The sequence below is a fragment of the Adiantum capillus-veneris genome, chromosome 19 (assembly GCF_014529385.1).
Source record: "Adiantum capillus-veneris isolate H3 chromosome 19, ASM1452938v2, whole genome shotgun sequence".
Lineage (NCBI taxonomy): Eukaryota > Viridiplantae > Streptophyta > Polypodiopsida > Polypodiales > Pteridaceae > Adiantum > Adiantum capillus-veneris.
Genome location: NC_140949.1, coordinates 26,551,586 through 26,623,674, shown reverse-complemented (window position 1 = coordinate 26,623,674; position 72,089 = coordinate 26,551,586). Strand labels below are relative to the sequence as shown.

Here is a 72,089-nt window from a genome sequence, read left to right as displayed (position 1 = left end):
CTTCTCTTCGAACTCGTTCCATGGGTGGTCCTCCAGGCTCTGTTGACCCTTGAGTCTTTGGTTTACTCTCTGCATGATACCTTGAATAGAGTGGTGGTTCTTGCAAATCCCTGAGCCCTCGTGCGGCTTGATAACCATCTTGGTTTCGGTCTGGTTCCATTGCTGCACTCTGTCGAAGCCATGCCTGCAATGATGGCTGGTTTGCTGGTTGGTCTTGGTTGTTGAATGCTTGCGGTCGGGTGGAATGTGAGGTAGTGTCATACTCATCTGAAAAAGGATTCGTTGACTTGCTTGGGGTGTGGGTGGCTCTTGGCACTTCCTCAGGGGCATATGCTGATGCTGCTGGGCCTATTGCTCTCTCTACTTCCTCTGGGAGAATACGTTGGTATTCTCGCCCGTATCTATCAACAAAAATTATGCCCTTCCCCGTAGCAGTTTCATAAGAGAATAAGTAAAGAACCTTGTCTTTGCTTAGTTCGTTTACGTATGGTTCTTTGCTGCGAAAGTAAGAGACTATACCCTCGCTTTCATGTTTGTAGATTCCCACATTCTCATTATAAGTTGGAACCCTGGTTGTTTTCTTATCATACATAAATATAGCTCTAGTCCAATCAATGTTTGGTGGCGGTTCTTTAGTTTCTGAAACCATTTTCCCTTTCGCCACGTTATCTCCATATCTGTTGTAATCTTCAGGGTTACTAACTATTAAATAGTGGTCTACCTTTTCGTCTTGGAACCTATCTCCATCATCATACACTCGGATTATCTCCAATCTTTGAGTTGGCCTCTCTTCGATACAAATGCACTTGCGGCCTCGATAGTCAGAATAGACTAGGGCTCCTCTCGAGTTTGTTCCCTCCAAGAAGATCACCATGAGCCTGGAATCATTCAAAGGATTTTGGGAAGTGCTTCCTCCTCACATAGGTCTATCATAGGTGAAACCTCCTGGCTGTTGACTATCCATCATGAAGAAAGATTTGTCTGACGAAGTGTCAGTATCACTACCTTCCTCAATAATCGGTGCTAGCGGATCTAGCCTTGCCTGAGTTACACTCTCTTATGTGGACACTAAGCTACCTTGGTCTCCTACCACTTTCTGGTCTCTAACAATGTATCTTCCTGATCTTAAATTCATCAAAATTATCAATGCAATTTATCACAAATTCAACCACTCACCTGACAATGGGTCATTTTCTGCACAACTTCTTGCTTTGTTGCTGAATATACCTGTACACAAGCGTTTTAATTTCGGCAATTGAATCAAAGCATTTATCTGCTAGTGGTTATCTTAGTAATGATTGATATAACTGGAGAGTTAATCTCAACCACTACTGTATTTTATACACTGTTGCTGTTCTGGATTAGGTTTGCTAATCTGAAACAGCACTTCCCTCTGATGTTGGTCAATTTACGCAAAAAATCTGAATTCAGTCTTTGCTTCATCAAATGAGCAAACAAGGTCCAAATTCACTTCTGAAAGAAGTTCTGGAACCCTTAAGCCAAATGGAATCTCACTGTCTATGCTAGGTCAAATTTTCTTTGCAGCATGCCCTAATAGACATCCTACGCGTAGGATGTCTCCTGCTGTGTTTTGCCTAGATTTTTGCACTGTTGTTCCCTCTTGTTGTGTTGAGCTTACAGCTGCTTTTACTTTTTGATTTGGACACCTATTAGTTGGTCAATGAGTCAGAAATCTATTTCGACGGCCTGTTGATGGTATTGATCAGTGTAATCAACTCCAAATTGGACCAAAATTGACTAGGAGGCTTGCCTTAGGCTATATAACTCCTTACTATGCTCAAAGTCAAAGTCTGGCTTCAATTTCTTGCATTAGACATCCTACGCGTAGGATGTCTTTTTCTTCAGAATGGCTTTAAACTCAAAGCCCAGGCTCCCCTTGAGTTGCTGATCACTTTGGTATACTCAGAATTCAGTTTGGAGTCCCAAATCACTCAAAAGACATCCTACGCGTAGGATGTTTTTTTGGCCTGTTTGACCCCAGATTTGTCCCACAACTTCCCTTTGATGTCAGTAACCCAGTGGCATGCTTAGATTTTGTTTTGGATGTCAAAAGTCCCAAATTTCAGCTGTTTTTGCTTTTTGAGTCAAAAGTGCTAAAGTCCACTTTGAATCCAACTTTCTTACCCAAATGAGGTGAAACCCGTTTCAGTCACTCAATATATCATGCAAGACATGCTCATGCAGCCATCTTATGGTTTTGGTCTCAAAATAATGTTTTGGCACTATTTGGGTAGGATGTCTGGCAATTTCAATCTACCTGGCTTTATCCTGTCAACATATGGCCAAATTTCCACTTTCTAAACCCTACCTTTTGAACACACTGGTCACTCAAAATCCCAAAAATTCCTCCCAGATTAGCCTATAGACATCCTATGCGTAGGATGTCTTCTGCTTAAAATTAAAGTTTTTTTTCTGACAGGAATGCTCCTGATGCTCTGTACATCTATCAGAAACACTCACAGTAACTTTTGGACTTCAATTAGGCTTTCAAACACACTTTTACGTCTTTTTGCGTCTTTGACAAACTTGTAATGATTTTACCAAGCAAGTGTACATGCATGAAATGCTCTAGATCCTGAATCATGATGTCCTACTTACTCTACTCCTACCTACCATGTGAAATGGTGATAATGGTGGTTTTGGTTGCTTTTTGGCCTCTCCGGACTCTCAAGCTCTCCTCGTCTACCTAAGTCAACCTCGTCTACCTAAGTCGAAGGATCTCGGCCAGACACACGCTTCCTAGACTCCCTCTAAGACCTAGAGAGTCCTCCACCCTCTGATCCTATCTAAATGTAAAGCGAGACTCTTGGCAAGCCAAAAATCCCACTCCTCAAGGATTAGTCTCGGTCACCTACCTAATATTTTCGTCCCCGGCAGCGGCGCCAATGTTGGACGGATTCGCCGCGAGACGGACGTCAGCACAGCGAGAACTCGCCTAACATGTAATGTCAGCTAAGGACGAAGCTCGACCCGCAGGCGCGTGGAAGAAAGTATAAGGTGTCAACCTACACTCGACCGACTCCTAACTAATTCCTACAGAGGTCTCTACCAATTGTCTAAGTCACAACCTTCAAGAGTGCAAGAGAGGAAACTTCCTACAATGCTTTCTATAGCCGAACACCCATCAAACAATCTCGAAACACCATAGAACTTGAAGGAGATCCTACTAATACCAATAGGTCACTCTCCCTAAGGTCTATGAACCAAAATCCCGACCCAAAACACCCGGTGCAGAAACACGTAGGATGTCTGGCCGAAATCTGCAGGTCTTCGTTTTCGAAATCTAAAGTGCCTAATGTGTAGTTCTACTCAATGTGAACGCGTGGATATGCTGCAATGCAAAATCGGACAACGTATGCTTACCCAAACAACCGATGAAGCTCGTAGAAGGAGCTCGCAAAGCCGGACCGTACGCGCGCAATGTTGGTATTGGCACGTAGCTCTAGTCGGGGGCAATACGCTACACTTCTCCGCACTCGATTCCGACCATCGGAGCACACGTAGCGTCAAGACGAAGCTCACACACTCTCTCTCGTACACAGTACGCTCACTCACAGACTTCCAACTTGTTTTTAAAATGACAAAAGGTTTTTTCATTAAGGTCAAAAAGTGGTATATATACCTTACAACTTCTCAAATCCTAAAATTCCAAAATCAACCATCTACTCAATCTAACTATCAAACTATCAAAACTTGGATACAATCTGGAAACTTCAGTAAGTCCCAATTTTTACAAGGTGAAAAATTGGGTTTTCCTCACTGAATGAATAATTACAAAAATAATAGTCCTCCGAGTAGTTAGATGCTGTGGGGTATGTCCAGCTTCTAACAATTACTCAACTATAAATAATCACGATTATTTACTTTTGTTGCAATTTTTTGTTTGGACTTCATAATTTTGATCTTTTCATGTTTTTATGCATCTATGCATGTTCAAAAATTGATTTGAAGCAAATTGGACCAAATTTGTCAGCATTTTAGACTGAAGGACATTTCAGAGAAAATCTACCAAATTTGCTAACTTTGACACTCTATTCACTTAACAGGAGCCATGCAAGTGGCAGAGAGGGCCAAGAAGAAGCTCTCGCAAAAGGAAAAGCTACAAGATCTACCGCCATACCAAACCTGGACCCCAATTCAGTCAAGAATGCCAAAACGACCTACCTCTCAAAGGAACAGCTTGAAGAGCATAACACCACAGTGTTCACAAGAAGATTCAAAAGTGAGGAAGGACATCAGGTATAACTGCAACTTCTACCCAAAGAAGTGTATGATGTCGCCCCAAAGCCCGAGACCAAAGAAGCCAACCAAAGGCTAGGACTCAGGAATTTCTATGAACAAGAGCCGTGTGGAGTGGACTTCCAAAAAGCTTATGAGATTTTTTTCAGGATCAAAGAAGATGGGACCGCTCAAATCTCTAACCAGTAAGGGAACAAAGTTGAAGTAGTAATTACCAAGGAGATAGTGATAGAAGCACTCAAACTGCCAACAAAGGGAATGACAATGAGGGCGAGGGATAGAAAGACGGCAGGAACCTTCACCAAGGAATCCGCCACTACTAAATTTGCCGACCTCATCCAAAAACAGGTGGAAGAGTCCGCAAGGTTGTACCACCAGCACTTCCGCTTCCTCGCCAAGAGACTGCCAAGGTATACGACACCTAATCATGCGGTTTCCACAACATTTACACAAGTTCTCAAATCAACAACCAGGCAACCAATTGACCATGCATAGTACGTGTTTTCCACACTGAAAGGGACAAAGAAAGAGGAAAAAATTACATACCTAGGAGCACCAGTGGTTCTAACCAGGATTGCCTACCATGCTATCGGCATGGCCGACAACTTGCCGCCTGCCCCAGATCAAAACACTTGGATAGTGTCAACACACTCTTTCCCTCGAGCTACAAGATCTACCAAGAGAACATACAAGTCAGATGAAGAGTCTGTTGAGAGCTCGCCAGAACGGCATAGTAGTGAAAGCTCAGATAACGAGGAAAAAAGAGCACGACAGGAAGAAATGAAGAGAAAATCCATGGCAGCACACTAGGAGGAACCTATACAAAAACAAGCCCGATTTGAAAGAGAAAAGCACTCTTATGAACGCAGCCACCAAGCACAAGGTAAGGACCCGGCAAAATGCGTACCCATTGAGCTTAAAGGTGCAAGAACAAAACATCTACCAGGTAACAGGCAAAAGATCACCACAGAATTACTGGAAAAGATATATCAAGAAGCAGAAGCTTTAAAACTGAAAGAATCCCAAGAAGCGAAACAGAAAGCTAAAGAGGCGGTGGAGCAGAGAAAGCATCTGCACAAGGAGAAGTACAACATGATGAAGGTGACATAACTCCATGACCTTCTTCACCTGTTTCAGAACAACATGATCACCCCATGTTGAGCCCACCACCTTCACCAGTGGATAAAGCCAAATAACCTGAACCAACCAAGGAGATAGAGCCTGAACAAAGAGAAGCAGTTGAATCTACACAACATGCAGTTGAATCTACAGAAGAACAACAAAAAGAGCAAGACAAACAGCCAGAAAGGGCAGCAAGTCCTGCACCATCAGAGGACAACACAAAGTTTGAGCAACCAAGAGAATAGAGGCCGAGGAAACACCTTCCACCTCAACACAGCAAGAAAAGGCCGAGGCATCCACAAAGCCTCATAATGACAAAGTGAAGGAAGATTAGCCACAGCCACAAGGGCAACATCAACCAGCCGCCATGATGCAGCCAAAGGATACACAAGAGACTACAGAAACATCAAGGCAACTAGCACAAAATGAAGATTTGGCAATCAAACGACGAAGTGATCTTGCAAGTTAGCGAGTATGCCAAGCAAATGCAGGACATGATTGAACGACTTCGCTCAGCAGCACTTAACCGTAGCACAAGGGCCAAAGAATTAGAGATGGTGATTGACGCACTCCAAGGGGAGTTAGATGACCGATTAAATGTCATCAGCGATCTACAATGGCAAGTGCAGGAGTTGAAAGCAGAAGCTGAAGAAAATCAGCTCGCAAGGAATAAACAACAGAAAGAGATGGAGGAGCTCGATGATTTGCTTACAAAATTGTGAGATGCATGCAAAGCAAAATATGAACAACTAACAAAAGTTACAAACAAACTTCTAACTACAACCCTATCAGTTCAGAAGATTCAGGTACAATTAGATGTAGCAAATGCCTCCCTACAGTACTCAGAGCAAAGAATAAATGATCAGGAAATTTTCCTGCGGCAAATAAGAGAAAATTCCGCAGTGGCCTCGATCAAAGGAACAGATGAGAAAAAGAATAAAGACCTCGAGTTGGAGCTTCAACTGGAGCAGTCTCATCGCAGAGACCTGGCTTTAATGCAGGTGCAAAGAGAAGACGATTTACTGAAAGAAATAGCTGAACTTAAAAGGATCAACCAGCTATTGAGAGAGGGACGGCTGGAAACACAAGAAGAGGCAGGCACTTTAGAGCAGCCACAAATAGAGATCCCCTCAGTTTCATTCACTGTGATGGAGACATAGCCAGCAGAAGAGCTAAGTGGCGAGGAGGAATTTCAAGTACACCTAACCAAAACGGATACAGTGCCAATGGTCCAACTTTCAAAGGCTGAGGAAGATACACTGAAGGAGAAGATTAAACAAGAGGTAGATGAGCAGTGGAAGGCAGCAATGGATTGGGAACTAAGAGTTCTTCACTCCGTCAATGTTACACAAGTCACTCCCAATCAAATCAATGCGCAATGGCACCAACAATTGCTGCCCTATCCTCTGATTAAGGTGGAGTTGCTACAAGTCAAAGAAAGGCTTTACACAGACATGCAAGTCGAGGGTGCAGATCAAGACCACCCAAAGTGGAGGTTGAGCTGGCTGAACAAGAATCCAATGTATTTGATTCTATTCATAAGAGTACTTGCGGCCCTACAAACGGATCCTACTTTCTGTCCTTACCAAGAGTAAGGACCTTGATAGCACATATGAGGCACTAACAAAGAAGCGGCTAACTTGACTGAATTACCCTAGATTGCCTACTCTAGCAAAGGGACCACCGATAGAAGAGTACATGGTGAGAACCCTAACGGGTGCCATGTCCTTCTTCAGAAGTCTACTAGATCTATCATGTGCAATGCTATACAAAATCTTCCGAATGCTGCTCACTTGCATCGAAGTATTCCATGAGCCAGAGTAAGCAGGCACCTTGGATGTCATTCCTCGAGGGTAATAAAGGATTATGCTACGACCTTAGTGGTCAATTGTCCGAACAAGTCCTCTATGGCTTCTACGCCAGATGCATGTTTTTACCTTCTCACAATATGTTGGCATTTGAGGAAGTGTTCTACACAGGGTTCTTTACTTGGCAAACAAAAATATTTGGGCCATTGATCAGCAACCTGAGATCACGATTTGTAAGCTACTCAGTAGTGGAGCTGAAAAACAGAGTCACTATGCAGTTCTTGCAAGTGTCAGATAAAGAGAGGAAAACCAGATACCAAAAGGCACTAAATGCGCTTAAAGACCACCTCGCCAGCCATCAACGTGAAGACTACTTCAGTCCATAAAACTGTGTCAAGGGACGACACAGGCGAGGAGGGGGGGAATGTTACCAGCAAGCTAACACGGATACCGTTTTTTAGAGCTCTTATTGTAAACTCCTACTTTTTGGATAAACCTTGTAATTAATGAGCCGAGACTGCAAGCTTCCAGACTGTATCAACCTATCATTACCTATCTTTAGTAAGAGCTCCCAAATTATTAGTTTTGACCACCAAAAACGTTGGCTAAGGTATAAAAGCCAATTTTTGTAAGTTGATTGGAAGTTTTGGATGATGAAATACACAGCGTGAGCTAACGGCGCTCACTTCTCTCCTTCTCGCACTTCCTACTCCCTCCCTGGTTGTCACATTGCAGTCGCGTTTGTTGCATTGCAACCGCAGGTAAGAGCTCTACGCATTGACATAAACACATCACAATATTTCATAGATTTTGGCATAGGCGAGCCACGGCCTAATTTCATCATAAATAGGGATTTACACTTCAAAATAAAAAACTAAGCATAGGCGGGGTATTGGGGCATCATTGCTAAGCATTTAGGTGCATTCTGGGTCGAAAATGACTAGGTCAAAAATCCATTGTTGTTAATAATCGCGATTTTGGTACTTGATTTAAAGTGGGATTTGAGACCATAAGCATGTGTGCTTAGGTCTTATAAACTAGTCTGAAAAGTTTTGTTACGTTTGGATGTCATTTGATGTTGTAACGGATGTGATTTGTTTGTCGATGAGCGATTGGCTTTTGGTGATTTCAGCCACTTGAGTGTAGCTTGAGTTATATTCCAGTTGTTAGTTGTTTTCCGAGAGATTGACAACCTCTTGTAGCCTCTATGCACTAGTCGAGTCAGCTTCGTCCCATGGATTGACAATTAATCGTGGTTCTCACTAAATCTGCAATAAGATAGGGTAGTGAGGTTAGACACCCAACCCACACCATGGGATGGATCCCCTATCAGCTGAAGTATCTATGATCCTTTGCATGCTACAAATGGACCGCGGAGAGCCCTGCAAAATATCAAAACTATATACTACAATCCAAGAAACACACGAATCGGCATACCTGACAACCTTCCTTGCACATACTTCAAGCTGTACGCAAACATAGAGAGATAAAGAGAGAGATAGATCGAGAGAGCACGTACATGTGCAACTCCTAGAGCAGAGTGCTACACCGACACGGCGAGAGAGGAGAGGAAAGAGGAGAGAAGAAAGACACAAGCAATGAGTGCAATCTCCCCCCGTGCGAGAGTGAGCATGTCCCTCTTGCACATATTTTATTTATAGAAAAGTTCATGCTAAAAAATGAGTTACATCAGCTCGCACTTGGGCAATAATAGTTATGGCTCGTAAATAGCTCAATATAACAATAAATAAAATCTAATGGTGGCAGTTTTATTCAGAATAACTGCTATCACCTTATTGTCCAGCACTTGCCAATCACTGATCTGCTCACACAACACCCGACAAGTGATCATATTCCACAATTCAAATCAACATTGCAATACTTCATCAAAATATCAAATATTTCACAAATAAATCATGAAAATATCAAATTGCTCACTCTTGCACGAGAGGAGATTGCACCCAGCACCTGTGTCTATTCTTCTCCTCTCCTTCTCTTGTCTCTCGCTGTGTCGGTGTAGCACTCCACTCTTCAAAATGTGACTAAAACTCAATTCTAAAAATTTGGTTGCGATGAGCTATCACGATTGTCTCGCCACTACCCACCTACACCAAACATGATGAATGAGGGGTCCTATGGATCCTCTCTAGTCCTAGATACTATTGGGGTATAAAGCCCAATGTGGTCGCCCAGGTAAGTGGGCGGGCCGCCAGGTATGTACACATATTCTTTTGTTAAAACCTAATAAGAACTCACTATGCTCTACACATTATAGTAGAGCAAGTTCACCATATCGTCGTGCTCTTCTTCTCCCACTCTCTCTCGCGTCGCACTTCCGCTCGTACTCCTTCAACTGGTATCAGAGCTCAGATCGAGGCTCGGGGCAGCATTTGCAGGTAGCCAGAGTCACCTGCTCAGATTGGAGTGAGATTCGACAGGCGAAGACACAGCCCCAATTCCTGTGGGAAAGCCCGAAGGGCTTGGTGTTCTCAGAATTCCATTATGAGGTCATCTCGGCCACCCTTCGGCTTCGACAAAGATCTGCGCAGGCCATTTTCGACTACGTGGTCTTGGCGGGTGCAGATCCGACTCTGCAAATTTGGGGTTTCGGCCTACAACTGCAAGTGCTAAGGATATATGCACTTCCAGAGTGCTGATTTGTGGCTATCTACACAACGAAGGATGGCTTACAGTTCTTGGAGGCGTGTCCCATACGACACGGGTGCACCTACACACAGACTGTAGGCGACATCCACTAGTTCATCAGGTAGCTTGTGTTTGCTGCTTGATATTCCAGATTTCATCCTGACATTGCAGGTACTTCCACATGGGATGTATTGTCAAAGATGATGTATGTATGTTGAGGGTTTGCTGGCTGTGAGTCACGCAGCAAACAACCGCAGCAGCGGTTATAGCATACAGTAGGAAATTTGTGGATGTATGACTTTGTGGGAAGTCTATGTACTGTCGGATTTACTGCAGCCTTTGTTGAGGGTCGAGTGAGGTTTTATTGAGCTGGGGTATTCTCGAATGGTTAGATCCTTTCGGTGATACAGGTCTTGGAGCGATCCCTCGAGCACCCTTAGACAGACAGCTAGGATGTATTGACTGTGAGTTAGACAGTTGGGATTGCATCTTTGCTTTACTGCCGTTGAGGCATTGTCGCAGTCTATGCTTACAGGGAAGTGATAGGACAGTGAGAGACAGTACAGGTGCAGGACAGGTTTACCCACAGCTTACAGTGTTAGAGAGACAATGGTTTTTTGAGTTGTTTTTGGTCTGTTTTTTAGTACACCACAGCCATTTTACAAAGGAGACTCTACCAAAAAAATTTCAGAATCTGAAGCTTTCTTGGTTCATTTGACAGGTTGATATTGGTTCAGAGGACAGTTTACAGGGGAAACTCTGTCGAATTTTTCCCAGGAAAGTAAACTACTGTGAAGCGTAGTTATGGTTGGATCACAGGACACTGCTCTTTACAATATCAAGAAGCTGGATGGAACCAATTTCCCATTGTGGAAGAAGCAGATTTGGCACGTGTTGGTACAAAAGAAGCAGATAAAACCTATAAAGCTCAAGGGGATAAAACCAAAAGATATGGACGAAGATGAATGGAGCGAAATGGATGAATTGTCACTTTCTACCATTATGTTGACTTTGGCAGAAAGCGTTTACTTCAATGTAGCAGATGAGATGTCAGCTTATCAAGCATGGACAAAGCTGAGTGATCTTTATGAGAAGCAGAGTGCAGCTTCACAGGTATACTGGCTTAAGAAGCTTGTTGACTTGAAGATGAAAGAAGGGACCCCTATGTCCAATCATCTGAATGAATTCAACACCATCTACAGTCAGTTGTCAGCTCAAGGTGTCAAGTTTGATGAGCCTGTTAGAGCTATGTTCCTGTTGATCACATTGCCAGAAAGTTGGGACACTTTTCGCACAGCTTTGAGTAATTCTGCACCTCCAGATGGTTTGACCATAGCAGGTGTAGAAGGCAGTCTGCTTACTGAAGAAACCAACAGAAAGACAATGGACAAAGGCAAAGGAACAACCTTAGTTGTCAGAGGAAGGACCAAAGAAAAGTACAAAGGTGGAAAGAGGGATCAATCTCGTAGCAAGTCCCGCAGTGCTAAAGGCAAGAGTTACATAGAATGCTACCATTGTGGCAAGAAGGGTCACATGAAAAGAGACTGCAGAGAATGGAAAGCTAAAAAAGGCAAAGAGAAAGCTGAAGACCATGGTGAGAAGAACAAGTCCTCAGTGAAGATTCAAGAAATAAATGTGACAAACACTGTTGCAGAGGATGACAGTCTAGTGTCAGGAGACATCTACTTCTTGAAGAATACCATGGACTCGGCTCTTCTTACAGCATCTGATGGAAATGCACTGAGTGACTGGATTATAGACTCAGGGGCATCACTTCATGTGTCTCCAAACAAGGAGTGGTTTACCTCTTATGTGACCACTAAAGATCATGTTCAGCTAGGCAATGGGCAGACATGTGAGCTCTTAGGTGTTGGAGATGTTCAATTGAAGTTTTAGAATGGCTCTTCTTTCACGCTGAAGAATGTGAGACATGTTCCCGCAATTACAAAGAGCTTGATCAGCAGAGGCTTACTTGATGATGCTGGCTACATCACCACTTTTGGACAGAACATGTGGAAGATATCCAAGGGTTCTATGACAGTAGCACATGGAGTAAATTCTGGAGGACTTTACATGATTTATGTATCAAATGTCTCTAAAAATGTAATCAATGTAACCGAGCAGCCGAACGTTTCTTTGTGGAATGGTCGGTTAGGACATATGTCCAAGAAGGGAATGGAAATCTTGTCTCATTCTGGTTATTTGCCTGGCTTGTCATTTAATGATTTTGAATTCTGTGAACATTGTCTGTATGGTAAGCAAACACAGCAGCCACATAAGCATAGAAGCAGTAGAAGAGATACACAGTTGGCACTTGTTCATAGTGATTTGTGTGGACCTATGCCTAACCTATCTCTAGAGGGATACACAGTTGGCACTTGTTCATAGTGATTTGTGTGGACCTATGCCTAACCTATCTCTAGAGGGAGCTTCTTACTTTATGACATTTATAGATGATTACTCGAGGAAAGTATGGGTTTACTTTCTCAAGCACAAGGATGAAGCGTTTAGTGTTTTCAAAACGTTTGTGACACTTGTGGAGAATCAGAGTGGCAAGAAGATTAAATGCTTACGCACTGACAATGGTGCAGAGTATGTTTCAAAGGCCGTTCAGGACTTTTGTGAGTCAAAAGGTATAAAACATGAACTTACTGCTCCATACAATCCTCCTCAAAATGGTGTTGCTGAGAGGATGAATAGGACCATACAAGAGAAGGTCAAAAGTATGTTGTGTAATGCACAACTTCCAAATGGGTTTTGGGCTGAAGCTGTATCAACAGCTGTTCATCTTATAAATAGATCACCTAGCAAGGTTTTGCAGAAGGATTCAGTGGCAGAGATGGTATGGTCAGGCAAAATGCCCTCATACAAGCATCTTAGAGTCTTTGGCTGTGAGGCATATACTCATGTTCCAAAGGAATTTAGGAACAAACTTGAGCCAAAGAGTAGAAAGTGCATCTTTCTAGGCTATGGTAATTCTGGTGAGATGGGGTACAGACTTTGGGATCCCGAATCCAGAAAGGTTATCCCTAGCAATGATGTTCACTTTAATGAATCCAAATATCATTCTAAACCAGAGAGGGTTGAGGAGATTAGAAGAGTTTTCTTGCAAGAAGATGGACCTGCACGTGCAAGACAAAATGTCAGGGCTCAAGAGGAGCAAGGACAGGATAGAGTGGAACCACAGGTTGTGGCTGAGCCTGAGCCACCTATTTTGTGTAGATCTGGATGTATCACGCGACCTCCTGATAGGTTTGTTCCATCTATGAACTATGTCATGTTGATTGATTGCAATGAGACTTCATGTTACAAGGAAGCAGTGCAAATGAAGGACTCCGGGAATTGGCAATTGGCCATGCAGTCAGAGATGACAGCTCTGCATAAAAACCAAACATGGAAGCTAGTTAAATTACCACAGGGCAAAAAGGCTCTACCTTGTAAATGGGTTTACAGGTATAAGATCACCGCTCATGATAGTCAGCCAAAGTACAAAGCAAGGCTTGTTGCCAAGGGCTTTAAGCAAGAACAAGGCATTGACTTTGATGAAGTCTTCTCTCCGGTGCTCAAGATGACTACATTGAGATTCTTTCTTGCATTGGTTGCCATATTAGATTTGGTGTTACCAAATGGATGTCAAGACAGCGTTCTTGCATGGTGATTTAGATGTGGAAATTTACATGCAGCAGCCAGAAGGGTTTGTTGAGAAATGCAAGGAAGATTTGGTATGCCAGTTGTTAAAGAGTCTTTATGGCTTAAAACAATCACTGAGGGCATGGTACCATAAGTTCCACAAGTTTATGCTTTCTCAAGGCTACAAACTTAGTGAGTTCGATCACTGTCTATATACAAAGAAGGTTAAGGATGGCAGTTGGCTGATCCTTATTTTGTATGTGGATGACATGTTGATTGCTGGCAAGCACTTGGAAGAAATTTCAGCTTTGAAGTCAAAGATGGCAAAATCGTTTGACATGAAAGACATGGGTAAGGCAATTCATATACTTGGTATGCGCATTGAGAGAGACAGATCAAAGAAGTTGATTTGGTTATCTCAAACAGAGTATATTGACAAGGTTTTGCACCGTTTCAATATGGAGAAGGGAAAGGCATTGAGTGTTCCACTGCCACCATATGTGAAACTTAGCAAACAAGATTGTCCCATGTCTGAGGAAGAAGAGGCTGAAATGGATAAGATTCCATATGCGTCTGCAGTGGGTAGTTTGATGTATGCAATGATTGCTACTCGCCCAGACATTGCATTTGCAGTGGGAGTAGTAAGTCGATACATGTCAAACCCAGGCAAGAAACATTGGGAGGCAGTGAAAGGAATATTGAGATACCTGAAAGCTACAAAGAGTATGTATATATGCTATGGGAGTCAGGAGCTAAGTGTAAAGGGTTTTACAGACTCAGATTATGCAGGTGACTTAGACAACCGAAGGTCTATGTCAGGGTATGTCTTTACATTGGCTGGTGGAGCAGTATCATGGTGTTCGAGATTACAAGATTGTGTTACTCAGTCTACTACAAAGGCTGAATATGTTGCAGCATCAGAGGCATGCAAAGAATCAATTTGGCTTAATCTACTAGTAACAGATTTGGGAATCAAAGAAGAGATGCATGTGTTATATTGTGATAGTCAAAGTGCTATACAATTGGCTCGCAATCCAGTTTATCACTCAAAGACAAAGCATGTGGATGTGAAGTATCATTTCATCAGGGAAATGCTCGAGGATAAGCAACTTCAGCTTGTCAAAGTTCACACCACAGAAAATCCTGCTGATCTACTTACAAAAGGACTTCCGTCAGAGAGCTTTGCGCATTTTTGCAAGCAGCTAGGTGTAGGGTAGATCATCACTTCTCTACATCTCTTGTATATTAGCTTGTATAGTAGCTTCTCTCACACTTAAAGTACCACATTGGACTTTAAGTGGGAGGTTGTTGGGGTATGAAGCCCAATGTGGTCGCCCAGGTAGGTGGGCGGGCCGCCAGGTATGTACACATATTCTTTTGTTAAAACCTAATAAGAACTCACTATGTTCTACACATTACAGTAGAGAGAGTTCACCATATCGTCGTGCTCTTCTTCTTGCACTCTGTCTCGCGTCGCACTTCCGCTCGTACTCCTTCAGATACCTCTGTCCAAAGCTTAGAAACACTTTTAAACCTCTAATTACCTCTAAAAATCAAGATTAGTACACAAAGAAACCTTGAGCTAAAACCACTCGATGCATCGCACATACACATTCAAGCACAACACAAAAGACATGTGCATGAAGCTAAGAGCATGTAGAAGCAACACCTGAAGTTTCATTTCAATGCCATACACGTACAAGGAGATGTGAGTGCACAAGCGTAGGCCAAAATCGCACGTACACCTTAAACACCATATTAGAGAGAGTTTGAAACTTTAGAGCCAATTTGGGAGTCACCAATTTCTTGAAGATTTGGCCATATGGAAAAGTCTCAAACTATTTTGTAAGGCCAAAGACTTCCACAAGATAGTACTTGAAAAGCTCTTTCAGCCATGCTCTCAAAACTTTGGCTAAGATTTAGCCATGTGGTCAAATCTTAAGCTTTTCTTGAAAGTGGAAAATGGGAAATTCCCAAATTCACTAATATGGTGTTCTTAGTTCACAGTAATTGAGCCTAATAATTACAATCTTTGGATTATATACCTATGGCTCTAAATTAGATATTTGGGCTGAAAAGAGGTAACTATTACAATAGTGGGTGCACCAGGCTCTCTAGCTTCTTTTTGTTAAAGTTTAGGCATCTCAAGTGAACTACCCAATGTGATCCCATTATTTAGTTTGGCTTTTAGGTATTTATTTTACGTATTTGTCAAAGACTTGGGTAGGGTAATTTATTGGGATTGCTATATAAGCAACCCCTTGCCTCAATTGCTTACACATTTAGTTATTCATTGCCAAGGTTGATTGGTTCAAGAGACTCTCTCTCTCTCTCTCTCTCTCTCTCTCTCTCTCTCTCTCTCTCTCCCCCCCCCCCCCCCCTTGGTCTCTACACTTCTGCATCGTCGACTTTGACATGTCAGAGCCGGATGAGCAGTTCTTAGAGAAGAGATCCCCTTGAGAAGAAGAGTGTGACCCACTGTCACCGGCACCTTCACCGACTACAATGTTTTGAAACACAGGTGTCGCTCTTCCCCTCCCTCTAATGACTGCCGCTGCCTCAAGCCTCCAGTCCATTAGCGTTTCAAAATGCTAGGTCAACAACAGACGATAACACAAGTGCTGCAGCGTTTTAAAACATTGCCCCACAGCAACTTTGTGACCCCCCTTGTCACTTGCATTCTGAGATTCCCGTAACCCCGCCATCCGGCACTCTGCCCCCCCCCCCCCCCCCCCCCCATTTGCGTGTCAAGATGCCCCAGGTGGTGCAAACCCTTGGTGCACCAGTGTTTTAAAACACACGCCTATTGTCCCTTGTTTCTCCACACTGGCCTGCGCGCTGCAAGTGTTTCAAAATGATGCAGGTAGCAAGGCCTTGGCCTCTGATTAAGAGAGGGTGTTAAAGTTTTGGCACGGGATTGGGAATCACAATTGTGCCTTGTGAGATTAGTCGGCCAACATTGGAGGCGACTCACCCAAAGGCAGATTGTGAAGTAGCTTGGGAGACGAAGAAGCAAATTACGGAGCGGTTTTGTGAAGCAATGAGGAGCAGTTTTGTACCGCGTCATTTAGTCCCTATCATCCGGCTTGGAACGGCATCCCCCATAGAGCTTTCGACTCCGAAGAGGACGGATTTTGCTACGAGGCTTTGGATTTGCAGAGGACAGGATTGACATCGGCTTCAATGGAGCTCTTAGCCCTTGCTATGCACAATTTATTGTGGAGCTTTGGATTTGTTTGAAGCCTACCACAAGGCAAACATGCAAACCGGCTATTGCTGACAGAGTTTCAAATTTTAGAGAGGGATAGCAGATTGTGCGAAGCCCATTGCGTGTGGAGTTCCTTTTGCGGTGGAGTTGAAGTGGCTTGGATCTCTTTTGGCTTGGTTTGTACGACCATTTTTTGGAGTGCAAGAAGGTACCCAATTACCAGATCTTGCAACTTCAAAATGGACTCCCCTTGCTCGAGCACCCGCAACAACAGCGACCAAAGACAACCAAAAGCTATGGATAATGGATTGACAACCATCCATTTAGCGGCCTATACACCGGCTCAATTCTCAAGGAACCCAACAATTTGTTTGGCTCGAGTTTGTGAAGTCAAAAGCAAATGGCACATTTTGCTAGAGGATAGTGGCAAAGGTTGTTTGGATGAGGATGGAAGTACCAATACTCAGTTAGCTGCCTTGGTACCCACAAGGTACGATCACAACAGTCATGATTGTGATTTGATGCTTTGTTTGGCTCGAAAGTTTGAAGCCAAAGGCAAGCAAGAACTCACAAATAGACAACGACAAAGGCAAGCTAGACAGAGATTACGGTAATAAATATTTGACAGAGGATATTGGCATGGCACTCGTGGCGGTGGCCATGTGGCCTCGACGTCACATTTCTAGTCAAATGACAGGTGTTACCATTAGCTTCAGCCAAAGAGAGGCTTGTGAGTGGCAGAGAGGGGCAAGCAATGAATGCTCCCTATAATTAATGTGGACCCTTGTGTTGGAGTTCAAGTTACTGGTGTTTGGAACCGTAGTCTGGAGTTCAATGCACATGCATCTGGCAGGGAACCAATCAGACATCTAAAACACTATGGATGAGTGCACCAATCCATTGTTTTTATTTAGATTATGGACAAGATGTGTTCCAACTGTTCATTATCTTTGAGTTTTATATTTTGGACGTGATGTGTTCACAGTTCATGAATGGGGATTATTGGACGTAGTATGGTCTATAGCTCAAAGTTTCTATAAGAGGCAACGAATGCTCAAGATGGCATTACTTTTAGGTACAAAGTTGAGGAGAGAAACACCGAGGTGTATCCAGTTGTTGGTGGCCACTACTAGGGTGTCCATGGTAGCTTCTTCATCGACTTGGTCTCACTATTTGATGTCCACTATGAGCTGCAGAGAGGGTGTTAAAGTTTAGGCATCTCAAGGGAACTGCCTAATGTGATCCCATTATTTAGCTTGGCTTTTAGGTATTTATTTTACTTATTTGTCAAAGTCTTAGGTAGGGCAATTTACTGGGATTGCTATATAAGCAACCCCTTGCCTCCATTGTATACACATTGAGTAATTCATTGCCAAGGTTGATTGGTTCAGGAGACTCTCTCTCTCTCTCTCTCTCTCTCTCTCTCTCTCTCTCTCTCTCTCTCTCTCTCTCTCTCTCTCATGCTCACTCCCCTTGGTCTCTACGCTTTCGTATCCTCGACTTTGACACTTTCATCATTACATAGCTTTCTTAGGAATAGGAGTTGCAAAGCCGGCTTTAGGCAAAAAAGTGAAAGAATAATTAATGTGCCTTTGTTAACCCATTGGATTTGATGTGTGTTGGTCAATTGCTTCAACACCTAGCAACAATAGAATTGTAACCCTTTGTACATTTTTTCATGAGGTTTAAATCCTCTATTAATGCTTTTGTATCCACACTTTTGTGCAATATAAACCTATTTGTTTTCTAAATGGTGTCGTGTTGAGTGAGAGTATTTAATCTAAATTACTAGAGCTTTGTATAGGTATGAGAAACATTGTTGACATTTATGGATATTTCAATTTTTTGTTATTGGTTGTCTCTAAGATGTTTCAAATCTCAAGTCTTAATCACTGCACCATGAGGAAATTTAAACAATATTTTATTGCATCTTAAAGATTAATGGTTATTCTTATCAATGTGAATGATAAACTCTCTCAAGGTGGTATTATTTGGGGATATTGAATATATCCTATCTCATTAACAACATTTGACAAGTTGAGAAATCTCAGTTCTTGTTTTCTTACATGTCATTGTTTTCGTATTAGTATGCCTAGGCAAAGCTTGACTTAGAGCAAGGAAAGCTTGACATGGAGGTGTTGATGTATAGTAGTGATTGATAGTGAACAACGAAATTATTCTTGATTCATGTTTCAACATACATATATTGTGAAGCCTTTGAGTTTCCACCTTCTTTTGAGCAATGTTGACTAATACTTGCCAAGGTTTTGGCATAAAGTCTTCTTGAATCTCCCTATTCTTAGGCTAGCTTGTTGCTTAAGATGATACCAATAGCTATTATCCTTGGATGAGAGAAGGACCGGGTCATGTAAAAGAAGAGAGAGAGAGAGAGAGAGAGAGAGAGAGAGAGAGAGAGAGAGAGAGAGAGAGAAGGCTAGCAAGGAGAGCGCTATTTTTGGAGATATGGGAAAACCGGGTCACATTAGGGAAAGTTTGGACTCAAATTTGGTCCTTTTAGCACTAGAGAGAGAATGAAACACAACCAATGGATGGCGGGCTACCGAAACGGTAGCTCGGATTTTCATTGTTTTTATCTCAAATTTCAGCATTTTCAAAAAACAATTTTTAGTTGTATAAAAAACCTTAACACTAACATACATTGTGATTTTCTCAAATCCTTCTTGTCAAGACCAAATATAAGACAAATGAACTCACACTCAATGTAGTTGTGTGCACTTTTTCAATAGGAGACTATTCTCGCTCATTCTCATTCATTTGTGTTCAACTGACTATTCTGCTCGCATTTGACTGTATTGTGTTTGCGCTCAGAAACACTCCTCCTCTCACATCTGTGATGTGCTCTTGCCATAGAAGAATCACTAATGGAGAACAAAAGACCTCGACGATCATTTGCAAGTATTTATTCTGTCAAAATTTTCAACAGCTTTGATTTAGACAATGATCAATGGCTTTCCACCACCTTACAGTTGGAAGTTGGGTTCTCCTGCAGACCAGGAAGAGAAAGTGCATGGGCAACGAGTTCGTGAACAGTTATAAAGGTGGGGTGAAAAACTTTTGCTTGTCACAAACGGACAAAACAGTCAAAGAGGTTCTCATTGAACACGCATATATGCACTCAGAGTTGCGTCTACAAACAACATCGACAAGATTTTCAATAAACCGACCAAATTGTAGGTTTTCTTACATCCACAATAGATTTTACCCTTCACTCATGTATCGTGTGTTTAACCTGCCAATTGCAGATATTTATCCTTCCAACAAAGAAGACTGGTAGCCGATGGATTGCATTATTGGCATTTTTGATGCATTCCATGCAACTGTAAGAGAGCTACTCTATAACACTAGCATCATAAGAGCGTTGGTTGAAAGGGGGGTTTTCTTATTCGCCCACTTTTATAATGCTCCGCATTCTGCGCTTGGCTTCGGCACTCTATCATATCTCCCGAGTCCTTTGAAGGACAGTCCAAAGTGGCCAACCCCTTCATCTGAACCTCTGAGTGTTACAGACTAAAGCTCCATCAGGAAATACAAAAGTCCTTAAGACCAAATATTGCTAGTCGGCAGCTGGTACGTGTTTCAATCTTCATGCCCATGCATGTGTTCATTGACTTTTTCCATGATGAAGAGATTATGAAGATTGGAACTATGCTACTCTGCAAGGCAGAGAAATGCCTCGATTTTTTGGATGAATCTTGGGATGTCCATGATTTTGATGGCATGTTATGCAAGGTAAATAAGAAGTCTATTGTGTGTAAGGACATGATAGTTTCTCAAAATTTCATAGCTTCCTTCCACTACATAAGGTGGCATCAAGTGAATGGTCATCTGGTAGCTTTGCAGGATCAAGATTTAACTAATGACCTGAACAATCCTTTGAGAATGCTTGAGTTATGGTGTGGACCTGATCTGCTAAATGTTCTTAGCATTTGAGGCAATGTGGCATTACGACAAGTGCGCAAGGATTTGGAGAACGAGATTGACCCCATCCTGCTTCTTTTTTAGTGCAACATGCAAAATGTAGAATGTTTTGTATGTAAACATTAATGATGCGTTAGTTCTTTCCCTACTAGTTATCATCACAAAATATTGGTCTAATCTAACTGTACAATTAATTGTCGTACAGGTGACTGAGAGAAAGGAGAAGAAGACATTGTGAGCAGAGATAAAGGATGACCGTCTGTTTTGAGTGTAATGCAACTCTTGATTGAAGAAGGCGGCTCACACAGTATATCACGTTGCTTTGGACTGCGAATATCAAAGAAAGCTGTTCACAGTAAGCTTGCAATCTATGTTCATGCGAAAATGAATTGTTAAGGAATTTCTCACAAATAAAGTCTGAGAATAATTATCTTTTCAAAATTGACTCAAGTTGTCTTTACATTGGGTTTAATAATGTACACTGTAATGTCCAGTTAAACCCATTGATTAGTAGCTCTCATTTACAATTGAGGGGAGCTCTCCCGGGCTTGATTATCATGATTGGAATGTAAAGGCTCAAGAGACGGTCTAGGGGTTGGGTCAGGGGTTTGGGTTTGAGGAAAAGATTGTGCAGTGGCCTCGTCTTCCTCAATAAAATCGGGTCTCAAACTTCACAGAGCCTTTGTGAAAGGTTTGTGCTTGAGTAGGCACAAAATCCAAGCTGACTTCTCCTATAGAGAGTCGTTCCCTAACATAATGATAATACACCTCACTGTGCTTCATGTGAGCATGGAACATGAGGGTTCCTTACAACTACCAAATCACTTTGACTATCAGTGAAAATAGTGGTGGTAGACTGCTCTCCAGCACCCAAGTTAGTCAAAAGGCATCTAGGCCAATGCCAATAGCAAATGCAAAAGCATTATAATGAAAAATGTTATGGAAGCTCTAGAAAGCTCACATAGTTCTTGATCTAACTATGGAAACTTAGCTATTAAAACCACTTCTCACTACTGTCAATAAACAAAACCCCTTATCCAATTTTAAAAGGTGGTATTTATACCTAGTGTTGTGTGAAAAAAACTTGACCTAGGCTCAAAAAAGAGACTGTAATTACATCTCAAGTTCAAAATTACCTTCAATTGATACACATTGGCTTGCTACATAGGAGATTTCATCAAAATATAACAAAGAGTTTTGCCCTTTAGAAATAATATATGCAAAACTTGGTGTGGTTGCTTCTTTTTGTAATAAGGAGTTTCTTCTTTAGAAATAATTTTCACAAAATTTGACGTGACAGCTTCTTTTTTCTTTCCATTGGATTTCCTTGGCAATTTCCAACAATATTCACATGGACAGTATGCTTTTGTAACCATGGTCTTTTAAGAAAAAACTCCAACTTTCCTACATGCAACACATAAAGAAATGTAGCCATTGATCATGACCTTGAACCTTAGTGATCTACTTGGAGAGGTCACCCAAATATATGTACCTATCAAGTGGGTTCAACAAAAGCTATTTTTAATTAATAAAAAAATCACGTTGTAAGTGTTTTTTGTTACCTCTATAGTACTCTTGTTCCTTTAAGCTCCATTGTGATGCTATCCATCCCATGTGTTTGTTTTTCTGTGTTGATTTTCTGTCTTTAATCCAAACCAGGTCATTGACTTTGACTAAATTGCTCTGAACAAACACTTGCTTTACTTTCTTTTGATTTCTTGAGTACTTAGGTTGATATATCTTTGCTTTTCCGAGTGTCTCCTTAGAGGTTTCAATTGGGTCAGCAATTGACTTCAAGTTTTAAAAGCCCGACTTGCTAGAAGTATTCGATCCACGAGGGTTCTTTGATGTAGAGGCATATGCTGTCACACCTTTCGTGCTAATCGGTGGAAGGTCCACTTTGGCTTTACCTTTATCTTCCAGCTGTGTTTGGCCACATTTTTTCCAAGTACAAAAAGACATGAGGTTCTTGTCTAGCTGAAAATCTAACTTTACTTCACTTGAGAGTTTTTCTTCATTCTCACCAACAATGTTGCACTTGATCGTCTCAAGATCTTTTTCTGTATTGAGTGTTTTTCTGGTGGCATTGTCCATGGGTTGAACTTTTCCTACATTGGCTTTGTCTTTATCACCTGCTTCCGTTGATGTTGACTTGTTTTGTTGTAATATTGCACCTTTTGATTGCAACTAATGAGAATTGTCCGCTTACATTTGGATAACCCTTGATCTTAATAGATCCACTGTACTTTCTGGAAGAATCTGTCTCTTCGGAAGAGATTTTGGTGGTGACCTTTGTGTAGTTTTGTGAGCTTTTTTCGTTGATTTTGACCTATCTATCACCTGTTCTGGTAACTTGAGGCTTTGCATCATCTTCAGATAGTCTCTAACTTCAAGTTTAACATCCGTAGGGGCTTGTACAAGGTCATGAACCTACTGATAATCATTGCCATTTGCATCTCAATATGCATATGTGAGCTTGGTCGTATGAAATTGCTTGAACACTATGGGATTTGTCGGCTTTTGGCTTTGAATTGTGGAGATAAATTGAAACTTTTGTCCCTCGTGATCTTCATACAAGTATTTTTTTGATGGGATTTAGGTCAGTGGAAAACTTCCAACAACCATATGATCTTTCAATGGTTTTTGCTTTGAAGTGGTCTGCTGGCTAGAAGTTCTAGGGTTTCTTACTGGTGTAGCATTTCCTTGTGATCTCATCACATCTCTGGTGGTTCGATCCAATACCCCACCCTCATAGCCAGATTATGGAAAGCTTTTCAAGACCATCATGGAGGCGACCAATGCTACACGGGCGACCAACGAACCAATTCCCGAGAAGATTCAGCTCAGTAAGTATGATGATAAAATGGATTCTATTGTCATTTATACTTGGTTACGTCAATTTACATCCTATTTTGTGGTTGTTAAAAAGTCCAATAATAACAAAGTTCTCTTGGCTTCCATGCATCTCACGCGTGATGCCATCACCTCGAAGCATGAGTGGATGGACAAGGAGGCGGATGTTGGGTTTCAAGCCCTAGTCGATGGTGGTCGTCTACCCGTGGGAAACTACCCCTGTTGGTTAACTAAGGAGAACCACTTCTTAGTCTTGAGTTTGCATGGATAAAATTGCATGGTTAGTTCTCCTATATATGTAAAGTTTTCTCATCAATCAAAATATAGCATGGTTTTTTTTTATTTGGTGTCATTCATTCCTCTCTCTCTCTCTCTCTCTCTCTCTCTCTCTCTCTCTCTCTCTCTCTCTCTCTCCCCGTCCTTCTGCAACACTTTCTCTCTCACCATGTCTCTCCCTCACCATCGTCATCCTCCATAGCCTTGCACACCTTACAAAGGAAGCCCACAAGGCGGCCCATTCCAAGTCTCTCCTCGTTCCCCTTCTTGAGCTTAGTTGGATGGAGTTTGACGAGGATCTAAAGACTTGCTTTTTGCTTCCACAATACATAAAGCGATTGAAAGAGTATTTTTGGAGTTTGTCTCAACAAGTTAAACTTTTGATGGCGTATGCTAACCGTGTGTCTCTAATAGTTGGACAATTGAGGAAATTAGATGATGGTAACAATAAAAAGAACTCTCCAAATTTTTGATCTAATTCTCCTTCTACATCTCAATCTAATTCTCCTTCTGAATTTCAATCTCAGAGTGACAAAGATAAGGATAAGGGTAAAGGAAAATCTAATAAACCTCAACCCACACCTAATGAGAAGTTGCTCAAGGAATCCTAGGTGGTCAGTTAAGTAAAGAATGGGCATTTTAAGGAACATAGAAGTTTTCGTTGTTACATAGTAGGTCACATAAAAATGGATTGTCCTACGAATGAATCTAAAAGTGAACTGGCTACTGCATTAACTTCTGACTCTACCCCTCCAGCGAATGCTATGAGTGTGGTAGAGTGAGAAACTATGTAAGAAGGGACTTTTGATGATGAGAAACTCATAAAATGCTATGGAAAAATTAAAGGTCAAAAAGTGGTGGTGTTATTTGACTCTGGTAGCACACATGACATCATTAGTGAGGCCGTCATGACACATGCCCATCTCTTGTCTACTCCTATTCCCACCTACCCAGTGATGGGGTCTCAGAGGGCATAAATTCTTCTCTCTCTTGCATGTCACCATGTAGATCTTGGCATTCAACAAATTCGATTAACTTGTCAATTTGTGGTTGCTAAATTAAGTGGATGTGATGTTATTTTGGGCACTAAGTAGTTTTGCAGTTTCAAGCCACGCATTGATTGGGATACCTCCTCTCTTTACATCAGAGAGAATGTTTCCCAATCCGTTCCCATCAAAATGGATACAAGCATCCCATCTAGTCCTCTCATCTCTCATATCCACACTAGCAAGAAACTATTCAGTGGAGTATCGGACTCGATCATTTGGGTCAATTCGACTTTGACCAATTTGAGTATTCTTGATAGGTATAGTAAACCATTTCTCAAGATCAAGTCCATGCTTACCCAATATCATCATTTCCTTACACACCATCCTCATCGACCTATGGACATTGTCTCCGACCAATTGCATGATGCAAAACATGCAAGTAAAATTTTCTTTCATCTCCATAAACCGGATAAAGAAAAGCCAAAACCAAGTGAATTCTTGTTTAGGAGTGTCATGTTGTCAAGATAGATCATTCTAGACCTTTACTATTTCCCAAGCACGCTCTTGAGTGAGCTTCTTCACCACCAACTTTGCAATATCTCAGGCATCATAGTTTGTGTTGTACTAGTCTTGCCTTCCATGAAATAAGAAACACTTAAGCAAGAAAAGATGTTAAGGAATGTCCACATATCTAATGTTATAACAATTGGGTAAAATTCGATGTTTTTGATTGAATGGTAATTAGCAAAAGGAGCACTCCAAGAATGGAAACAAAGAGAGGAAAATGTAATGCACTAAAGTTTTCTAACTAGACATATTCTATAAGATAATGGCAAAGCAAATTTCACCTTGGCTCCTCCTATGCGCATGGCTAGCATGATAATTGTAAAGATATCCGAAGGGATAGAAAACGTAAATCCAAACGCCATTATGCTACCTTAGAACTGTAGTTGTAGGACCTCTTGGCACCACCTCCCAAAATCCAAACATTCACCTCCTCCTGCCCATTCAAGAACATAGCTTCTTTGTAGCATACCAAAGTTGATCACCACAACTTCCTCAAGACACAAAAACACGAGAGAATCTCTTCATTGAATGTGGTTGCAAGTCACCTTGCTGCCTTAGAAATGTAGTTATAGGACATCTTGGCACCACCTCCCAAAATCCAAACATTCACCTCCTGCCCATTTAAGAACATAGCTTCTTTGTAGCATACCAAAGTTGATCGCCACAACTTCCTCAAGACACAAAAACACAAGAGAGAATGTCTTCAATGAGTGTAGTTGCAAGTCACCTTTGGGGAGTGTTTGAATTTAGTTTGAACGTTCTATACCAAATAGTCAAGTGTGTTTCAACGAAACAGCAATCCGTTTGAGGACTTCAATTACCCTTCTACCTACTAAGCACTTCTTGGTGGATTGGCTATGACTCCAACCCATGCTGACATTTCCTACATGTCGAACCCATAACCTTTGGAGAGTGCTTGAATTTAGTTCAAACATTCTACACCAAAGAGCCCATCTTATTGCTAGATAAAAGTCCTCCAAGCCCCTTCTTGAGTTCTAAAGCATACAACAAACATGGACACATATATACTCTCATACCATGTCGAGGTGTATAGTGTGTCACTGTACCAAGACATAAAAATTTCCATTCTAGATAAGTGCATGACAAATAACCCTACTAAAACTCTAAATGCAGCACGACAAGATTTCCACATCCAAATTCTGCCACCACAAATCCAAGAATGTACCAACTGAAAATGTAGCACCATACAACCCCCTCAAGTGTCAAAATATGCTTAAAAGCATGGCTCTTGTCCAAGGCTGAAAAACACAACCAGATTAGACGAATCTTGGTGGAGTTGAAAGAAACACAAATCTAAATTTTCTTTATGGATTGAAAAAGTAGATACTATAGGCTTCTCGACGAGTTGAAAGCATAGCCGTACCATCAGCTCCCTTGATCCCAAAGATATAGATTCAAGGGGTTACTCAAGGTGGAAGACACAACCGCGTAGCCTGACCTCAAGCACAAAAGTTGAGCACGCTCCTCTCCAACACTAAAGAGTTCAAGTCAAAGGCCCCAATGTTGTGATGGAAATGCAAATATGGGACATCTTGGCACCTCCTTCAAAGGCCTAGATGTCAATCCTCCTTCCCCCTAAATGCAAATCCAAGGGGCTCTTTGTGAAAAACTTGAAGTAGATTACAACCAACCCCTTTAAGATATAAAAGTTCAAAAGACAGAAGCTCCTCTTAGATGATAATGCAATTGAGAAGTTGTCCTACTACTAGCAGCTCCTCCTTGAGCTTCTCCTTGATTTGACAACCAGGTATAGGTGAGATTGTGGTTTTATACAGATGCAATAAACTATTAGGTATCCTCCATCTCGAAAAAATAAAGTCTTTTAAAACATATTAAGTGTGTAAGTGAAAGATGAGTTTAAAAAATGAAAAGACAAGTGAAGGTGGAAAGTCAAAAGACATATGAAGGTGGGTCCCTTCATTTCAAAGCTTAACATTTCTATTTCATGGTTGTGTTTCAAATGCCAATGTGAGTATTTTCCTTGTTTTTTAAGCTTAGGATAGCTACTCTTCAAAACCAAGGGATGCAGCTTTGTTAGGGCACTCTTAGGATGTACGGTAAGTTTAAAGTCTAGGGAGACAATTTCCACAAATATTCGATAAGTGCCCCATAAGGATTTCTTGAGATGCAGATGGCATTCTATACAACACCTTGAACAAAGGACACCTAAGCATCCTATTTGGCACCAAACTACTGTTAACCGTATATCAATCTTAGAAGAGCATTACACATTGATAGCAAAAGCTTGCTCGTGTTGGCATACAGAGTCATGCACATCTTAATTTCATTGTGATGGGTGGGCCCATAGCGCTCCCCATGCACTTCAAATTATTTTCAAATTCTTACCTTCCATCTTTTCATTGTTCTCACTCACTTGCAAATATACTTACAACCACACATTGCAGCATCTACTGCGCAAAAGAGGAATTACAGGGCTTCTCTGGACAAATCAAAGCGCATGCAAGCAAACACGGGTTTGCACATGCATGCGCCGTTCAATAAGCACTGGAGAGCTACCAATTGTACTGAGTTGCATTTGCATTGCTGGTGAAGAAGCCTAGTCGATGTAGATGTCAGTAGAAGTAATTGCAAACTACCAATTACAATATCTGAAGCATCAACAAACACGTAAAATATTTTCCCGAATCAAGCGGCAGTAATATTGGGCACCCGGACACTCAACCGCTAACTGTCCAAGATACGGTTACTTTCTAGAGTGTTTCCTGTTCTTTTTCTCATGTTCCGACCAGTGAAAAGGTCATAGCAACGGGGATCCATGCAGCCCAACCTTCCAAATTTCTGTTCATACGAGGCCCAAAGCTCAAACCTGTCGATTACCATTTGTGAATAATAGGATCATTGAGGAGTGCCCTAAAAAAGATTAGCTACGCTTACCAATAGGACAAAAACTGATACGGTGCAAAAGGGGCATACAACGTTGCAACATCATCGGATACACTAGCAGAAGTACACTTTGACCTGCCATGTACCTGCATATGCACACACCCCATTGCTTACGACTGAAATAGACAGACTCATCAATACCTCTCTGGCCCCTCAAAGGCATAGTTAGAAAAATGCACCTGCTTTAAGTGTCTGACTGTCTCTGTGTCCGCCGGAATAATCCCATATTCTCCCATGCACATTAGGATATTTGCACTTGTAAAAGGCCCAAACCCGTGAATTTGCAGTAACTGTTTTCTGGCATCCAATCTAAGTGATGGGTCTGTTTCTGCATTTTCCAGTGATTGCAAATCAACAACTCCATCACAAATGTCTTTGGCAAGCTTCACTATGCTCTGTGCTCGGTACCCTAGACCACAGCGCTTTGCAAGGAATTTTGCATCTAAATCACATAGCTCTTCCGGAGTTGGAAAAGCCCCAACAGCTTGACAAGGTGCAGCCCTGAGGTCAGACAATGGAGCATTACCTCCACATAGGTCTGCATCCATTCTCGCAGACACATTTTCTTCTTGATACAGGGGACTCCTGCCAACCACTTCTTGATGCGATGTCCTTTCTTGACATGTCTCATCGAGCTTCAATAACCTGCGTGCCGTAGAATACCTTCTTTTCTTTGAGGTGCGCTTTCTCTTCACTTCCCTTGATTCTGGAGTAACCGGCCATGGCAATTGATCAGCACTCTTGTCACGGTATCCTAAGGGAGGGCCCTTAAGTTCTGCCTGAAGCTCACACAATGCTCTAGCCATCGTTAGAGTTCTGCTCCATCTTCACAGCACAATCGATACCCATTACAAACGAGTTAGAAATCCTTGCTGTGCAAATAACATGCACAACCATGCCACATTTCAGAGGACGAACAATGAGAAGCAACAAAAACAAAACCCGTATTTACATTGGCAAACTATTCAAAAGCCGTAAAGTTCAAAGGACTCATTAATGCTGTGGTACCACAGTAAATGACAAAGTTGGGCAAATTTTGCCCCTTCATATTATACATCGAGTAAACATAAGCTCTGACTAAATTTTAAGGAGTGAAATGTAATGCTCTGAATTCAGGATTCCAACTGCCCAGGACAAGGTAATGGGAATTCAGCCAGAGATAATCTAGCCATTCTCATTGCTGAAAATCTTCTTAGGAGCTGTAGTAATTCCCCAAGAAAAAATGGAACCCTTTTACGAACACCGAAACATGGCAAGCTTGCTTATGCTAGGAAAAAGATAGGCTTGTACCCTTTTATTACATGAAACGCAAAATGCCAGTCACATAAAACAGTCGTAGCCAAATCTAGATACAACCAAAGGTGAAAACCCCCATTTTAATACATGATACACAAGCCAAGGGAAAAACCTAAGGATCGGTAGAAGGAGAAGTAATGCATGTAGACAAGGCTAAAAAGGGACCGAAGAGAAAAAGTCCCATACAACACTCCATAAATCGGCCTGGGACAATCTGTGGCCGCCAAGCGAGGCAATCCCCCTTAAATCACATCCTTCAAGACACTCCCAAAATTGACCCGTGGCTGAACAGCATATCCAACAACAGAATAGGCTGAACCCTCATATCCACATCAAAAGAAGTGTGGCTCACACTGACAAAATCTGGCCTATCACCAAAAGGGGGAGAGAATCAAAGTCCATACACCCTCAGCTACCTCTAAAGTAAGATTAATCAACGCATCCATAATGGACGAGGCTGTCCACAGCTGATTATGCAGTGTCTCAAATCTCTAATGCAGCATTGGCGACCTGTGAACCAAGGAAAATACCTTATGGTGCTGGTACAAGTGCATACGGACCATATGAGGTCCAGATGCATCCTTGGCAATATGGCACGGGCACACGTGCTCATGGGCCGTATAAGCATAGGGAATCGGGATGTTTGGCACCTACATAGTAGGGATGCATGGTCACATGGTATGGAGCTATGCCAAGCATGTCTGGCTATCGTCACGTGCGCATCTAACCCTATGTGCATGTGGACAAGTTTACTCCTCCTCCTAGGGTCTAGGACAGCCTAGGCAATGTTTCGGCACCCTTGTGAGCCTGTACGCAGGACGTGTATGTCCTGACACTTTAGAGTAGTTGCATACCCTCTGATTGCACATGAGCACCACCAGTGTCTCTAGGTGTAGGCACTAAGAGTGTTCCCATAGTCTAGCATTACTACCAAGCCTAGTAGTATCTGCATAGAAAGCACCTCTTCTTAGTAGATTCCTAAACTTATTATTATGTGACGTTTAGCCAACCTTTTACCAAGTCATGGGTGTCTTCTGGGCCTTGAACTGCTCGACCCAGGTCACCTACATTATAAAGGTGACCCGAAGGGTCATCATTCCCACAAGTCAAACATACACTCTCATGGATAGCCAGTTTGGTGCAAGAAATGAAGCACAACAAAAGTAAGCCAAAGGAGAAGAAGTCAAGTATCCTGTACAACCCTCAAAACCAACAGAATGGTAAGAAAAATCGTAAGAACCACAACACCTCTTCTTCTCACCTAACAATGATAATAAAGGAAAAGCTAAAACTTAGGAAACCCCTAGGCTGATACCTGATGAAAAATCTACGCAAGGAATAGGAGAAGGTTGGCTAAGTCTTGAAAAACAAACCAAGCATGGAAAAGAAGGAAGATGTTTTTAGTGTCACATTGAAGGTCACATGAAAAGAGATTTTCTAAGGAATCACCTAAGAAGAACCCATAGAACCCACATCTTCTATTAGTGTCATAATGAGCCAAGTAGTGCGCCCAAAGTTTCTAATGATCCTCCAGATGAGTCTCTTATTAAGTGTATGGTCATGTGAATGGTCAGCACATCGAGATCTTGTTTGATTCTGGTAGTATGCATGTTGTGATTAGTGATTCTCTTGTAAAGAGAGCGTGTTTAGAAGTTGTTCTAGCAAACCCCACAACAGTTTTTGAATTTTCTCCTGGCATGTTCCCTTCCATCACGCATGAATGTCTAAATGTGCCACTTTGTGCGAGTCACGCATGTTTTCATTGCAAGTTTGTAGTTTCTCCTTTCTCTCTGATGTGATATTATTTTCGGCATTAAGTGGTTTCGTGAGATTGATCCACAAGGTAATCGGGAAGAAAACACTCTCACTATTACTCTCAAGGGTGCCTCTCCCGTGGTCATTCACGGTGAGCAATGTATCCCTTCTTTGTCATCAATCTCTTACTCTTATGTTTTGAAAGGAGATAAGAACCGCACCCCAGTTGCATCTCCCAGTTCACAGCTAAACAGTTCAAAAAAGAGCCATTCAAAGCATGCCTCTACCGTGGTCATTCACGGCATAGTAACAGGGAATGGCCGTTTTCAGGTCTCCGTTCCCCGTTCCCATTCCAACTTCCCGTTCCGAATCCCTGTTCCGTGTTTCAAACGTGAGTACCTGTAACAAGGAATGGCATTTTGTTCCGCATTCTCGTTCCCCGTTCCCGTTCCGGTTTCGCGTTCCTGGTAACTATGATTCACGGTGAGCGACACATTTTAGGCCAATAAAAGAATCTTTCTATCTTTTCTAAAGTGGTATTCATGTCTCTATGTCCACCCGTGAGTGCATCATGTGCATCGTGCAATATGGCTTGCCTAAGAGAAGGTAACACACAAAGACGGTGACGAAAATACAAAAGACCCTCACGAATGAGATAGTTGTTGGGTCCTTGGGAAGCAAGAGCCTGCAACCATTGCTTACCGAACTCGGAATTTGCATACTGATTCTTCATGCTCTCAAAAGATACTCCTTGAATGGAGATTGCCGAACTTGACTCAAGAGCCAAGATATGTCCTTCTTGGCTCTATCCTTTGCGACTTAACGCATCTGCAACAAGGCTAGCTTTTCGAGGAACAACAACCAAATTGCTTTAAAAACTGAGACCACCTTACCTGGCGTTCACTCCCAATGTGCACTAGGCATAGACTAGAGCTAATAGTAGACCATATGGGCCCGAAGTCACGTGCACATGTTTGATGAGTCACACGGACATACTACTACCACCCCCAAAGCCAAAGCCTAGATTCGAAAACCCTAGGGAACGTATACCGACACCCTTCTGAGGCTGTTCACAGGACTTGCATGCCCAGACGAGTCCATTAGATCATTGCTTGTGGAAAAATACTACAAAAAACTCCAGCATAGTGGAGCAACCAAGCTAACTAAATTCTCTCTTCTGATTAAGGGAATTCACGACAGCTACATAAGTAACTACCCCATTCCTTATGCTCCGATCCCTTAGAAGAACAGAAAGAGACACCAATTTTTAATGAAAGACAAGGCTTTTTCCTACATTGGCTTAAAATTTTCTTTAATCCCCTGGTAGAAGAGTTAAAGAGAAGAACTCCTTCAGCAGGTTTCACCAAGTTCTGTACCTTTTGTGTGCTTCCAATCACAAATGATATAACAGAATAAGTAATTACATGCTTTCTGAGAGGCAACGTAGAAAACTTAAAGAGCAGTTATGAGGCACATCAGTTTTGTATCTTGATATCAACTCTCACCTCTACAATCTTGGCAGATCTAGAGGAAACTTAACCAAAGAATGATTGAGAGGCATATAGCTTGTAGAGTGTGTCAATGGAAAAAACCCAATAGACCTTAACAAAACTAGGTCAACCATGACTACTTCTGAACCCCGTCAAAGAAAACCTTGAACCCACAACTTGTACCTTGCAGGCTGACTGGCTTGTTTGCTTGGTGCTTAAAGGTTGCATCGTTGATGCAGAAGCACAGATCATTAAGATGCTCAAGAGTGGATAGCCAGTAAGAACCCCGTGGCTGAAATATGCTCCACAAGTAATAGCAGAGAATCCTACAACTGGCCACTGCCTAGAGCCCATACCAAAGTTCATCATAAGTTCAATATAAGCCGCACTTATGAGCTACAAGAGGGCCGCAGAACGAGTAAAACACAACAATGACAGAAACCTGTATTGAACAATTACAAAGTAAGCAATCAGGCTAGAAGTAACAATGGATACTTAATGGCTGCAATACACAGCTTCACCTTGAGAAATCTTACTCCTTACTCCCATGTTCTGATTCAGTTTTCGAATATTTCTTTTACGCAGCTATCTCAAAAACACACGCCGAGGGTTGTGCAAATGATAAACCTAGCGAAGCCAAGTAATCTTGAAAATATGATAAGGCTTAAGAGAAGCCAAGTAATCTTCAAAACATGATAATGCTCAAGGAAATAGAGCATTACCCACAGTTGCATAATAAGAGACTTTTAATCATATCTTCAAACAAAGTCGGTGACCGAAACAGCCTCCCAAATCCATCCTCTTTTGCTTGTAGATGAAGGGCATGGAAGGCAGCTATGGCACAGGATTCCGTCTCAGAGAGCCGCAGCATTCTCGACACCTGAGCCTGAAATATATCAAGAAACAAGAAAATTGCATTCTTGCATAATGATGAGCAGTTAAGTGTACTTTGATGCGTGAATAGAACAAAAACCCATGTTTGTAATGGCATATACCAAAAATCTGTGCATCCATATTATATTATCCAAATGTGTACACTTGTCTGCACAGCCAGAATTCGTGTGTGTGTGTGTGTGTGTGTGTGTGTGTGTGTGTGTGTGTGCACGTGCACGCGCATGATTTACAAAAAAAAAAAAAAGTGTGTGCGCGTGCGTGGAGGTGGAAAGCACCGAAATGTGGTTCTTCTCGGCCTCGCTGATAAGCTGGACGCCAAGAACGCAAATATGGAGCTTGCAACCCGACTCAAAGATTTTTGTGGACACTGCGCGGCCATCCGGGAGGCGAAGGGGGCGCTCCAGGCAGCTGTTTGTTGCAGTAGAGAAGACCCAAGAGTTGGGAGCCATCATGAAGAAGCCATAGCTGCAGACAGCTTTCTGGAGCGAGAAGTCGTGAGGCACGGGCACGGCAAGACACACGCATCCCTCTTCGTTGCCAATCCAGCATCCTGCATTGGCCGCAGTACCCATGGATTGAGTCGCGAGTAGGCCTAGTAGTAAAATTCCAAATCAATTGGTGTGCGTGTGTTAGAAGGAGAAGAAGAAGAAGAAAGTTTTAACGTCGTAGGAAACTATCCCAAGAAACCTTTAACTAGAGTGCTTTGTTAGCCGCAGAGTCTAACAAAAACAAGAACCTCTAGAAGACAAAAACTTGGGGGGCGGGGGGAGAGAGAGAGAGAGATGTGTATTTTTTATTATCGTCCTGGATGGACAAATATGACCTGTAGGACCAAAGGTACATGTGATTTTTTATTATCGTTTTGGGTGGTCAAATATGATGTATGGGACCAAAAGATACATGTGATGAACTATATGGATAAGTGACTCTCAGTTCTCAAGGATTATGTGACGAGACACAGTGGAGAGCCCACACTATGGTTGGAGTGGAATGTATGTAGGTATAGGTCATGGCTAAAAATGTGAGAAGCAGTTTCAAAATCCGAAGGTGAATTCTTTCCAATCTAATTCATCACAAATATAAATGTGTTCATGATGCTCAATAAAAAGTCTACCACGTACTACAAACCATCAAGTTTGAATTCTTGAAGTTTAGTATGAACTATGCTCTGTTGTTTTCACAGTAAAAGCATCAGAATTTGTATTAAGAGAGAGAGAGAGAGAGAGAGAGAGAGAGAGAGAGAGAGAGAGATCAAAAGCCATTTGAACAAGTCAAAAAGCTAAGAGTATCGGTGTCTCAAAAGGCAAATTCCCTAGGTGTCAATGGTAGGAAGATGACATTCCTCATCTGTTCAAAGGTTCGGCCTTTATTCCCTCTTTGGGCTTTGTTCCCTATTGGAGTCGGTTAGTCTTAGGGAATTCCATAAATCAGCTTTTGGAGGGAGAGATGCAACAAATTGTTTGATCAAGCTTACCAAAGTCCATGTACGAGAGTTCTTTTTTCTGGCTTGAACTTGCAGACAAGTTGAAGCTCAAGAAGTGTCGACTCTACAATATCAACAATCAGCACGATAGAGTCAAACGAATGATAATCGACAGTAGAGTTGTAGATGCCAAGATGGTCGGACAAATTGCCAATGCTGAGAGACTTATTTCTCAAATTGACGATGTTATTCAAGCCTTGCCTTGAGGTGTTTCTGATCCAATTTGAGAACAGCTATTTTTTTATGCCTCTCTTAGGACATCAACTATGTAGCTTGGGAGTGTACCGTCCTTTTGGATATTGTAATATTTTGAACTATGCACATGTAGTTTTGTGTGGCAAAGAACTTTATGACAAGCCTAGGACTTGAGACATGTTACAAAGAGGAAACCAAGATACCAAGCTACCACTTTGGTGATAAAGAAAGAGAGAGACCAGAATAGCTGCTTAACTCACCTTAACAGCCTTGTCAACAGCTTCACACCCCACAGCTGTGGCCTTCATGTCACCTATATGACCCACCATGTCCCCATTTGGAAGATTCACCCGCACCTACAAGCACAAATAGCATGATGCCACATCAATCAAGAAGAAAATTCTTAACCATGAACTTGTAAATGTTATTGAAGTCTACCTGATCATACTTGCCACTTAAAATTGCATCCCTGGCTCTCTCACTAATTTGGAGGGCTTTCATGCCAGCCTTTTCATTAAAAGTGATACCTTGGTGACTCTGTATCTCCACATAGGTCTCCAGCTTGCTATCAAATAAGCTTGACCGATTTCCATTCTAGAAGAATGTAACATGTCCAAACTTCATTGTCTCGCTGTCTGAAGCGCCCAGAATGATTAATTTCTAAATATACTGCATAGCCCTCCTTGGCATGAGGATTAACAACAGAAAGCTGACTCGCCAGGTCTCTTCCAACTGTACCTGCATGCAAAGGTTCGGAGCCCTTTCTTTGAGAAGTATTCACCTAATGTGTGGTCAATTTTGGGAGGGCTCACCAAGTACTTGCTAGGGAGCTTCAACTCACCATCATATTGAAGCATACCCGCATATCAAAGTTATCAAAGTTTGCATACTCGAGAGCTTTCGCCAACATGATCATTCTGTATGCTCTAAATTTGAAGGTTACAACTGCATCACCATCAACAATTAGACCAACATATTTGCCATTTTTGTCCACAATCACAAATGGAGGACAGTAGGTCATTAAATTTTGGATTATCTGCCTTCAATTGCATAAGAGCTTCTATACCACTCTTGAACTTGTGAGGAACTTCTCCCAGAACTTGTGCATCCCAGCCTCTTTTTACCACATTCCAGTCATTCTATTTCACAAAGTCCCAACAAAACTAACCCTTCAAGACTGCATTGCAGACCCAAATCAAAGTGAAACAATCAACAGCGACAATTCCTATTGATCATGTCTTGGCTCTTAAGGTGTTTGCATGGATGCATTAAGACCCATATTGAAATCTTAGCAAGCTCTTTCAAACAAAAGGCAACTATCGGTATTTGGTAATCACAAGGTACCTCATAGCGATCCATAGTTACATGCATACGCTCCCCTCCAGATGCCAGTGAGGCATCCACTCCTTGTTGTTGTAACTCTTCTAAATCTTTCTCGAGGAAAATATTGGAAACTATATATGCTATTTCAATACTTCTCAAGTGAAAAATTTTATGAAAGGATGAGAGAGAGAGAGAGAGAGAGAGAGAGAGAGAGAGAGAGAGAGCGAGAGGCCACCGATTGCGTGGTTTAGAGGTGTACCTCAAAAGAATGAGAAATCGATCGTAGTGCTTCAGAGGGGTACCTTGCAAAAAACCACGAGGAGGGTTAGAGGTTTGTCAAGCTCAATGTTCGTAATCATACAAGATGTCAATGTCATTAATTGTTTGTTGTTCCATTTTTATGTTTCAAAGAAAAACAAAACATGCAAGTTTCCTTGCACGAGGGAGTTTGCACAGTCCTCCCCAATTTTTATAATACGAGGGAATGTGCCATTCCCACGGCAGCGTGCAATTCTCAGTGTGTTCATTAACTGCATTCACAGTGTCAAAAATATCAAAAATCACAGAATGATAATGCTTACTCACTGCGCGATTGAATGTCTGTCGTTGATGCACCTTGCATCAACGATGCTAGGCATCTCCTACTCTTAACCCGCTGCAAGAGATGACAATGGAGGATGAAGGAGATAGGCTTGTGACTATTTGGGTGGAGGAACTTTAGGAAGAAGCGGGAATTTTTATATTTCAGCTTGTGTCAATTCAAAGCCTATCAAAATTCACTCGTCGCTTCATACATCCAAATCTGGTGGAAGCAAGAAGGATGGTGCTCAACTGTGAAAGGCACATTAACAGTGGGCGATCAATATCAACTGGTGTAAAGAGTTCAAACCAGATTAGGTCTGCCATCTGCACTATATGTACTCTTGTTTTGATTAGTTCCAAACCGAAGTTTGGAAAGTTGACAACATCATAGAACAAATCAATCTCGTCCTTCATGTGCATAACCTTCTAACACCATAGTCCATGTTGTCAAGTAGTGTTTTGGACTCATCAAGCTTGCCACATTGCCAAGCACAAAATGTTTCTGCAAACAGCCCCACAATAGCCCCTAATTGCATAGGTGATTGCATTATAAGGAAGGCCTTTCATTTGCATATGCTAAAAACATCTCAATGCTTCGTTGCGACAGCCATGTTGTGCATATCTCATGAAAACATCCTAGCCATGAAGAAGCGCCTTTCTTTTGCATCTGATGCAAAATCTTATTACTTCGCTATTGCCATAGCCATGTTGGGTATATCCTGTAGTGCACCACATTTGGCATACATATCAACCAAGGCAATGTCAAGCATGACATCTTTTTCCAAGAGCCTCTGACTAACAATAAATTGTGATTTTTCTTATTAGTATCACTGTCGAAAAGCATACAAGAATGACTTCTTTTTTCAACAGCCGTTGACTGAAAATATCATCAATAATTCTTTTGCCCATATCAGTGTCTTGCGTAACGCCACATGCCTTAAAGATACAGGTGTAGGTAATTGCATACATGTCGACCAAGGTAGTGCCAACCATAACATTTTTTTTCAACAGCCCCTGACTAACGATATCATCTTGAGTTCTTCTGTCCGTCCTAGCATCTTCCAAATTTCAACATGCCTTCAAGATGCAAGCATAGGTGATTGCATATCTGAAGAGAGATGCTCAATTCGCATTTGCTGAAAACAGCCCAGAGCGTTCTATGTTAAGCATATCCCGCAATCAGTGCGTTCCAAGAGACGACATTCCGGATAGAAAGCTCCTCAATCACTCTTTGGTGCTTTCCCAAGAACAACACATTTTGCATACGTGATTATTGCTCCTACGTAGTGCCACATGCTTTCAAGATGCAAGCATAGGTGATTACATCAGGAGAAATGTCCTCGCTTTGTATCTTGAAAATAGCCAGCCAGCCAAAGCTCCCTCGTCCTGTCACTGTTGGGCAATGAAATGCACTTGAAGACATGACATTCCGGACATAAAGGCAGTGTTACATGCCTTCAAGAAGAAAGCGTAGGTGATTGCACTTGGAGAGGTGCCCTCACTTTGCATCTGTTGGAAACAGCCCAGGGCTCCATGGCGTCCCACGGATTGAGGAAGACCTCGAGAGAAGTGTTCAGAGCTATGTCAGGTGTGGGTGTTGGAGTGTGCATCTGGCCACCCTTCTCCCCATCAATGCGAATGTTCTTTGTGACACTAAGCTTTTCCTTGTGGACTAATTGATCTTTGCTCAAGTTCTAGCCAACTTCTCACTATGCTGACAATGCAAAACCTTTTTGGAATCAACTGACAGATTTTGTGGAACCAATGCGCGTGAGGGGAATATAATTTCAAGATCTTGTTCGTTGCATAAAGAGCCATTGTGCCCAGGCCAGAATGGCCGATCCCCATCTCACTAACCTTAACTTAATATTCATTTTATCTATATACACACAATCAAAGAATAAGGGTCTGGTGTGTTGCTGCACAGCTCCATCCACTACTGTGTACTCTCCTCTCTCACTCCTCTCCATGCATGTGCAAGCATTGCATTCTCGTCACTTGATTGGATGCTTGGTATCCCTAACAACAAATTTATTGAGCATTTCCACTTGCATTAGTCCAACAGCCAGATCCTGGCTTATTCCAAGCTGCATTTTTAATTCTCATGCATTCAATATGTTCTACCTCCTCTTGCATCATAGCAACTTTATAAATATTAATCTTTAAGACATATGTTGCCCCATAATGTCGGTCTAGTTGGACTGCACGCTCAAAAGCAAACTTTTCGAGCTTGACATTTCCCCATTGTCGGAAAGCACCTAGAAGGGAGACCCAAACTGGACAATGATCAGACGACGGCATCATCGTAATTACTCTCATTGCTTTGTCAAAGAGCCTTGTACGTCCAAAAAGATCAACCATGCAAGTATAGTGTTCTTTGTTTGGTGCAATGTAATGTTTTTCGCTCATGTTATCAAAATGCATCTGACCCTCATCGACTAAACCTGAGTGGCTACATGCATAGAGCACATTGACATAAGTGATTGCGTTGGGGGAAATGTCATCTTGCTGCATTCATTGGAAACAGTCCAGAGCTTCGTTGGCCCGCCCTTGCTAGGCATATCCTCCTATAAGTGTAGTCCAAGAAATCACATTTGGGGAGAAACCCTCCCTCCGCATTCATTGAAAACACCCCTTAGCTTCCTGCCCCTGCCCCTGTCGGGCATATCCTGTAATCAGTCATTCCAAGAGACTTCATTCCGGACAGAAAGCTGGTCAAGAACTTGTTGTGCTTTCAAAAGTACACCACACTTGGCATACATGTCAAGCAAAGCATTGCCAATCACGACATATTTTTGTAACAGCCCTTGCCTAACAATCTCATCATGACTCTGCTTGCCCATGATAGCATTTTGCATAATGCCACATGCCTTCAAAACACAAGCATAGGTGATCGCATTTGGAGAGAAGCCTTCACTTTGCATCCGATGAAAACAGCCAAGCACTTCGTGGCCCTGATCTTCTTGGGCATATCCTGCAATCAATGCATTCCAAGAGATTGCATCCCGGACATAAAGCTCGTCAAGAACTTGTTGTGCTTTGGAAAGTACACTACACTTGGCATACATGTCAACCAAAGCATTACCAAGCACGACAGTTTTTTGCAACAGCCCCCGACTAACAAGCTCATCATGAATTTGTTTTCCTGTGTCAACGTCTTTCAAAGTGCCACATGCCTTCAAAATGCAAGCATAGGTGACTGCATCTGGAGAGAAGCCCTTGCTTTGCATCCGTTGGAAACATCCCGATGCTTCTTGGCCCTGCCCCTATTGGGCATAACCTGCAATGAATGCATTCCAAGAGACCGCATCTCAATCAGGAAGCTCGTCAAAAACTTATTGAGCTTTCAAAAGTACACCACATTTGGCATACATGTCAACCAAAGCATTGCCAAGCATGACAGTTCTTTTCAACAGCCCCTGATTGACAATCTCATCGTGAATTTGTTTGCCCATATCAATGTCTCGCATAATGCCACATGCCTTCAAAATGCAAGCATAGGTGACTGCATCTGGAAAGAAACCCTCACTTCGCATACAATGGAAACAATTCAAAGCTTCCTGGCCCTGGCCTTGTTGGGCATATCCTGCAATTAATGCACTCCAAGAGATGACATCTCGGTTGGGAAACTCGTCCAGAACTTGTTGTGCTTTCCAAAGTACACCACAATTAGCATAGATGTATACCAATGCATTGCCAAGCATGAAATTCTTCTCCAACAACCTCTCACTAACAATCTCGTCATGAATTTGTTTGCCCAGATCAACGTCTTGAATAATACCGCATGCCTTCAAGGCACAAGCATAGGTGACCACATCCAGAGAGAGGCCCTCGCTTTGCAAGCAATGAAAAAAAACCAGAGCTTCGTGACCCTGTCCATGTCAAGCATATCCTGCAATAAGTGCAATCCAGCCGACGACATCCCGGACTGGAAGCTCATCAACAACTTGTTGTGCCCTGATAAGTGCACCGCACTTAACATACATACTGGCCAGCAAGCTCTGTAACTGCGAACTGTTTGTGGAGAAGATGAAATTGCTCCTGAGAGCAATGCAGAATGCTTTTTTTACTTCAGCATTTTGTTCACTTGGTAGCTTTTGACGGTGTAGCTTTTTTTAGAGCTTTTCAGCGCTGGTTTTTTTTTTTAAAAGAGGAGCCACGTGGGCTAACGATAGGCCAAGGATTTGGAATTGCCCACTACGCTAACGAAGTAAAGATCTAGCCGACGAGTTATTCAAGAGGGAAGTGGAGAGAGAGAGAGAGAGAGAGAGAGAGAGAGAGAGAGAGAGAGAGAGAGAGAGAGAGAGAGAGAGAGAGAGAGAGAGAGAGAGAGGATTTACAAAAAAAAGAGTGGATTTACAACAACAACAAAAAGTGTGTCTGTGTGTGTGTGAGAGTGAGAGAGAGAGAGAGAGAGAGAGAGAGAGAGAGAGAGAGACGAGAGGAGAGTGCAAGATTTTCTTGTGCGGCCAATCGGCGGCCATCAGTTGATCAGTGGAATATACCATGATCGCCTGCAATCTTGAGCACATAGGCTCAGCCGATCATCGATCGGTGCCCTTTTTATGGAGCAAATTGGTTGGCCGTGGGATGGTCGTGCAGCTCGAGCACATGGTGGTTGGTTGGTTGGCAGTCGAAGGGAGCACATGGAAGGTATGAATAGTTCCTTTTTTTCTGGTAGATGCATAGGAGCGTACTAGGGGGGATCCAATCCGTCAAAGTTACTCAAGAATCAAACTCGGCTCTTGCACAAACCATGTTGTCGATCGATTATCAAGTAAATCAAGAATAATAGACACAATTATGTCAATCCATTGGACGCAGCTGACTTGACTAATGCATGGAGGCTATAAGAGGTAGCTAATCTCTCGAAAAACATCGATCTAATCTGTTAATCCAAAGTACAAATTTCGAATGTGCATCAAACACCAAAAGTTAATTTACTTTTCTACAAGCTTCAAGTGATAAATTTAGCTAGCTACATTACTTCAAATGCACTTAAATTTACCACAAAAATAGACCATGTTGTATCAGATGCCACTATGATGTCAAATCTAAACATTCTAGCAAAATCACGTTTATTTTCAGCAGCATATGTTTAGTAGGTCGGTTTGAACACCCTAAATTGCTTCCTATAAGCAATCTCTACTTACTTCTATACTCAAAACTTGATTGAAACATGTATTTTTGTGCAATATGAGCAAAAAAAGAATGTAAATAAGCATATTTGGATCACAAAATATCGTAAAAAACTTCATCGAATGGAAGTGCTTTCACATGTGAACGCGTAACTATACTCGAAATTGAAATGCAACACCATACAAAGGAGATATGAGCAAGAGAAGCAAGAGGGAAGACAAAAAAACCTTAACCAAAGTTTAAAATAAAGACTTTGACTCAAGTAAAATGTAGTTGAGAATCACATTCAAGTAAACAATAATCACAAATTGAAAGCTCTTGGCCCCACTTACTTACCATACATCTCCGAATGAATGGGTTCAATTACACATTGTTGGACTCGACAGGAATTTCATTCAATTATCAAAGGTGAAGTTACAATAGTTTGGCTCAAAGTGATAAAAAATGATATGTATGTTAGCTTGGCTACTAGCATTCCGTCCTCTCCTCCTAGCGTGTGTCGTTCGCAACATAGCTACGAAGTGGCAAGGTACTGTGGTGATTTCTTCCCACAAACTATAATGGCTCACATTTAGCATTGTGTGCTTGGTTGACATCTTTCTTAGGCGTTGAGTAGCTTGGGAAGAATTGATGCAAAAATCGAGAATAAGTTGCATTTGATTCTCCATCCCTTAGATTGTCCATAGACTTAGCAAGTGGCTTTGTGTCTCCACAATGCCACACCTGAATCATTTTGGGCAAAATCAAACTCACAATTAATGAGATTTTATTCACTGTGGCTATCATAAAATCTAATATCTAACCAACTTCAATGATTTTCTCATATTAAAAATGGTCAATTAATGTGGGAGAATAGACGGAACAAGGTTTAGAATATAGACATGTGCTTACGGGTCTATGTCGACATAGGGCCAATGGTAAAGGGGTCCAAATGAGAGATGATATGTCCTCCGTATGTCAAAGAGCAAGGCTAGCCAATGGAGCTTAAAATACCTTAGGGTTAGCTTCATTAAAGACCTCCAAAGGTTAGTGTTAAAAGTCCTTTGACCTTAGGTAAGCTAGGGATGGGCTTGAGGTGGGAACCCGGCCCAAGATTGAGGTGCTTGTCATGCTTGCTGACTAAGGTGCTTGAGGGTAAGGTGTTCAAAAAGTCAAATCCACTCCCTACTCATGAAGGGGCAAGCCCTAAAGCTAGGGGGATGAGAGAGAATACACACACACACACACACACACACACACACACACACACACACACACACACACATAAGGTGAGCCCAAGCCTCAAGAGGCAGCAAGGACACATGTCAAGCCCCTACCCATGTTGCCCTCATGGTGTGCCTAAAGCCTATTGGTGGCCTCCCAAGGGGTCCAATAATAAATTCGTTAATCTGATTAACTATCTTTTGTATTTATCAAGTCCTCTCTCTCAAAGGGGAAAGGGGGACACTTGTCCCGAGGCTACCCTTGTTGCTTGTTATACATTCTGCATGTGATTGGTCAGCAGGCTTGCAGGGGTCCAATGAGCTTCAAGCATGAGCTACAAGGGGGGGTTGACCAAAGCAAGAAGGGGGGCTGCTTGGGGGGTATACTCTCCCCCACACACTCACACACACTCTCATTGTGTAAAGTGCAAGTACAAGAGTTCCATCTCCTTCCAACCTAGTAGAGAAATTGAGAGCCTACACCGACACTCTTGGCTATGGAATGTAAACCCAACCAAGAGCCATGCTTCAATGCTAAAGCTTGCCATCTTCTCCATCTTCATTACTATACTATTATGTATGCTAGCACGAAGAGTGATGATAAGTGAGGAACTATTTCTTTCTCCTATGGAATGTTTCTTCTTCCTCTTCCCTACCCTCATTCCCCGCTAGCTCTCTCCACCTTCGAAGGTGTTTGAGGCCTTGGACTGAGGCTTGGGATGGTTAAAGCTTTTTGCATACTTTATGTTATGCTCGTGATGCATGAAGCTTTTCATCTTAAGGAACACAAAGATTGTATTGTACCAAGTCTCTCTTGATGGGAGAATCTATAATACAAATGCCTATTGGAGGGGGACCGGCTCCACATAAACCCAGTCCTCAACTGTTGTCATTTTCTCTAAACTCTCTCTCTTGCAAAATTATTGTTCATGCTAAGTTAACTAAGTACTATCTTTATGTTGCTACCATCAATTAAGTTCACCCTCTATGCTCACAAAGTAATCTCACAAAAATGCTTTCTCTAATTTTCCTAATTCTACTACTCTCAAAGTTCATAGGCCATTTCCATTACATTGGTATCATAGCATTTGGTTTCTCTTTTCTTGCTTAAGAAGAGAGGTCCTTAAGTAGCCTATTGATGGTTGATTTTGTTAATTATATTAGAGTAAGTGGGACTGTGATCTATTATCGGTTTTGTTGAGCCCACTATGTGGGATATGGAGCATACCTAGGGAGCTTTGGTTTTAATAATGGAGTCTTTTTAGACTTGCCTATGGCTTTACCATTATTGAGCCATAAGAAGTATGAAAGGAGCTATCCCTTGGAAACTCTGCAATATTAGACCCACTCCACTACTCTCTATAATTAACCAATTTAAGCCGTGGGTGTAGATACTTAAGTGCCAATTTTCAAAGGCTAAGCGGAGTAGCAACTAAGGTTTTGAATTGCCAAAGAATACACTAAGTAAGTACACAAATTTTGTTAACATGGCTGACAATAACCAAGAGAGTAGAATGAACATTGATAGCTTTGATTTTTCGCATGAAGGTGCTGATGATGATCTCCCCATGTTTGTCAATTATCTTGTTACTAGGCTACAGACAGCAAGCTATGGGCAACCTTGCTTTACAAGCCAAAGTTACTCAACAACTTTGCGCTCATGGGATTTCCCTTCCTCTCCAAGAGGAGAGAGAGCTTAGGAGGCCTCTTGAAGAGACCCCCAAAAGAAGACTCTCTCCCATACGAAAGGAGGAATCCAAAGAGCAAGAAAGTAATGAATCTTTGAGTTCCTCAGAAGGTGTGGCTCCACGAAGATGATCACCGGCTCCTCCTCCACACTATCTCACACGGGCATGCTCAAATGGGATCGACGGTTGAGGTGATCTTGGCCGTCAGATGCGCATTTGGTAAATTCGGGGCGTTTGGTAAATTCAGGGAGAAAAGTAAATTCGGGCAAGCTTGTAAAACTGGGTCGATCCGCATCCCATGTCTTGAACCCCCGACCTCCCCACCACGAGCCATGTGCACTAACCACTACGCCCTCATGTGTACGTTGAAATATAGGGGATTCGAGTATGTCATATTGTAAATGTGGGCCGATTAGTAAATTCGGGGCAGATTTGTAAATTCGGGGCAACCTCAAATCCGATGGTCCATGATTGACGCGCCCCGCCTTTTCCTCCTCCACCATTGATCCCATTTGACCATGGCCGTGTGATATAGTGATGAAGCCAACTCCTCCCAAGAGGAAAAGGTTAACCCACAGTCCTTCTCCTCATATCACCCTCTTCTCCTTCTTCTTCACCTTCCTCTTCTTCCGACAAAAGCTATGGCTATTCTCCTAGATAATACAAGAGAGGGGGACATCGCAAATCATACCCTGCATAGCGAAGGTCACAAAAGCTCAAGAAGTTCAAAGAGGGAGGAAAGAGTATCTCTTTTCATCCAGCAATTTGATGCAGCCTTTGGAGACGAGGGATGCAAAGGACAAAGTGCTTACCGAATGTACCGAATGGTGCAGATTCAAGTTTCTCTCCCATGAGTTCTATTCACAAATATGTGGACAAGTTTTAGAATTTACATCTCAAGGATATTGTCTTCCAAAAGATAGACCACCGAGCAAAAGCAACAATTTTGTGTGGGATTACCTGAAGAGATGGCCGAGTACGTCAACTCCCAACGACCTGGTTCTATCATCGAAGTAATCCACCACACCATGGTTGCTTCACGCATCAATTTCCAACAAGGGGCTATATGGAATGTCAATCCCATGGAAAACAAAGACAAAATGATGCAAAAGGGAAAACCAATGCCCAAAATTCTTCCCAAGGCAATTCCAACAACAATAACAACAACAATCAGTCCAAGAAGAAGGAAGTTTACAAAGGTAAAAACAAACTCTCTCTTGAAGAGCTTGAAGCTTTTCGCAAGGACCTTAAATGTTTTAAGTGTGGGGAGCAAGGACATGGCTATCATTCTTGCCCCTAGATAAATGCCCGCAATGAGACTCCTAGAGCTTCCACTATCGAAGCTCCAAAAGAGGATGCTCATTACAAAGGATCACCTCTCTTCTATGCTTGGGGAAAGGTAAGGGAGCATGATGCCTTCATCTTGTTTGACCCTATCTCTACTCACAACTTCATATCAACGGAGTCGGCCACCAAGTTGGGCATTCAAGCTTTTGAGATGGGAGGTACTGTAACCGCCGACACCGCTTTCAAGGGACAGCAAGCCTCCGTTACTCCCTTGATTGGGAAGTTGAGGCTTCATGTCCAAAGCTATGTCGACAAAGAATACTTTTTCATCTCTCCTCTCCAACATGAGGATGCTATCCTAGGGGCACCATGGTTCAACTGCATGGCTGCCAACATGAAGTTCCTTGAAACGAGAGTCTACTTCACCTACACAGAAAAGAACATGTATATAGATGCTAGTGAGTCTGGTCGTACTATACCACTTGTAAATCGTCCTACTTTTGATAAATCAATGAAGAGCTTTGTTTTTGCGTACATGATTTTTGTCAAAGAGTCCCTAAAAGGTCCTAATGTTTCATCAAATGTAAATGGTAGGAATCAAGAAGAGTTAAACTTGTCTAATTCTCTAAAAGGATTCCAAGATGTGTTCATCAATGATATCCCTATGGACTTACCTCCAAAACGAGTGGATGATGACCATCGAATTGAGCTCCTACCAGGAAGCTCACCGCCTAACAAGCCCCCTTAGCAAGTTCTTAAGCTCAACAAGAGGATATCATGAGGCAAGTACAAGAATTTGTTGACAAAGGGATAGTGAGGACTAGCTCCTCTCCCTTTTGTTCTCCAGTCCTTTTAGTGCAAAAGAAAGATGGTACATACCGTATGTGTGTGGACAATCGAGCACTAAACCATATCACTATCAAAAACAGATGTCCCGTGCCTCGGGTAGAAGATCTATTTGATAAGCTACAAGGTTCTATCTTTTTCAGTAGGATTGACCTTAAAAGTGGCTATCATCAATTAAGGATAGTGGATGAAGATATCCTAAAGACCACGTTTCGTACAATGTTTGGTCTTTATGAATATCTAGTCCTACCTTTTGGCTTGACTAATGCACCAGCCACATTCAATTGATTAATGGAGAAAATATTTAGACCCTATCGCAAATTCACTAGAGTGCTCTTTGATGATATCATCATCTACCCCAAGTCATTGGAGGAACACAAGCAACATCTCCAAGTGATTTTTCAAGCATTGAGGGAAAACAAGATTTTTCTCAACCAAAAGAAAAGAGAATTTTTCCTTCAAGAGATTCGATACTTAGGTCATATTATCTCTCAAGATGGTATCCAAATGAATCCATCAAAATTGGAGGTAAGAAAAGCATGGCCTAATCCAAGGAATCTACATGAGCTAAGAACTTCATTGGTTGTGTGCATACTATAGACGCTTCATAGCAAAATTTTCTCAAATAGCAAGACCATTATATGACTTAATCAAGAAGAACGTTAAGTATTCATGGACTAGCCCTCATGGTTCCGGATCTCTCAAAGCCATTTGAGATCCAATGTAATGCTTGTGGTGATTGCCTTGGAGCATTCTTGCTTTAAGAGGGCATGCCATAGCATATGAGAGTCGAAGGCTCAATACGGATGAACGGGTCAAACAAAGCTTTTCGACAAACAAATGAGGTGGGCAAATTTTCTTTTGCAATTTAATTTTCATATTGCTCACGTTGCTGGTAAGCACAGTCAAGTGGCTGGTGCACTTTCACGATGACCAAAATTTAATGTGGTGTCTATAGTCACTCACAATGATCTATCTTCCATGATAGATGAGTAGCTACTGATCTTGACTTTAGAGACATAATTTCAGCCCGTGCTTTGGTAAAGAAAGAGGAACCATTCACCTTACAGGATGGTTATCTTCTCCACGGCAATAGGCTATGTGTTACCCACTCCCTTTGTGAGAAAGTCATGTATGAATCCCATGCTCCTCTCTATGCAGGGCATAGAGGCATTCAACCTACTCTCCGAGGAGTAGAGACGTAATTCTATTGGCCTACCATGAAAGTGTTCATACAAGAGTATGTTTCAAAATGTGTGGTATGCCAAAAGACCAAGTGTAATAGAGGGAAGAAACCTGGATTACTCCATCCATTGCCTATTCCAAATTCACCATGGGAGAGTATATCCATGAATTTTATCTTTGGATTACCCAAGTCTATTCATGGGAATACGGGAATATGGACAATAGTCGATAGGTTTAGCAAGCAAGCACAATTTATTCCTGTAAAAAAGACTATTAAGGCACACCAAATGGAAACTCTCTTCATAGCACATATTTTTAAACACCATGGATTGCCAACATTTATCGTGTCAGATAGAGATCCTAGAATGACCAATAATTTTTGGAAAGGTCTCTTTGAAAATCTAGGAACAAGATTGAAATTTCTTTTTGGCTTATCACCCACAAACGGATGGCCAAAGTGAGATAGCCAATCTTACGATACTCGATCTACTAAAGACTTATGTTACTGAAGTATATCAACGCTCACAATGGAAAAAGTACTTACCTCTTGTAGAGTATGCGTACAATAATACTTTCCATACTTCTACGGTCTTTCAAAATCATTGAGGGAAGACCTAAAAGTTTCTTGCTACTCAAATTGCATGGGAAGATCTTCGTTGTCGATGAGTATAGCTGTGATCTACAAGAATCTTTCCAAAAGATTAAGGAGGATATATCCATCTCTCAACAAAGGCAAAAAGCTGTTGCTGACAAGCGCAGAAGGGCCTTAACGTTTAAAGAAAATGATTGGGTCTTACTTAAGTTTCCCAAGGCTTGATTGAGGCAAATGACGGACAAAATCCTATGGGCCATCAAAAGTATTACGCTAAATTAGCAAAAAGATACTATGGTCCTTTTCAAATCTTGAAAAAAATCAATGAGATGGCTTATCAAATTAAGTTGCCCAACCATTGGCTCATACACAATGCTTTTCTTGTGAACTTACTTAAGCCCTACAAAGGAGATCCACCAAGTGAACCAATTAATGAAGACCCTCCCGAAATCGAAGACCAAGAAGAGGTGCTACAACCCGAAGCTATCCGTCAACATGAAGAAAGGTACTACGACATGGTAAGATTTTTTGACGATATCTTATTAAGTTCAAAAATTATCCTTTTGAAGATGCTAGATGGATGCAAGGAATACAGCTTAAGGATAGTATGAACCTTGTCAATGCTTACAATACTACATTAGAGTAAGCAAATGTACAAATTTCTTTTAAATGACCAATGTTTTTGTCTTATAAGACTAGTTCTCTTTTTTATTGTGCACAAATTTAATAATATGCATGCTTAGAATCATGTTTGTGATAACGACCTCTCTCAAACACCAAGTAGAATTTGTCATTCTACTTGGGAGAATGAAACGGACTAAAGAGCAAACATGCTTGCAGCAGCTATGTCTCCCAAGCACCAAATGGATTAGTCATCCATCTTGGAATGATGTCATAGGGTAAAAAGGGATCCTCTACTTGCTAAGAAAAATTGACTAATGACTAAGGCTTTACCTCTTCTACCTCATAGACGAGGACGACTATGATTTCAAGAGAGAGGTAATGTCATAAAATCTAATATCTAACCAACCCAAATGATTTTCTCATATTAAATTGAACATTTAATGTGGGAGAATAGACGGGAATAAGGTTTAGAATATAGACATGTGCTGAAAGGGTGGTGGTAATGCGTGTGCTAGTCTCCACCTAACCGTGCTATCTTATAGCCTCCCCCTAGCGTACACATTGCCCGGCCGTGTTGGTGGCCTTGCCCATAGGACCCATGTCCTTACGTTACCCCCCCCCCCCCCCCCCCCCCCCCCCCCCCCCCTTCCCCTTCCCCTTCCCCTTTGAGAATCGTTTTCGTCCTCAAAAACGAAAATAGGAAAAGGTTTCTTAAGTGTGGAGACATTCTCCCATGTAGAACCTTCTTCAGGTCTATCTAGCCATTTTACCAACGGGCCTGTTGTCTGGACAATTGCTAGGATGGGAACAGTGGTTATAGTTATCTTGAGTTGTTCGAAACTGCGTTTTCGGGCATCTTCCCACGAAAAGGTCTTACCTTTTGCTTTAAGTTGATCCATCATAGGAACAGTGATTTTGGCATAGTCACGTATATACTGTCGACAAAATCCAGCCATGCCTATAAATATTTGAAGCTCCTTGTAGATGGCGGAAATATTTGAAGCTCCTTGTAGACGGCGGAGATAGTCTCAATAGGCGGGAATTGTCTTCTAGAAGCCGAACAGCGGACCAACCAATAATTACTTGGCGGTTACCACAGTAACCTCAAGAGGCTGTAAATAGAACCCATTACATTGTAATCGAGTTGCTTGTACTCTTTGACTTCTTACTTCTAATCTCTTGGTTCTAGTCTTCGAAGCTGACTTGAGTGACAATCTCTTCACTTGTAACTCTACTCTATAATCATTACTACAATAATCAATTGGGCTTCAGTCTATGATACCTTGTATTCGCTCTTCATAAACTCTGAATCTGAATCTGAAATACTTTTCCATTCATTCAGTCTGTTTCTAGTTCGAGTAGAGTATTTCAGTTTAGTTAACTATTCCAGGCCAGTTTCTATATTCCATTCCAATTTCACTGGCTGAATTGACGACTTCCAGTAGCTGTAAATTCTAACACTGGAATCAGCTATCTGAAAAGATCATCTCAATTCCATTTTGGCAATCACGGTGGCTAGAGCTGTTTGCTCATTGACCAGACCGCTTCTCCCAGTTTGAATTTTCACCTCAAGATATGGCACCCAAAACCAGCCGTGGTTGTAAATCATCCTATCGCGTTGACCCTATCCCTGAGGAGTCAGAAAGAGATTTGGATCCTAAGACTGAACCGGGGACTGAGACTGAGGCTCCGGAGGAGCACAGTCAAGCTGATGAGGCTAAGGGCTCTCAGCGCTCCAATCGTCCAGACGAAGAAGGGCTGAAAGGGAAGAACGCAAGGCCAGGAGTTCTTGGACCACACATGGGGATGAAGGAGCCAAAGGCAGTAAAGGTAGTCGCCACAGTTCCAGCAGAAAATCCAGAGAAGAGACAAAAACTGAGACTACAGAAGAGATTGACTAGGAAGCAGATACAGACCATTACAAGAAATCTTCAAAAAGGAGTTAGGTTCCTAAGATGAGAAGAGGCCAAAACAATGTTGATCGACATGATCACACCTCTTCATTGAAAATTTCTTTTCCAGTGTTTAAGGGTGGGAAGAAAGATGACCTGGATGTTCATATCCAAGCCTTTGAACAGTATGCTAAGTTGAAGAACATTGATGAAGATGACTGAAGGGAATACTTTCCTCAGAAATTAAAGGAGGCAGCAAGGAAATGGTACTACCATACCCATCTTGCCAACTCAGATCATATAACAAACTACTCAACTTTCCGACTGGAATATTCAGATAATAGAGGAGATGAAGATATCCTCTGTGAACTAGATAAGATAAAGCAAAGGAAATTATCAATCAAAAGTTATGTTGAGAAAATCAAGGAACTGACTAGGCAGCTATAGGAACCACCATAAAAAAAACGGTTGTGGGCATGGTTTTTAAATGGTTTCCACAGTAAGAAGCTTAGGGAACAAGAGGTGCCTGCACCGACAAAGCAATTTAATGATATGGTGCAGCAAGCCCTGAAGTTGGAACAACAGGCTAAGAAGGAAAGAAGTCATAAAAAGAGGAGGTCCATTGGTAGCAGTACTTCTACTGAGAATTCTGATTCCAGTAAGACCTCCAGTAGTTCTGAAAGTAGCTCGGATGAGAAGAGCAAAGAGAAGGCTAAGAACGGGTCGTGGTCTAGGAAGATTGATGAGATGGCCCGGCAGATTGCTGAAATCAGCCAGACCAAACAACCAGTAAGAAGAGTGGAAACCTGGTGTTCAAAGTGTAAATCCAAAGATCATGTTTCCAATGAATGTCCACAGTGTACTTACTGCAAAGCTTACGGCCATCTATGGAGGAACTGTGGCATTCGCATTCATCATTTTAAGAAGTGGAAAGATCTGTCTGTGGTGGCATTTACCGATGCTGAACCAGTAAAAGTGGAGACTACCAGTGTACCCCAAGAAGAGAAATTAGGTATTAGCGGTGTTGGTACAGGGCGCGGCAGATACCAAGGGGATACTGGCCGTGGCCGGGGTCGTGGTAATTTCCAAAGTCAAAGTCTGAATTGCTATACTTGTGGTAAGTATGGGCATTTTGCGGCTCAGTGTCCAGAAACACCTGTTACTGCGGCTACTGAGGTGAAAGCCCCAGAACCAGTTCCTATATGAGCGGTTACATGCAGCAAAGGGGTAGTGATTGAAGAAATCCCAGATAACCTAGAAAAACCAGTCAATCCTAAAAGTAGCAAATGGGCTCAACAAAGAGAGGTGTGGAAAGCCAAGGGTAAAGAAAAGGTAATTGGTATGATAGAAGGTATGCAGATAAGAGTGGGCAAGGAAAAGTTCAAAACTAGCTTCCTAGTACTAGATGTGCAAGGCGCGTATGGGATGCTATTGGGGCGTCCATGGTTGCAAACGGCACAGGCTGTTCACGACTATGCTAATCAGACTCTGACAATACAAGGTGCCAGTAGTAGCAGAATTCAGATTCAGACGAACAACACTAGGAGATGGAAAAAGGAGCTGAGACCTGAAGAGCTTTGCCAAAAGTATAAGGTGAAGAAAATTGAGAGAATACTTGCAGCAATGAATATTTTCCCATCAACCGAGATAGATCTCAACGTAGTGTTACTGGACAAAGATCAGGTTGAAAAGCAAAAGAAGCAATTTTCAGACGAGTTCACTGAGCAGAACTTTGGAGAACGGCAAGTTCAGCTAACTGGAAGGCCAGAAGAACCAGCTAATTCCCGTATACCAGTGGATTCTGAACAAATACACTTGGAAGAAGTTACTGAAAATCAGAATAGCAGCTCAGAAATCAGAGGACTATCCTTTGGATTACGCTGAGGAGTCAACCAAGAGAAAAGGCGGAGGGCCTAACTGGTTACTTCCTGATGATCAGGAAATAGAGGAATGGAATTTAGGTTCTGAGGAAAATCCTAGATTGATCAAAGTCAACAAGCATCTAAATCCTAAGATGAAAGAGAAGGCCCGACATATGTTCCTGCAGTACAAGGATGTGTTCGCATGGGAACATACTGATCTTAAAGGAGTAGATCCAGAAGTATGTCAACATCGAATACCATTGAAACCAGATGCTAGACCAATACCGATGTAGCTATACAGAATGAATCCAAATTATGCTAACAAGGTTAAGGAAGAGATTGATAACCTTCTAAAGGCTGGATTCATTATTGAAGTAGCTAGTAGTGACTGGTTGTTCCCTATTGTGGTGGTACCCAAGAAAAATGGAAAGCTCAAAGTGTGTGTGGATTATAGGAAGCTGAACGCTCAAACAATTAAGGATCCATTTCCATTACCCTTCACGGATATGTTGCTTGATGAAATTGCAAGATATGAGATGTATAGCTTTATGGATGGTTATAGTGGCTATAATCAGTTACAGATTGCTTATGAAGACTGGAGTAAAACCACTTTTATTATTGAGTGGGGAGCATTCATGTATTTGGTAATGCCATTTGGTCTTTGCAACGCACCAGCCACTTTTCAACAATGTATGATGGAAATATTCAGTGAATTCCTTCACCGATTCCTTGCCATATTTATGGATGATTTTACTATATACTCAACGGAGGAGAAGCATTTACTTTTTCTTGAAATGGTTTTCCAACGTTGTCAGGAAAAGCGGATCTGTTTGAACCCATTCAAATTTGTTTTCTTAGTCTAGAAAGGACAACTACTACTGGGACATGTAGTGTCCAGGAATGGTATAGAAATGGCCAATGACAAGATCCAGTGTGTCCAACAGGCCAAGGCGCCTCGAAATGTGTCAGAGTTAAGCTCTTTTCTGGGATATATCAATTTTTATCAACGATTTGTGCACAAGTTTTCTTCCCAAGCATTACCTTTGTATGAACTTACAAAGAAGACCAATAAGTTCAGCTGGACTGATGAATGTGAGGAGAGTTTTCAGAATTTAAAGAATGCTATTATCAGTAAGCCAGTTCTTCAACAACCAAAATGGGAAGTTATTTTTCATGTACATGTCGATGCTTCAGGAGTGGCAATGGGAGCAATACTGGCTCAGCCAGAAGGAAGAACTGATTATCCAGTATACTTTTCCAGTCGCAGGTTCAATCAAGCTGAACAAGGGTATACAACTACTGAAAGAGAAGCCTTAGGGATGGTTTTCAGTGCTACCAAATGTAGACATTATTTGCTGGGCAAGCTATTTTATTTTTATGTGGATCATCAAGCCTTATTATTTCTGATTAATAAAGTCATTATTCAAGGTAGATTGATACGCTGGATGATGTTCCTGATGGAATTTGAATTTCATATCTTCCATAAGCCCGACAAAAACCATTGTGGTGTTGATTTCCTGTCCAGGAGTATGGATGGCTACTTTGAGGTGTCTTTAAGAGACGAGCTAGTGGATGCAAAACTATTTCAGTTATAACAACAACAGAATCAACCGATCCAAAATTGTATGAGGTATATTAGTTTCTTTCTAAAGGAGGATTCCCAAATAACTGGACTCAGAATCAGAAGAGGGCTCTGATTATTAAGAGTCTGAAGTTCACCATCATTGGAGGATCACTTTACAGGTTGGGAGTTGATGGGGTTCTTCGCAGATGTGTGCCTATGGAGGAAAGAATGCAAGTTATTTTGGAGGCACATAATAGGGATTCTGGGGGACATTTTTCTACTAATATCACTTCCAAAAAGATTCTATAGGCTGGTTTGTGGTGGCAAACTTTAATATCTGATGTCAGAAGCTTTTGTAAAACTTGTGATACATGCCAAAGAATGGGCAGACCCACGCATCAGATATGACTCCTTGCACACCGGTTCAGCCACTAGGTGTTTTTATGAAATGGGGTCTAAATTTTATGGGTCCCTTCAAAAAAATTACTCCAAGGAAGAATAGGTACATATTGATGGCCACTTGTTATGTGACCAAATGGGTAGAAGCTAAGGCTCTTCGCGACAACACGGCAAAATCCACTGCTATGTTTCTATTTGAAAATATTGTTTGTCGATACGGATGTCCTGTGGAGATTGTGTCAGATCAGGTACATATTTTATCAAAGACACCATGCATATACTCATGGATATGCTTTCAGTAAAGCATCGAAAATCCACACCATATTATCCTAGATGCAATGGGCAAGCCGAAAGCAGTAACAAGACTGTCAAGACTATTCTCACTAAGATTGTGCAGAAAGAGCCACACGAGTGGGACTTGAAACTTCAAACAGCTCTCTGGGCATATCGGATAGCTTATAAGGTCACCACGGGATTGAAACCATTTAGAATGGTGTATGGCACAGAAGCTGTGTGCCTATCGAATTTTTCATACCCAATCTCATGATGGCAATCAAGAATGGGTTAGATTTTAATCACAATATGAAATAGAGATTAGAGGAGTTAACACAGTTGGATGAGTTAAGGTGGAGGGCTATGCTGGAATAAGAAATTGTCAGCAAAGAAGGAAACACTGGCATGACAGAAAAATCAAAGTCAAGGAGTTTCAGAAAGGAGATTTGGTTATGTTATATCAATCAAAGCTAGGCCCTAAGAAACCGAACTTAACGATAGCTTGGACAGGTCCATATGAAGTTGATTGGGTGTTCTCCAATGGCATAGTATGATTGAAAGATTTATCTGGATTACTGTTGCAAGGGGTATATAATGGGGCTAAAATCAATCTCTATTATTCAGAAGACAGAGATACTTCCAGAAATAAGGGTACTGGTAGTCTGGGAACTGAGGACCAAGAAATTCCAAAATCAGCTATTTCAAGCCTTTTTCATGTATAGCCAGTTCCAGAGCCAGTCAAAGAGCCAAAAAAGTCTCCGTACGATGATACCATGGCAGTACCACAATCAATAAAGTGTCAAAATCAATATCAGCTTTTATGGGAAAAAGGATCAGTTGGACTATTAGTGGTAATCATTTCAAAGAAGATAGAGAGGATTAGCCAATGCATGTGTGCCATGTCATTTGCGGTGCACAGGACTCTAGGAACGGTAAGTAGTGGAGCTTTTATGGCACAGACACGTAGGTATTTTTCCTCGTAAATCTCTTGCGCGACGTCTGCCTACTGTTATCCATTCGCCATCGCCAAGCTCTGAAGTTTTGTCACTACAACCACAAACTTCTTCGTCTGAGGAAATTGTTGATTATTGTCTATCTTTACCAACTACACCAGGATACGAATTTGAAGCTTCAAGTAAGTCCTCTTCTTCTCCCTCTACTGAGTCATCATCTTCACGGTGTATGGGTAGAAAGAAAATGTCAGAAAGAATGCAGGAGACTATAGAGGAAACCCAAGCACTTATTGCTGCTGCAAAAGCTTCTCTTCCACTTATTCCTCATTGTAAAATATAGCAGTATGTGTTTACTAAGCAAGCCGAGGTGTTACTTCGATTGTGGGACTTGCATGTGGTTATGCAAGCCACAAGTTGACACAGCTATCATTAGACAGGTCCTTGATTCCTTCGATGTGGAGGATGGAAGTGCTATGGTCTATGGTAGAAAGGTGTCGGTAACTCCTGAGAATATTGCTTTTGCATTCAAGATGCCAAATGATCCAAAGCCATCTGTAGCAACATCAGAACAGATTAGTGCAGCTCTGAGAGAAGATGATGTTGCCAAGAAGAGACACAAAGCCAGCGTGCAAGGGGTTCCAATGTTGAGCAGCCAACGGGTCAGATTGATAAAGGAAAAGGACCAGCAATACCTTCGAGTCCACTTGGTAAGGTTTCCATCCCTTATAGTGAAGCGGCTCTGCATTTAACCAAGAAGGACCAGTTACAACAGCTCCAGACTCATCCTCTCAAAGGACGTCTACTCCTGCATAAATCTGATTATACTACACTACCATATATGGCTCTTGTCACAGTTTACAAGCCAGTTGCCTATGACCCAACCACAGTGGATGATGGCTGTTCCGTACTTATTCATTCATCCTGGAATACTATTGTGAATGCTATAGGACAAATGTTGGACGCCTCAGTGTTAAATGATGAATTGACCAAGTTAAAAGATGACATGAGGGAGACTGAGCAGCAAGTTGAAAAGTTGGAGCAGGAGAGAGGAGCCCAGTCCCTGCGGCACAGTGTCCTTGAAAATCAATCAGCTAGGACCATTCAACACTTACAAGATAAGTTGTCCAAGATGGAGTCTGAGATACGGACACTTAGAGAAGAAAAGGTAGAGACTGAAAGAGCTAATGACATATTCAAAACCATGTTGCGAATGAAGCGAGTTGATTTCAACTCATTGCTAACTAGTCACACTGCCTTGAAAGCCACTTTAACTAAAAGATATATCTATAATAATTTGGCTGAGAGATTGAATCCAAAGGGGAATGCTATTTTCAATATAGATAATCTAAGAGCGCTTATTGGAACAATGCAGAGTGATTTGCAAGATAAACTTTCGGAATACAACAACGCCTTGGCAAATCAAGCTATCCTGATTATATTGAGCAGCAAAACAACCTCGATGAGGATGAGGATAAGGCAGCAGAAAAGGAAGAAAAGGAGGATGAACCAGAAGAAAGGCATGCTGATGATGACTTTCCTCCATCTCCACCTTCAGGATCTCGTGTTGGTGGAGCAGGGGCCACAGGAGGAAATCAACCCAATACAGGCCAGTATGAAGGTCAGCAGTCGGATGATCAGCATGCAGGAGATCAACAACCTAGCAACACTGGGAATTCACCAGTGCACCAGTCACAGCATAGTACAGATGAGAAAGGGAAAGACAAAGCTGTGACTGAGGTTCTAAAAGGTCATGAGCAAGATTCATTACAGCTCATCACATTGAATAGGAGACTAAGACATCAGCAAGCTCCTATAACGAGGATGTATCTGGAGGATGATGTTCTTTTGTCTTGTCTTGAACGGTTTCAGCGCCGACTGTATGTCGACGCCAGAGAAATGGTCCAACATTGGAAATCAGATGCTTTCCATGACCAAGGGGTGTGCCAACTACCTGAGCATCCTAGCAGAATTCAATTGCTAGAAAGAGTACCTAAATGGGTACTAAACTCTGATGACAAAATAGCTAATCCACACTGGCAGTGGCAGTCTACTGTAGACTGTCATTCCCTAGCCATTGAAATAGAGCTCCTGTTGAGGAACATGCCAACCTATAAATGTATGAAGGACGTCAGAGGTCAATTAAAAGAGGTTTTACTGCAAATGCAAATTTCCAGGAGAGTTCTGTATTAGAGGGTACAAACTATTCTTGAAGATCAGGCTACCACCAGTAAAGGGCCTTCAACTCAAATGACAGTAGGAGAACAAGCAACTTCTCTCTGAAGACTGTTTCAGCTGGTCAGAGTAATTAGAAAGATGATGCAGTAGAAGAATTGGGCTATCCTCAATTTCCTCAAATTTGTACCCGATTCTCCAATCCTCCTATAAGCTTTACCAGCCAAAGAAGCTGAGCTGCCTAGGTTTTTCTCAGCACTACATCCTCAGCATCCAGAACCAGTAGATCGGCTCATACTACAATATTATTGATGATCTTCGAGATCATTATGAGCGATCCACTGTCGAATGGATAACCTGGCAAACACTGCTCAACGATGCTCTTCAATTAAATGATCCTGTGGAACTAAAGGAGGAGATACAAAGAATTAAGCTGTGTATGGAACTATGGAAAATCCAGTTTAGAGGTCTCACCAAGATCACAAACTAGCTACTGCTGCAACTTACTGTGGAGTCCTCTAAACACCCTGGAAAGGATGTTACGGCTAAACCAAGCCTGGGACCACAATACAAAGAGATGGCTGAGATTCTCTTTGAAGCTAGGATTAAAAGAAACCAGCCTCTTCCAGAAGGATGGATCCATACAGCTTCACATTGTCACAAATTGGCCAAAACTCGTCTAACGAAAGGCAAACACACGCTCTATGATCCCGACACCAAAACCTATCATCCTCTCACACCTTATGAAGTAGAAATGACCACAGAAAGGTGGGATCAGCTTGAGCAAGAGGCCATTTATAGACTCATCCAGAAGGACAATGCTGGCATTGGGACTTCTAAAACACCAACACAACTGAAGGGCAAGAGGAAGCAGGTTCAGTGGAAGGATGCTGGGTAGTTCCATCTCAGAATTCGATGGTGGATTTTTCCAGCCGTTGTCAGAATCAGACGGTGGATTTTTCCAGCCAATTTCAGAATCAGACGGTGGATGTTTCCAGTAAGGTATTGGAGTTTCTTTGATTTGCACCCATGGAATTACAACTATAGGGGTGTCAAGCACTCAACAAGCATGAAGTATGGTATAAATCTAGAAATACCAGGAGAGCAAACAACTTCAAAAGAGTACTATCATGAGGAACATAGGCCAACTCAGGAGGAACACCAGCCAACCCAACAAGCAAGCAAAGAGGTTACTCAACACCTCAGAAGGATCAGACGGTGAATTTTTTTCCAGAAATTTTGGAGTCTTACCAAAATTCAAGAAAGGAGGGAAGGATGTAGACGGCGAAGATAGTCTCAACAGGCGGGAATTCTCTCCTAGAAGCTAAATAGCGGACCAACCAGTAATTACCATGGCGGTTTCCATAGTAACCTCAAGAGGCTATAAATAGGACCCATTACATTGTAATCAGGTTGATTGTACTTTGGGCTGCTTGTACTCTCTGACTTCTTACTTCTAGTCTCTTGGTTCTAGTCTTTGAAGCTGACTTGAGTGACAATCTGTTCACTTGTAACTCTACTCTGTAGTCATTACTACAGTAATCAATTGGGTTTCAATCTATGATACCTTGTATTCACTCTTCATAAACTCTGAATCTGAACTTGAAATACTTTTCCAGTCATTCAGTCTGTTTCTAGTTCCAATAGAGTATTTCAATTCAATTAACTATTCCAGGTCAGTTTCTATATTCCATTCCAATTTCATTGACTGAATTGACGACTTCCGATAGCTATAAATTCTAACACTAGAATCGGCTATTTGAAGAGATCAGCTCCAATTCCACTCCTCAACCGTGTTGGGATGTGGCCATCAAAGAATGGCAGCGACCTTGTCAGTGTCCATCTTGATGCCAGAATAAGAGATCACATGACCAAGGTAATGTATCTCTGTTTTAAAGAAAACGCACTTGCTTTGCTTAGCATACAATGTGTGAGCTCGTAGCTATTCAAACACTAATCGTAAGTGTTCTATGTGCTCATCTTCAGTCTTACTATTAATGAGAATGTCATCAAAGAAAACCACAACAAATTTTCCAAGATAGGGACGTAAGACACTATTCATGAGTGTCATAAATGTAGCTGGAGCATTGGTTAGGCCCAAAGACATAACCAAAAATTCAAAATGCCCGAACCATGTTCTAAAGGTAGTTTTGGAGATATCTTGCAGTAGGATACGTACCTGGTGGTATCCTGAACGTAGATCTATCTTTGTATAGTATCTTGCTCCATGGAGTTGATCAAACAACTCATCCACTTGAGGCAGAGGATACTTGTTCTTGATGATTATCACATTCAATCCGCGATAATCTATGCACATGCGCAAAGTACCATCTTTCTTTTTTACCAATAGAATTGGTAATGCCCAAGGCAAAGTGCTAGGTCTAATGAAACCACAAGCGAGGTAGTCAGCCAACTGACTCTCAACTTCCTTGGCTTCTTTAACACTCATACGATAAGGTGGTTTACTCACCGGTTTAGTGCCTGGCACGACATCTATGCCATGTTGCATATCACATGTAGGGGGTAAACCTGGTGGTAGATCACTTAAGAACACATCACTATACTCCATGAGTAAGTGAGTTAGTTTTTTCCGTGCAAAAGGAGAAAGTAAACTAGAGTTATGCTGGGATGGAGAATCTTGTAATTCTTGTAATGTTTGTTTTACAACAGTTGCACGTTGCTCTATAGAATTAAAATTGAGAGCATTTTGCTCATTAGATTTGTTAACACTTTGTTTATCTCAGTAGAATTCATTGCACTTTGCATACCATTACTAGAACTCACCGCACTTTGCTCTTGAGAGTTCACAAGACTTGGGAGACAAGCAATAATGCAAAAAGATTTCATCTATTAAATCTGCTTTCTGCAAAATAGAAAGCTCGGCTGTACATATAAGAGGTGCAGATGGTATATTTTTCTCACCAAGCAAAAGCACATGTTTACCATTGGCCATAAAGGATAAGGAGTTGTGTTCATAACTAGTGTGCAATGTGTTTCCTAAACCATGCAGCCACTCCCATCCTAAAACTACACCAGCACGGTCCATGTTCATAACTTGGAAGTCAAGGGTCATCGTATGATCTTGAACAATAAGCTCAACCCCTTGAACTACCGTGTCCCATACTTCTTTATCATTCCCAGACATCTACTCCACCACATACTTGTGAGAGCAGGGAGTCTATGTAAGCTTCAATTTCTTGATTAGCTTATAGTTCAAGAAGTTATGAGTTGCACCATCATCCACTAAAATACGAACACGTTGTCCGTTAATAGTGCCATGCATGCGAATCAAATCATGGGGGCCACAGGTGGGCTGCCACATTGAAGCAGGCACACAACACATGTGCTTTTCTTCCATATGAAGAACCTCTACAACACAATATTTAGGAGATGAATCTAATGTGAGGTGTTGCACCGTGTGCATGGCCTTTTCTTTGCCTTGCAAAAGAGGACAATCTTTCTTGTTATATTGGTCCGAAAGACATCTAAAACACAAATTGTGTTTCTTTGCACTCTCATAATCGGCAGTGCTGAGAGACCCACGTGGAGTATCTCGTGAGTGCTTAGGCTTCTTAGCCTCTTGTGGGCGTGGAGAGGTAGATTGGCTCTTATTCCTCTTAGAACATGTGGGGGATCTACCTCGCATTGGCTCTTAGCCACATTGCTCTTACCAAAATTATTCTTAGTGTAGGGAACATTTCCTTTCCTCTCTTGGTCATCATCATATCTTTGGGCATGACTGATTAGTTCTTCCAAAGTTTTTGGATGTTGGGTCTTGACATGAAGACGATAGTCTTTATCAAGACCCCTATTAAAACCCAGTATCTTTTGGAATTCATCTAGACCTTCTAGTTCTAATATGATTTCCCGATACTTTGAAAGGTACCGTGTGAGAGAGAGACCAGACATGCGGCATGCATCCCATGCTAACCAATTCTTATCTTCTTCATTGGAGTCCAAAAACTCTTTGGAGAAGAAGCTTGAAACGCAGCCCAAGACGGAGGACGGGCATCTATTGGAAATGTCATCCACCACTTATAGGCCTTGTCTTTAAGAGATAGACTTGTTTCCATAGCCGTCTTTATATCCGGGGTGTGTCTCAATCTATGAATATCACTCCATTTGTGTAAGGACGTATTGACCCCATCCTTGTTGTGGTCACGCTCTTCCCCGTGAAACTCAGGAATGGTGATATTCTTAAGTAATGCATTGCTACCTTCTACATCTTCTGTAGCACTTGTCTGTTGGACTCCTTGAGTCGTGCGAGTCGGTTCCCTTGAACCATGCTACTTGTGGCTCCTTGAGTCGTCTTTGAATTCATAAATTTCACAAGTAACTCTATAAGATTGGTAACATTTGCATTGAGTGCAGAGAGGTTGCTTTCAAGTACGCTTTGGCAATGTTCCAAAGTCTGAAAGCAGCCATATCTACAAGGCCATGATCTCCTAGATCATCGTCATCATGCATATTAGTGTCAGTCGCACCCGTGGTGCCCTGATTTTGATCTACGTGCTCAAAATCAAATGTATCTGTAGGTGGGATATCCTCACTGGCCATGGTAAACACACACTAATGCAAAGAGAGAGAAAAAAACATCAACTTGTACCTTGTGAAATTGAAGTCTTTGTGTTTTATATCCTCCGCGATTTGCATTGCATGCGAACCTCGCCTTGCAAGAAGTGGAGCGCTTCAAGTGTCGTTTGTTGTAAGAACACCTTTGTTGATTCTTCACAAAAACCCGTCGTTTTTGTGAAGGTTTTTGTTCACTTCGAAGCTACCTCCTTGAGGAAAAAAGAATTTTTGGAGGAAAACTTGACTTCCTCCAAGAAGTGAAAAGGAAGGGTGAAGCTACTTCCTTGAACTTTGAAGCTTTCCCTTTCCTTCTATGTCGACATAGGGCCAATGGTAAAGGGGTCCAAATGAGAGATGATATGTCCTCCGTATGTCAAAGAGCAAGGCTAGCCAATGGAGCTTAAAATACCTTAGGGTTAGCTTCATTAAAGACCTCCAAAGGTTAGTGTTAAAAGTCCTTTGACCTTAGGTAAGCTAGGGATGGGCTTGAGGTGGGAACCCGGCCCAAGATTGAGGTGCTTCTCATGCTTTCTGACTAAGGTGCTTGAGGGTAAGGTGTTCAAAAAGTCAGATCCACTCCCTACTCATGAGGGGGTGAGCCCTAAAGCTAGGGGATGAGAGAGAACACACACACACGCACACACACAAGGTGAGCCCAAGCCTCAAGAGGCAGTAAGGACACATGTCAAGCCCCTACCCATTTGCCCTCATGGTGTGCCTAAAGCCTATTGGTTGGCCTCCAAAGGGGTCCAATAATAAATTAGTTAATTTGATTACTTGTTTTTGTATTTATCGAGTCCTCTCTCTCAAAGGGGAAAGGGGGACACTTATCCCAAGGCTACCCTTGTTGCTTGTTATACATCCTGCATGTGATTGGTCAGGCTTGCAGGGGTCCAATGAGCTTCAAGCATGAGCTACAAGGGGGGGTCGACCAAAGCAAGAAGGGGAGCTGCTTGGGGGGTATACTCTCCTCCACACACTCACACACACTCTCATTGTGTAAAGTGTAAAGTGCAAGAGCTCCATCTCCTTCTCCAACCTAGTAGAGAAATTGAGAGCCTACACCAACACTCTTGGCTATGGAATGCAAATCCAACCACGAGCCATGCTTCAATGCTGAAGCTTTCCATCTTCATTACTATGCTATTATGTATGCTAGCAAGAAGACTGATGATAAGTGAGGAACTATTTCTCTCTCCTATAGAATGTTTCTTCTTCCTCTTCCCTACTCTCATTCCCCGCTAGCTCTCTCCACCTTCGAAGGTGTTTGAGGCCTTGGGATTGAGGCTTGGGATGGTTAAAGCTTCTTGCAAAGTTTATGTTATGCTCGTGATGCATGAATATTTTCATCTTCATTGCATCGCCTAGGTCACAAGGAACACAAAGATTGTATTGTATTAAGTTTCTCTTGATGGGAGAATCTATAATACAAATGTCTATTGGAGGGGGGACCGGCCACATAAATTCGGTCCTCAACTGTTGTCATTTTCTCTAAACTCTCTCTCTCTTGCAAAAGTATTGTTTATGGCAAGTTAACTAAGTATTATGTTTATGTTGCTACCATCAATTAAGTTCACCCTCTATGCTCACAAAGTAATCTCACAAAAATGCTCTCTCTAATTTTCCTAATTCTGCTACTCTCAAAGTTCATAGGCCATTTCCAGTACAGTGGCTCTTAATGATAGACTACAAGACATCAAACATATTATTTTACATAGTGTATCTTGAATGCTAAACCATCTTGTCATGAAAATCGATTTCTAACCTTCTAAAATTACATCTTAAATTGCCGACTTAAATCTCAACAAAATAAAAAAGAATAAGTGAAACTAATTAAAGAGCTTATAAACTTAGTTTGGTCAAAGGCTTGGGACCAAAATAAAGAAGTCTACAAAAGAGAAAGGATAATCGCTATTTTATTATCACATGTCCAAGGTACAAATCAAGAAAGGATAAATTTATCCCAAGCAACCTTGAACAAAGGTATAGGAAAAAGGGGTATTAATTATATGAGTCTAAAATTAGTAACTAATCATGGAAATTCAAGTAATCAAATCTACTCATTAGACTCCAACTGTGAAGTCTATGAAGCCTTAGGGTAAAATTTAAACTTGCCAGAGATAGTCTAGATTTTTGGGACTAGCTTTAGACAATCTCCAAAGGATTGTGCTAAGATTTTGCACAGGAGTGAAGCTCAAAAAGCCTAAGGGTACACTTAATTTTTACCAGGGTCTGTCCTAATTTATGAAGAAAGTTTTGGGACCAACTTCATAGAACCTCCAATGGACTGTACTAAGGTTTTGCACAGGAAGTGAAGCTCGAAAGAATAAGGGTATGCTTAAGTTTTACAAGAGTCCATCCTAATTTAGCAGGTCCTAAATTAGTAAGTAGAATCTACCAGGGTCAGCTTCATAGAGTCTCCAAAGGATCATGCAAGGGTCTTGCACACGAGCTAGTTAAATTAAAGGTAAGTCTATGGTTTTGAATTAATGCAAGGGAAAAGTGAAAGTCTAGGTTAGTCCAGTCCCACCATTTTTAGAAAATTGACTCTAGTCCTTGTAATAGAAATGGCCTATGAACTTTGAGGATAGCAAAATTGTGAGGCTACTTTGAGAACATAGAGGGTGAACTTAATTAGCGGTAGCAACATAACCATAATACTTAATTAACTTGGCATGAACAATACTTTTGCAAGAGAGAGAGAGAGAGATAGATAGAGAGAGAATTAGAAAACTTGACAATAGTTGAGGATCAGATTTATGTGGAGCCGGTCCCCCCTCCAATAGGCTTTTGTGGAGCCGATCCCCCCTCCAACAGGCTTTTGTATTATAGATTCTCCCATAAAGAGAGACTTGGTATAATACAATCTTTGTGTTCCTTGTGACCTTGGTGATGCCATGAAGATAGAAAGCTTCATGCATCACGAGCATAACATAAACTTTGTAGAAGCCATTAACCATCCCTGCCCTCAGTCCCAAGGCCTCAAACACCTTTGAAGGTGGAGAGAGCTAGCGGGGAATGAGGGTAGGGAAGAGGAAGAAGAATCATTCATAGGAGAAAGAAATAGTTCCTCACTTATCATCACTCTTCTTGCTAGCATACATAATAGCATAGTCATGAAGATGAAGAAGATGGTTTTCATAAAAACTAATATCTAATTCTCCCAAATGATTTTTTCATGTTAAACTAATCATTTGATATGGGGAGGTACCATGGAAGTAAAAGCTAGAATATTGGTAAGGCTGCCAGACCAGCCTCAACAGGGATCCAAAGGGGGACAGTCTACAAAAGAGCAATGTGCATCAATGGAGCTTAAAAAACCTAAGGTTCAACTCCATTAAGACTTCCATAGGCTATAGTTCCAAAAATTAATGAAAAAGTCCAATGGCCAAAAGTGGGGAAATGGGATAGTTGTGGGAAGACTAAAAAGTCTTCCCACATCCCTAGGAAGGAGGGGGCGAGCCCTAATGGTAGGGGAAGAGAGAGAAACACACACACACACACACACACACACACACACACACACACACTCCCAAGCTCTCCCTTTACACAAAGGGAAGAATGGACACATGGCAGGCTTCTAGCCCAATTGCCCCCAATCTCCCCTCAAATCCTATTGGATGGCCATAGAGGCGGACCAATGAGAATTAGGCTAGAGTAAAATTAGTCTAGTCAGCTTAAAAATGATGAGCATCCAGCAGCCCAATGGCTTGCTTGATTCCTATTGGCCAGAAGACTAAAAGGTCTAATGAGAGTTTAAATAAATTACTTTAATTACCTAAAGCTCTCACAAAATGGGAAAGGGGGACACTTGTCACAAGGCTATAAACTATGCTTCTTGATTTTTATTGGACAAGCTCTGCAGGAGCCAATGGGAAGCCAACAAAAGCTTTTGAGAAGAGGGGTCGACCAAGAAGAGAGAAAGAGGTTGGCATTTTACACTAACCAATTTTTGCTACACACACACAACTCATGTGTTGAGCAAGAACTCCATCTCCTTCTCCAAGCATTGAGAAGTAGAGACCTACATCAACAACTCTTGGCTATGGAATGCAAATACAACCAAGATCCAAGCTTCAATGGCATGCTCATCTCCTCTACCATGCTAATTACTAAGCTAAGCTATGCTATTAGAGTGATTATGTGAGGAGAATACTTCTTTCTCGTAAGATACATCTTCTTCCTCTCAATCTTTCCTCATTCCCTGCTAGCTCTCACCATCTTTGAAGGTGTGTGAGGTCTTGGGACTGAGGCTAGGCCCACTAGGTGTGTTTTTCAAGCATAATTTGGTGCATGAAGCTTCCATCTTTATTGCACCAACGAGTTTTGTCAAGGAACACAAAGACTGTATTGTACAAAAGTCTCATTTGATGGGAGAAGCTATAATACAAAGCTTTTTTTGGAGGGGGGACCGGATCCATGGAAATCCGGTCCTCAATTGTTGTCAATTATTCTATTTCTCTCTCTTTTCAAGTATTGTCTATGCCAAACTAGCTAGGTGTAAATTGCTATGTTGCTTTTTCCAATGAAGTACTCTCTCTATGCTCATTTGGAACTTGTTCTTAATGGAATGCTCACTATGTTATCATTTTTCTGCTACACACAAGTTACTAGTGCATTAAATGTTACATTGGTATCAGAGCTATTGGTTTCTCTTTTCTTGCTCAAGAAGAGAGGTCCTCAAGCTTGCTACAAATGGTTGGTGTTAGTAATTGCAAAAGAGTAAGTAGAATAGGGATTTTTCATCCTTGAAGCACGCCTGCTTTGTGCAGTTAATGGGGATACCGTTGAGAGCTATGGTCTCAATAATGGAGTCCTACGGGGCTTGCCTATGGCTTAACCATTATTGAGCTATTAAAAGCTTGACAGGAACCGGTGATGTCTTGGCTCTATGAAACCCTCTCTTCTATTCCTTGCAATTAATAATATTCGAGCCACAGGTATAGATGCTTGAGCGCTTATCTTTGAAGGTAAAGAGGAGTAGCAACTAGGGCTTGAAGTGCCAAAGTACAAATAAAAATTTACATATAAAATTTTCTAGTATGGTTGACAAGGGAAAAGAGATTGAAATGAATATTGATAGCTTTGATTTTGCTAATAAAAGAGCAACTAATGATGCCCTATGCTTGTAAACTATCTTGTTTCTAGGCTTCAATAAGCCCTGGGCAATCCATCCCTCCAAGGTGAAGTGCTACAACAATTGCACACCCATGGTATTATCCAAAATCCCCACCAAGAAGATAGAGTACCTAGGAAAGCTCCTGGTGAGACTTCCAAAAGAGGACTCTCTCCGATAAGGGAAGAAGAGGAGGATCTGTACAAAGGGCTCAAAAAATTACTACTCGATGAGGCATCTCCCTCTCAAAGGAGAGCCCAAGTTTCAATGGTAAAGCCCCCACCAAAAGAACAAGAAAGAAGTGAGTCTCCTACCACCTCGGCGGAGATGGCTCCATGAAGACGGCAGGCAAAACGCTCTCCAACACCCCCTAAATGGAGAAGACCATTGCATTCTCCTCTTCAACATAATTCAAAGAGGGAAGAAAGGAAACAAGAGAAGAAAAAGACGAGAAATAGGTCACCCTCTTCTCCATCTTCTTCATCCTCTTCCTCTTTTGAAGAAAGTAATGGTGCAGAAGAGGAGGGACAAGGGAAGAAAAAGGCGAGAAAGAGGTCACCCTCTTCTCCATCCTCCTCATCCTCTTCCTCTTCTGAAAAAAGTGATGGTGCAGCTCTCAAACCGCCCAAGAGAAGAAGCCATATGAAATCCTATGCCGCCTAGAAAAAGTCGTCCAAGCTCAAAAAGTTCAAAGAGGGAGGAACAACATCTCTTTCCTTACCTACAATAGCACCTTTGGTGCTACGGACAAAGTCTTGGCCTTTATCCAACATTTCCATGCGGCGTTTGGAGATGAGGGCTTCACGCTCATGCAGCTATGTATTTTCAAAAGTTTTCCAAGTGTTGAGGGCCCCTCAATAGGTAAAACTAAGAGATGGAGTCTCAAAACAACATACGTAAAGATTGAGAGAGAGCAAGAAGAGAGAGAGAGAGAGAGAGAGAGAGAGAGAGAGAGAGAGATTTGTAACTGCTTTCATGTCTTTGCTCGTATCAAACAATAAAATTTATAGCCTTAACCTACCTCCTAACTGAATCCGAGTAAGCCTAACAGAATCTGACTAACCAACATCCGATTTCAGAGAAATACCAGAGAAATATCTGATTTCAGAGAAATATCAAAGAAATATCCGATTTCAGAGAAATATCATAGAAATATCCGATTTATCAACATCTAACTGAGCAATACCCGATCAACACATGGCACGTCCTGATGGTGGATTTCGTAGAAATCCGACACGGATTCACATATCCCTTGATCACAGTCAAATGCCTTATCACATGGCATAGAATTACAAAGATTTGAGGATAAAACATGTTGGGAAAAACATAATGATTTTATTTGGCATTGGTTCACCAAAAGATTTTTCCAAATGCTTGTCCAAGATTGTGCTTCTTGCAGGCTCCGTGTCTCTAGGTAGTACATCCAAATCTTCTCTTTGCCGGTATGCCTCCCTTGGATCACTTCATCCTTGTCAAGAGTCATGTTCTTGAATTAGTCCTTGGAAAAAAAAACTTGATGTCAATGCTTTGATGCAATTTGTATTCTACTCACACTTTGTACTACATCAACAACTAACTCTACCACCTATTTAGGTTCAGCAAGAACTAAATTCTCAACTATATTCAATTTCTGAAGTTCAACATTAGGGGTGCTACTGCAAGTGCATGTGTGACTGCATCTTCACTTTCAACACTTTGCAACAATCCAAATCCATGCTTTGATCATGCTTCCTGTGACTCCTGTGCCTCGCATTCTGAAACCTCTTTATGTCAACATTGATCTCATCCGTTCCATATTCATCATGCTATTTAAGATTAGATATTCCTCTGCCAACCCACTTACTACAATGACTCCTTGTCAGATTCTTCATGAAATCCTTGTAATATGAGGCGTGCTGACTTTGCACAAAGAAGTCTTCAACTCCAATCATGAACACAATTGATAGATGCCCTTTTGAACACGAACACCCTCTTGAATTACGAAAAGAACAAAAGCCATAATTAAAAACAGTAATGTTTTCGTTGATTGGCTCCGCTGCAAATACAGGGCAACAAATCTTTCCAATGGTGACTTGCACCCATGTTTCCATCTTCACGTCGTCAATGACCACCACACACCCTATGATGTTTTGAAACAATTTAATGGCATCTTTAGCCTTCTCAGATTCAACACTTGATTCAACATTGCGCTCACACCAACTATCCAGTACTGCACGTTTCCAACCCGCGCTTCAGTACTTAGCTATATTCCGCCAGCAAGAAGATGGGACCTTGCTAAGGTAGCATTCACAGCAACCGTCCTTTGTACCATCCCAGCCACACCATGCAACCCCTGAAAGCACTTCACAATCGGTTCTTGGTGCTGCTCCACCAGCAGCAAAGAGATAGGAACCCCACCAACAATGTGTGTGTGTGTGTGTGTGTGTGTGTGTGTGTGTGTGTGTCATTGCCCGCATCTCGGCAGTACAGGAGAATGTGGGGCTTCATCACTAAACATCGTGATCGCCAAAGTGTTGAGGGCCTACACCCTCAACAAAGAAAATTTAGAGACGACTCTCAAAATAGCATACATAAAGATTGAGAGAGAGCAAGAAGAGAGAGAGAGAGAGAGAGAGAGAGAGAGAGAGAGAGAGAGAGAGAGAGACTCGTAACTGCTTTCATGTCTTTGCTTGTATCAAACATTACAATTTATAGTCTTAACCTACCTCCTAACTGAATCCGATTAAGCCTAAAAAGATCTGACTAACCAACATCAGATTTCAAAGAAATATCAGAGAAACATCCGATTTCAGAGAAATATCTGATTTAGCAACATCTGACTGAGCAATACCCGGTCAACACCAGGAAATGGTGGTCCAACCTACGAGCAAACGGTGAAGCTCCACGAACATGGAAAGCTTTAAGAGCTTCCATCATGAAGCATTTTTTGGCTAGCGATGCCAAAGACAAAGTACTCACCGAATGGTGAAGCTTGAAGCTCTCTCCCTATGAATCTATTCACAAATATGAATCTATTCACAAATATGTAGACAAGTTTTGGGATTTACATCTCAAAGCCACTGTCTACAAAAAGATGGATTTTGGAGAGCAAAAACAACAAGTTTGCATGGATTTATTTGAGGATATGGTAGAGTATGTTAACTCCCAAAGGCCTCGTAGCATATCTGCGGTCATACACCATACCATGGTGGCTTCAAGAATCAACTTCCAACAAGGGGCTAAGAGCTCGGGGGGTGCACTATGTAATCATGTTAATGTATAATGTGAGTTCGAAAGGAGGGGTTTTAAAATGCAATATTTTAGGAAATGTAATAGAGATACATTAAAACAATGGGGTTTTATATTCAATTTTGCAAAAAATTCCTAAAATAAGGGGTCATTTTATTCATTCAAACATGTTAAATGAGGGGGTTTTTTAACACCCCGCGAACGCGCGTTATATAGGGGATACTGAATGGTGAACCCCTTGAGGCTAAGAGAAA

At 41.7% G+C, this 72,089-nt stretch overlaps 4 protein-coding genes across 4 annotated transcripts; all 4 read right to left on the bottom strand.

Moving 5' to 3' along the window:
* Positions 1-27,528: 27,528 nt before the first annotated feature.
* On the bottom strand, positions 27,529-34,295 carry LOC147433740 (uncharacterized). The gene is made up of 5 exons (XM_086490366.1): positions 33,934-34,295; positions 33,487-33,650; positions 28,403-29,048; positions 28,215-28,309; positions 27,529-28,146 (listed from the first exon to the last, which is right to left on the bottom strand). The coding sequence occupies exons 1-5, from the start codon at positions 34,228-34,230 to the stop codon at positions 28,005-28,007; spliced, it is 1,344 nt and encodes a 447-aa protein (XP_086346492.1). The 5' UTR covers positions 34,231-34,295; the 3' UTR covers positions 27,529-28,004.
* Positions 34,296-35,587: 1,292 nt separating this feature from the next.
* On the bottom strand, positions 35,588-36,357 carry LOC147433739 (putative 2,3-bisphosphoglycerate-independent phosphoglycerate mutase 2). Its single transcript, XM_086489537.1, has 4 exons — positions 36,196-36,357; positions 36,007-36,117; positions 35,775-35,930; positions 35,588-35,692 (listed from the first exon to the last, which is right to left on the bottom strand). The coding sequence occupies exons 1-4, from the start codon at positions 36,355-36,357 to the stop codon at positions 35,588-35,590; spliced, it is 534 nt and encodes a 177-aa protein (XP_086345663.1).
* A 2,915-nt stretch (positions 36,358-39,272) lies between these two features.
* On the bottom strand, positions 39,273-39,755 carry LOC147433738 (pentatricopeptide repeat-containing protein At4g14820-like). Its single transcript, XM_086489536.1, has one exon. It carries the CDS (start codon positions 39,753-39,755, stop codon positions 39,273-39,275), a length of 483 nt encoding a protein of 160 aa, XP_086345662.1.
* A 105-nt stretch (positions 39,756-39,860) lies between these two features.
* LOC147433737 (putative pentatricopeptide repeat-containing protein At3g13770, mitochondrial) lies at positions 39,861-41,227 on the bottom strand. The gene is made up of 4 exons (XM_086489535.1): positions 41,159-41,227; positions 40,843-41,113; positions 39,988-40,215; positions 39,861-39,910 (listed from the first exon to the last, which is right to left on the bottom strand). Exons 1-4 carry the CDS (start codon positions 41,225-41,227, stop codon positions 39,861-39,863), a joined length of 618 nt encoding a protein of 205 aa, XP_086345661.1.
* Between the last annotated feature and the right edge of the window lie 30,862 nt (positions 41,228-72,089).

Coding starts and splice junctions, on each gene's coding strand:
- LOC147433740 (XM_086490366.1), bottom strand. CDS start 34,230: ATGGGTACTGCGGCCAATGCAGGATGCTGGATTGGCAACGAAGAGGGA. Junction 29,049..33,486: donor CTCTTATTATGCAACTGTGG/GTAATGCTCTAT, acceptor TGTGCTGTGAAG/ATGGAGCAGAACTCTAACGA. Junction 28,147..28,214: donor TATCAGTTTTTGTCCTATTG/GTAAGCGTAGCT, acceptor GGTAATCGACAG/GTTTGAGCTTTGGGCCTCGT.
- LOC147433739 (XM_086489537.1), bottom strand. CDS start 36,357: ATGACCTACTGTCCTCCATTTGTGATTGTGGACAAAAATGGCAAATAT. Junction 35,931..36,006: donor ATGCCAAGGAGGGCTATGCA/GTATATTTAGAA, acceptor ACATTCTTCTAG/AATGGAAATCGGTCAAGCTT. Junction 35,693..35,774: donor TAAGTGGCAAGTATGATCAG/GTAGACTTCAAT, acceptor TTGTGCTTGTAG/GTGCGGGTGAATCTTCCAAA.
- LOC147433738 (XM_086489536.1), bottom strand. CDS start 39,755: ATGCAGCAAGATGACATTTCCCCCAACGCAATCACTTATGTCAATGTG.
- LOC147433737 (XM_086489535.1), bottom strand. CDS start 41,227: ATGTATGTTAAGTGCGGTGCACTTATCAGGGCACAACAAGTTGTTGAT. Junction 40,216..40,842: donor CCGAGATGTCATCTCTTGGA/GTGCATTAATTG, acceptor CATTGATTGCAG/GATATGCCCAAGAAGATCAG. Junction 39,911..39,987: donor TGACATGTATGCCAAGTGTG/GTGTACTTTTGA, acceptor GACTGATTACAG/GATATGCCCGACAGGGGCAG.